Source organism: Coregonus lavaretus (assembly GCF_964263955.1).
Source record: "Coregonus lavaretus genome assembly, chromosome: 30".
Taxonomy (NCBI): domain Eukaryota; kingdom Metazoa; phylum Chordata; class Actinopteri; order Salmoniformes; family Salmonidae; genus Coregonus; species Coregonus lavaretus.
In genome coordinates, this window is record NC_140017.1 from 6,997,680 (window position 1) to 7,066,956 (window position 69,277).

The 69,277-nt window shown below is 44.4% G+C and overlaps 3 protein-coding genes across 7 annotated transcripts; all 3 read right to left on the reverse strand.

Moving 5' to 3' along the window:
* Window positions 1-2,853: 2,853 nt before the first annotated feature.
* LOC311106068 (ubiquitin conjugation factor E4 A-like) lies at window positions 2,854-19,977 on the reverse strand. The gene is made up of 20 exons (XM_084148363.1): window positions 19,892-19,977; window positions 18,024-18,195; window positions 17,522-17,692; window positions 16,563-16,675; window positions 16,102-16,254; window positions 15,167-15,326; window positions 14,446-14,648; window positions 14,044-14,235; window positions 11,494-11,827; window positions 11,271-11,397; window positions 10,416-10,723; window positions 9,235-9,367; window positions 8,800-8,990; window positions 8,537-8,637; window positions 8,273-8,386; window positions 7,548-7,722; window positions 6,577-6,757; window positions 4,807-4,954; window positions 4,556-4,713; window positions 2,854-4,319 (listed from the first exon to the last, which is right to left on the reverse strand). Exons 2-20 carry the CDS (start codon window positions 18,151-18,153, stop codon window positions 4,184-4,186), a joined length of 3,228 nt encoding a protein of 1,075 aa, XP_084004489.1. The 5' UTR covers window positions 18,154-18,195; window positions 19,892-19,977; the 3' UTR covers window positions 2,854-4,183.
* A 13,926-nt stretch (window positions 19,978-33,903) lies between these two features.
* On the reverse strand, window positions 33,904-40,766 carry nherf4a (NHERF family PDZ scaffold protein 4a; the record flags this gene model as incomplete). The annotated part of the gene is made up of 9 exons (XM_084147942.1): window positions 33,904-34,161; window positions 34,640-34,858; window positions 35,005-35,201; window positions 35,477-35,684; window positions 35,872-36,008; window positions 39,200-39,404; window positions 40,141-40,352; window positions 40,525-40,586; window positions 40,753-40,766. The coding sequence occupies 9 exons, from the start codon at window positions 40,764-40,766 to the stop codon at window positions 33,904-33,906; spliced, it is 1,512 nt and encodes a 503-aa protein (XP_084004068.1).
* A 3,248-nt stretch (window positions 40,767-44,014) lies between these two features.
* On the reverse strand, window positions 44,015-56,324 carry LOC311105561 (NLR family member X1-like). Of its 5 annotated transcripts, none has more exons than XM_084147741.1 (10): window positions 56,169-56,324; window positions 51,559-51,667; window positions 51,315-51,435; window positions 51,090-51,153; window positions 50,251-50,357; window positions 49,080-49,708; window positions 47,412-48,841; window positions 46,466-46,552; window positions 45,847-46,098; window positions 44,015-45,552 (listed from the first exon to the last, which is right to left on the reverse strand). In XM_084147741.1, the coding sequence occupies exons 3-10, from the start codon at window positions 51,412-51,414 to the stop codon at window positions 45,195-45,197; spliced, it is 3,027 nt and encodes a 1,008-aa protein (XP_084003867.1). In that variant the 5' UTR covers window positions 51,415-51,435; window positions 51,559-51,667; window positions 56,169-56,324; the 3' UTR covers window positions 44,015-45,194. The 5 variants fall into 5 exon arrangements, with proteins under 5 accessions (XP_084003867.1, XP_084003869.1, XP_084003868.1 ...); XM_084147743.1 differs by having other exon boundaries at window positions 51,366-51,437; window positions 56,169-56,245; XM_084147742.1 differs by lacking the exon at window positions 56,169-56,324 and adding an exon at window positions 52,036-52,169 and having other exon boundaries at window positions 51,366-51,435.
* Between the last annotated feature and the right edge of the window lie 12,953 nt (window positions 56,325-69,277).

Consider the following 69,277-nt stretch of genomic DNA (forward strand, 5'->3'; position numbering starts at 1 on the left):
TTGTGTGTTTTGCACCGGCTGAAAGTTGATTGCGTTCGATTTGGAACCGGCCAAGTGCCCCTGGCAGACTAGTACCTAAAACATGGCTGCTATTGACCAATAAACATTCACGTGGGCATGGTCTGGGAGATAAATGCATATAAATTCAGTCAAGGATATTCGTATTGTAAGAAAATTTGGTACACATGTTGCTAACACTGTCAAGAATCAACATTCATATGGACCTCACGGTTGCTCTATAACGGGCACATGTTTATATCTCTTGATTTGTTTGATTCAGAGTGCTGACATGCTCAGGGATATAAGTCTAGCTAACCCACGCGATATCTCAGACACTACTGGCCCGATTTTGACAAAACATGGGTGAATGCTGCGTCTTGCCAGAGATCCGGCATTTACAAAATTACTCTGATTGGCCCAGGGTGGCGCTATTGTAATCAACTGTACGTACGTTAGTCACACGCGATATCTCAGACGTCACTGGCCCCATTTAGACGAAACTTGGGTGAATGAAGGGTCTTGTCATGGAGATCCGTCATTTACAAAATTACACTGATTGGCCCATTGGGGGCGCTGCATCATTCGTGGGGGATGACATGTTTACTGTTGCCTTGTAAAGTTTGATATGATCTTAAACCACTTAAAATTGAAATCAAATCAAATCAAATCAAATTTTATTGGCCACATGCGCCGAATACAACAGGTGCAGACATTACAGTGAAATGCTTACTTACAGCCCTTAACCAACAGTGCATTTATTTTAAATAAAAAAGTAAAATAAAACAACAACAAAAAAGTGTTGAGAAAAAAAGAGCAAAAGTAAAATAAAATAACAGTAGGGAGGCTATATATACAGGGGGGTACAGGTGCAGAGTCAATGTGCGGGGGCACCGGCTAGTTGAGGTAGTTGAAGTAATATGTACATGTGGGTAGAGTTAAAGTGACTATGCATAAATAATTAACAGAGTAGCAGCAGCGTAAAAAGATGGGGTGGGGGGGCAGTGCAAATAGTCCGGGAAGCCATGATTAGCTGTTCAGGAGTCTTATGGCTTGGGGGTAGAAGCTGTTTTTAGTCTCCTGAGGGGAGAATAGGCTTTGTCGTGCCTTCTTCACGACTGTCTTAGTGTGTTTGGACCATGATAGTTCGTTGGTTATGTGGACACCAAGGAACTTGAAGCTCTCAACCTGTTCCACTACAGCCCCGTCGATGAGAATGGGGGCGTGCTCAGTCCTCTTTTTTTTCCTGTAGTCCACAATCATCTCCTTTGTCTTGGTCACGTTGAGGGAGAGGTTGTTATCCTGGCACCACACGGCCAGGTCTCTGACCTCCTCCCTATAGACTGTCTCATCGCCGTTGGTGATCAGGCCTACCACTGTTGTGTCGTCGGCAAACTTAATGATGGTGTTGGAGTCGTGCCTGGTCATGCAGTCATGGGTGAACAGGGAGTACAGGAGGGGACTGAGCACGCACCCCTGAGGGGCCCCCGTGTTGAGGATCAGTGTGGCAGATGTGTTGTTACCTACCCTTACCACCTGGGGGCGGCCCGTCAGGAAGTCCAGGATCCCGTTGCATCATCTGTGGATCTGTTGGGGCGGTATGCAAATTGGAGTGGGTCTAGGGTTTCTGGGATAATGGTGAGCCATGCCCAAACCTGAAAGTGACCCACACTGTTCAGTGTTCATTTCCCATGGGGCTTGAGAAAATGGTTAATACCAAGGTAATACTGATCTGTGTAAAATTACACAAGACTCATGATAAAGGAGTAATTTGGTTGGTCAAGTACACGCTTCAACACACACTTTTGTTATTGGTCGACGTTTGTTTTAATATTCAAATTTTTGTACGGATACTGTCGAACAATAAAAAAGTGTGTGTAGAAGTGTGTACTTGAACAACCAAATTACTCAAAGGCTGTCCTTAGCTACACTGAACAAAAATATAAATGCAACATGCAACAATTTCAAAGATTTGACTGAGTTACAGTTCATATAAGGAAATAAGTCAATTGAATCAAATTCATTAGGCCCTAATCTATGGATTTCACATGACTGGGAATACAGATACCTGAAAAAAAGGTAGGAGCGTGGATCAGAAAACCAGTCAGTATCTAGTGACATGTCTGGTGAGTATGCAGGCCATGGAAGAACTGGGACATTTTCAGCTTCCAGGAACTGTGTACAAATCCTTGCGACATGGGGCTGTGCATTATCATGCTGAAACATGGTGATGGTGGCGGATGAATGGCACAACAATGTGCCTTCAAATTGCCATTGATAAAATGCAATTGTGTTTATTGTCCGTAGTTTATGCCTGCCCATACCATAACTCCACCGCCACCATGGGACACTCTGTTCACAACATTGGCATAAGCAAACCGCTCGCCCACACATCGCCATACACACTGTCTGCCATCTGCCCAGTACAGTTGAAACCGGGATTCATCCGTGAAGAGTGTGCCAGTGGCCATCGAAGTCGGTTACGACGCCGAACTGCAGTCAGGTCAAGACCCTGGTGAGGACGACGAGCACGCAGATGAGCTTCTCTGAGGCGGTTTCTGACAGTTTGTGCAGTAATTATTCGGTTGTGCAAACCCACAGTTTCATCAGCTGTCCGGGTGGCTGGTCTCAGACGACTCCCCAGGTGAAGAAGCCAGATGTGGAGGACCTGGGCTGGTGTGGTAACACATGGTCTGCGGTTGTGAGACCGGTTGGACGTACTGCCAAATTCTCTAAAACAACGTTGGAGGCGGCTTATGGTAGAGAAATTAACATTCAAATGAGAAATGCTCACTAGCAGGGATGTAAACACATTTCTGCACAACATTTGAAAGAAATAAGCTTTTTGTGCACATGGAAAATTTCTGGGATCTTTTATTTCAGCTCATGAAACATGGGACCAACACTTTACATGTTGTGTTTATATTTTTGTTCAGTGTAATTGGATAATGTTAATTGGGAAGTACTTTCTTGTTCAGTGCCTAATACCCATTCAATTATCATTATGTTATGGTAACTTTAGTATGTGAGTATTGGGAATATGTTTGCGTACAAACAGCTACCAATTAATAACCATACTTGGTTATTGCATGTTATTATGGTACTGGAAGAAGTAATGCAAACATTTGTTGCAAGCTTGATACTGTAACACATCAAAGCTTTTTATTTATTAGTCATACTGTACATTCAAAATACATTTTGACAGTTAAAATATTGCATTATAATTTCACCCCGGTAATCATCAAGTTGGTAGATATGCCATATACAAACGCATGCTATCAAATGGGTATTCTTTCCCACATGTTCTACTAATTTCTTTAGCAAATCACACTTCACTTTGAATTAAAAGTCTCAAACGCCAAACAAGAGCAACTCACACAAGTTTGTAAATAACCAAAGTAAGTGACACCCTGACTCCTTGTTTAGGATATAAGACATATCCATTGATGGCGCATTTAATATCATAAATGGAACGAAGCCACAAAATAATAACTTGAAAAATGTCTGGTCTCCTTCAGTGAAATTAAAGCAAGGCGGGTGGTTTTAGGCCCCGATTCTTTCAATGAAGATTGGTTTGCCCACATTTTATTCTATGGGTATTGTATGCTTGCATAACACATATTATTTCAATGGTAAATGCTAAATAACATCAGATAATCTTGTTTAGGTTCATAGATGGACGGTGCATATAGACCTTACGGTTACTACAGAGACAAATTAATAAGTCATATTCCATTTTCTTGTGTGTTCAGTATACTTTGCCTACTTTTAATATACAAAACATTTGGCAGAGCTGATGATCATTTAGGAATTGCTAAACGACTATTGTCCAGTTAGACCAGTGGTTCCGACCAGACTGCAACCACTGATAGTAAACAGTATATTCTCTGAAGCAGGGGGCAGAATTCCAAAACCTCCATAGGGCGTATGAATGTAGCAGTGCAACTCGGTTTTCAATTGTACCACTACCTGCTCTCTTGACAGTTTTTGAGACCTGGGATCTTCCATTGACCGGTGAGGGTTTTTGAGCGCTGCATGAGAGGGAGATACCAGTCGCTCACGTGGTTTGAAGTCCTAAGCTTGAAGGCAAGCACACATGGATGAGTCAAAGTGGAGCATACTACTGTCGGTAAGGAGGTGAGGGAAGGTATGGTACAGTCATAGTTTGTTTGAGAAGATCCCAGGGCTAGCCACTAGGGCCCATCTGCAGCTGATCCTGCTTATGCTGGGCCAGCCACTGTAAGATCTGTTGCTTCAGCTCCTCGTTGGGCCGGATCTGGTCCATGGTGAGGGGGCTGCGGTTGAACGGGTCTGTCTGATCGCTGTAGGATAATGAAAATTGATACTCAATATCGTACAAATAAACTTGATCTCGGCCCGTATGTTTCAAGCATCTCAAGGATCAGTTTAGCCTTTTAGATCACAATGAATAAGACTACATGGACAGGGGGGGGACCTGATCCTAGATCAGCACGCCTACTCTGAGATGCTTGATGCACACGGCCCCTGGAATAAACCAGCAGCACGTAGACATACTACTCCTAAGGGAATCACTCACCTGAGTAAGTGCCGTGCTATGGTCGAGCGATCGACCGTGACATTGGAAGAGGGGAGCAGCACAGGGTCGAGCATCAGAGTGGACATAATGGGGTCCAGGAACTCGTCTGGGGCGTCCGCGTACGTTTCCTCATCCTGCAGCTGTCGGTCTGCATGAGACTAAAACAGGCAGTAGTTATTCGTTTAGGGTTATGGTATGGAGAGGGCATAGCGGTACAGTATAAGGTGATTTGATACTACAACAGATCTAACCTTTATTTTGTCAGCAAGGAGACCGAAACCCACAACCATTTCTCCGGGCTTGTTGATCTTCTTCAGGACTCGGACAGTCTGAGAGAAGAGCGTGGGAGAGTAGGAGCGCCCGTCTTTTGGGACAGTGGCACAGAAATTCTCTTCATCACTGTCGAAGAGAAAACAGACATTGTTACAATCGCTAAAAACAAAATAGCCACCTTACAGTGTATTCGGAAAGTATTCAGACCCCTTGAATTTTTCGTTACAGCCGTATTCTAAAATTGATTAAAAAATAAAAAATATCCTCATCCATCACACAATACCCCATAATGAAAAAGCTAAAACAGGTTTTCAGAATTTTCTGCAAATGTATTACAAATAAAGCAGAAATACCGCACGGCAAGCGGTACCGGAGCGCCAAGTCTAGGTCCAAAAGGCTTCTGAACAGCTTCTAAGGAACCCAATGGTTACTCAGTGAGCTCTAGAGTTCCTCTGTGGAGATGAGAGAACCTTCCAGAAAGATAACCATCTCTGCAGCACCCCAACAATCAGGCCATTATGGTAGAGTTGCCAAAGGAAGCCACTCCTCAGTAAAAGGCACATGACAGCCTGCTTGGAGTTTGCCAAAAGGTACCTAAAGGACTCTCAAACCATGAGAAACAAGATTATCTGGTCTGATGAAACCAAGATTGAACTCTTTGGCCTGAATGCCAAGCGTCACGTCTGGAGGAAACCTGGCACCATCCCTACGGTGAAGCATGGTGGTGGCAGCATCATGCTGTGGGGATGTTTTTCAGCGGCAGGGACTGGGAGACTAGTCAGGATCGAGGGAAAGATGAACGGAGCAAAGTACAGAAAGATCCTTGATGAAAAGCTGCTCCAGAGCGCTCAGGACCTCAGACTGGGGCGAAGGTTCACCTTCCAACAGGACAACGACCCTAAGCACACAGCCAAGACAATGGAGGAGTGGCTTGGGACAAGTCTCTGAATGTTCTTGAGTGGCCTAGCCAGAGCCTGGACTTGAATCCGATCGAACAGTATGAAAATGTATGCACTCACTAACTGTAAGTCGCTCTGGATAAGAGCGTCTGCTAAATGACGTAAATGTAAATGAGAGACCTGAAAATAGCTGTGTAGCGACGCTCCCCTTCCAACCTGACAGAACTTGAGAGGATCTGCAGAGAAGAATGGTAGAAACCTCCCAAATACAGGTGTGCCAAGGTGTGTAGCGTCATACCCAAGAAGACTCAAGGCTGTAATCGCTGCAAAAATGTGCTTCAACAAAGTACTGAGTAAGGGGTTTGAATACTTATGTAAATGTGATATTTACGTTTTTTATTTTTAATAAATTAGCAAAAAAATAATAAAACCTCTTTTTGCTTTGTCATTATGGGGTATTGTGTGTAGATTGACGAGGAAAAAAAACAATTTAATCAATTTTAGAATAAGGCTGTAACGTAACAAAAAGTGGAAAAAGTCAATGGGTCTGAACACTTTCCAAATGCACTATATAAGCCACACATGGATTCAAATGGTACTTTAAAAAATGTTCAACTAATGTAGCTATGCTTGACTGTGCTTGCCTGGCACAATAAAACCAATGGAACCATCCAAAACATGCAAACACCACCCACCTTTCGCTCCAGGCAAACGCTCAACATTTTTGAACGATTTCAAATACAATCAGAATACAGGTCTGAAGTACAGATTGAAAAAGCAAGCGAATTTCAACCTAACAAACTTCTGAGCCTTGTCTTAGCCTTGAAATATTGCCATTTTGAAACGTACCCCAGGTTAAGGTAGATGTTGCAGATATCGGAGACCAGTTGTTGGGGCTTGAAGTCAAACTCGCTGAAGTCTTTCACCTTCAGGGCGCCCATCTTGGGGCCGACCAGGTGCTGCAGGAAGTGGTTGAGCATGGAGATGATCCTCTCGGCCATGAAAGGGTGCACAAAAATACCCTTGATCTCTGGGATATCATGACGAGGGAGAAGCGAGTATGAGTTTCAATATATTAATATACACTGAGTGTACAAAACATTAGGCACACCTGCTCTTTCCATGACAGACTGACCAGGTGAATCCAGGTGAAAGCTATGATCCCTTATTGATGTCACTTGTTTAATCCACTTCAAATCAGTGTAGATGAAGGGGAGGAGACAGGTTAAAGAAAGATTTTTAAGCCTTGAGACAATTGAGACATGGATTGCGTATGTGTGCCATTCAAAGGGTGAATGGGCAAGACAAAATATTTAACTGACTTTGAACAGGGTATGGTAGTAGGTGCCAGGCGCACCGGTTTGAGTGTGTCAAGAACTGCAACGCTGCTGGGTTTTTCACGCTCAACAGTTTCCTGTGTGTATCAAGAATGGTCCACCACCCAAAGGACATCCAGCCAACTTGACACAACTGCAGGAAGCATTGGAGTCAACATGGGCCAGCATCCCTGTGGAACGCTTTCGACACCTTGTAGAGGTTATGCCCCAACGAATTGAGGCTGGTCTGAGGGCAAAAGGTGGTGCAACACAATATGAGAAAGGTGTTCCTAATGTTTTGTATCATCAGTGTACAACACAGTGCCATCAAATATAAATTATTGCCATTTACCTTTAACAGGGCAATCTCTTAATTCTGCTTATGGTTTCACTAACAATGAATAGGACAACAAAAAAATACACCAACACCCATATTTTGTGTAGCTCTAGGTAGAGACGTATGTCCAATCATTGTTATCCATTCATCCTCCCTCTCCAACTAACCTGACGTGAGGAAAGCCAGTGTGCCGATGGTCTCGTTGGACATTATATTATGGAAGCGTGCCAGCTGTCCCAACATCTGCAGACTGGACTCCTTCTCCCTGAGGGCATCAGGAGCCAGGCCCTCCCACTCGCCATGGTCCTTCTCCAGCTGCAGAAGCTTGATCTTGCTCAGGTACTACCACGACAAGGACCAGTTCAGAGAGAAGTAGTGGCAAAATCTGACACAGTTGAAATGTAGGAGCTTCATGTAAACCAGAGAACATCAACTAGATTCAGCCGCGGGCCAATTTCTTCTTGAGCGGATGGCAAATTGTACATGGCAAATTGACTGCAAGAAGCCCAAACAGATATAATATTTGACTAAAACATAAGTATTTCAAACCTTGCTTACAAGTATATCTCTCTATTATGCATGGGAATACTTTGGAACAGATTTCCAAAATTAAAACCAATTGGAGCAGATTTGTCTTTTATGGATCAGTAGAGGCTGGTGAGCTGAGGACGACTCATAGTAATGGTCGGAATGGAATGAATGGAATGGTATCAAACGCATAGAAACCATGTGTTTTAATACCGTTTGTTGATTCCATTCCAGCCATTAAAATGAGCCCGTCCTCTGATTTAAAGTGGCACCAGCCACCACTGAGATGGATATAAGTCAATATAAGTCAATGCTAGGAATGTCCTTTTCATAAAACGAGCGCTAAATGCTGACAGTTTCTCACCTGTATAGCTTCGTCGAGCAGGAAGATGGCGTCGTTCATCAGGAGATTCAGATACCGCAGGAAGAGTGGAGGATTCATTGCCTCGAGGTTCTCGGATGCATAAACAGCAAGACTCTGAAGTAAACAACATTCCACATAAGCATTTTGGTACATAATGGTGCAGAACTGAAGAGTAATACCGTGTGTTTCCTGCTGTCTTCAATAAGGACGACTCTACATGTGGTACCATCTAAATAACTAAGACAAACGGGGAGACAAGCTTGCCTTAATGCTCTCCCTGTAGCTCTCCTTCCCCCACATGTACTTGAGGATGGGATACATAGGTCTCCTGTAGTTGAACTTCTGTTCAAACTGGTGAGGGTCACCTGAGGAGAAAAGTCAATAACATACAAGTCACATCATGCTTGCACTTGAGCTTCATCACAAAGGTTTAGATTCTAGCACACACAAACACATATGTGCAAGACACAAACACACACACACATACACTGCGCACACACACACATACACATACACACTAAACCCACCAGTGAACTCAATATCCACAAACACAGCGATGAGCGCCTCGGCCAGGTGAGGGGCGTGGCGGTAGGAGCAGAAGACCCTTTGGCGCTGGAACATGACTGGCTGAGTCGTGCCGGCCGACACCGGTTCCATGTGGGGCATCACCGCCTCCAGCACCTCTGCCAGCTTCGCCCGCAAGTGAGGGTTCTTCATCCTGGGTACATGGGTAAAGAGTAACACAATAGGAACATAGATGACTCCAAATGGTAGACACATAAACCCCTTAGGAATATCACATCCAGAAGAGTGACTGTTGTAACAGCCAATGGGGATAAACAGTCCTCAAGGCATTGTATGTACCAGGACACATGGATATTATGCACAGAGGTGTAAACATGTGGCCTGGTACTGTGTGTGTGTGCGTGGGTGAACTCAACGCCTCTCCCTCTCTCCCCTACCTCTCCACGTTTCCCATGAACACAGTGATGAAGTTGAGGACCTGCTCCAAACTCTCGGCAGAAGACTCCAGGACCTCGTCAGCGAAGCGGCGGAGGAAGACAAAGAAATCTCCCAAGTTCTCTGCAAAGAACTCTGCAGACGTACAAGAATCCTTTTGATAACCAACCCCTCCTAGTAGTCATCGTATTAATACACTCTCTACCAGAGGAGGATGGTGGGAGGGGCTATAGGCTCATTTTAAATGGCTGGAATGGAATCAATGGAATGGAGTCAAACACGTTGTTTCCATGTGTTTGATGTGTTAGGTGTTTCCATTCATTCCATTCCAGCCATTACAATGAGCCTGTCCTCCTATAGCTACTCTCACCAGCCTCCTCTGCTCTCTTCATATGTGTTATTCTCTCACAACTCTTATATAGCACTGTCATTGGGACACTGTCATTGGGACTTGCTGTTATTTAGCACAGTGGTTCCCAACCTTTTATGAACTTTGGAACAACTTGATGGGATAAAAAATTCTGCGGCACACCTAAAATATCCCTATTAATTAATTTAGTGGTAATGACCATCTAAATCTGATACTTACTGCAAATCAACGCTTTTCTGTGACAAACGTTATTTTTTTTTAGATTAAATAGGGTTTATTTGAACTATTTTCATAGCTTGCATAATAAAAGTTCCTTACTCATGATGATTAATTTGTGTGTACCCCTTTAAGAGCGTCCCGCAATCCATGCAGGAAATAAATAAATAAAATAGCTCCGTTAAAATAGGTCTTTAGTTTTGAACGGTTTGAGCTAGAGACGAGCGGTTTTCTGCATTGTAAAGGTGCAACCACGGCCACAAAGCCATGTTCCGTTTGTTTCTATGGCACCTCTATTGTACGCACTGACTGCAAGTCAGCATAAGAGCATCTGTCAAATGACTGAAAACGTGACGTCAAGGTCGATGGCGCAATATTGAAAAGACTGCCAAAAGTTGAGTTGTTGACGGCCTTTGCTCCTCATGGGGCGACTGGTCTAACTAAGTAAGTAAACAAGCAAGGTTGACGGAAAGTTTTACCTGAAAGGACTGTGATACTTGGTTGTCGTTCCTACCTTAGTTAAATGCCCTGACTGTAAGTCACTCAGCTAAACAAAAAAAGAGAAGTAAACTGACAGAGGGAGGGAGGGGCAGCTACCTGGCATGTGACAGAGCAGGCTGTTGTGTAGCGGCGGCAGGGGGAAGGAGAGCTGGATGTGCTCAGGCCCCTGGTTGCTGAGGCCCAGTTGAACCAGGAGTGTGGCGCTGGACGCCTGCAGGTTGAGGCAGCACTGCAGCATGCCCGGCTGGGTGGCTGCTGCTTTGGTTGACAGGTAGACCGTCATGAGGCGCTCGAACTGCTCGCGGAGCTGCTCGGCCGCCGGGCCGCCCGTGAGCTGGGCCTCCCGCCACGTACCCTGCAGCCGGTGGAGAGACTGGTTCATCTTCACCATCTGCTCGTGGAGTCTAGGGAGAGGCAAGGAGAAGACACAATACAACTTTATTAACCAAATGTTACAGCGAACAACGGAAATTTGTCACGGCCCAGTTCACAACATTAGATACAGTACATATGGCTCAGCTGTTATGAAGGATAACACTATGAGATATTATCACAAGTCTACTCCAAGGGCCAGGTTCCCGGGTACATATCGAGCCAACTCCTGGACTTAAACCCATGCTCAATGGAGAACCTCCACTGAGAGTTTTCTGTGTGTGTCGAGGAACCAAAAGTATTGTGTACTAACATGGCAAGTAGAACTTTCTTCATGCACAAACCCAAAACCCTGTGATGATATACAGTACTAATGCTCATCATATGGATACAGCATTGCTAGGTCAGGGGTATATTCAGTGAGGAGATATGTTCACAAATTTGCCGATAGAAATGCATTGAATAGACCTGACATGATTCCCTATTCTACTTGAAAGACAATCATATCTATCCTATAATTTGTATTATATCTGAATGTTCTGTAACGTTGAACCCTTCTGAACAGGGCCAGTTAGTTACCTGTGGAAGCCCAGGTGCAGGGTCATCTGGGTGAGGATGAGGTTCTCAGTGAGGAGGCTATATGACTGTGAGTACTGCACCGACTGCTGGGGGGGGAGGGGGACGAGACACGTCTCTTTGTCCAGACCTAATGATCAATGAGAAAATTAGGAAAGATTCATATTTACGAACATAAAAAAGAGAACTAATGATGTAAAAAGGATATCCAATGACCCAGACACACCTCTGGCGTGCACGTTGCGGTTGCGCCGCTCCTCCTCGCTGAGCTCCTTGAGGGCGCAGTAGGTGGGGTTGAAGGTGAGCAGCTTGGGGGAGCGCGGCCGGCAGAAGGGCTGGCACAGCTTGAGCAGTGCGGCGCCCAGGTTGAGGAAGAAGGCATCTGAGGCGTACATCTGGAAGAAGATCTCGGGCATCTGGTTGGCCCAGATCTTGGCGCGCCCGGCGTTGGCCTGCAGGCAGCTGCCTAGCCAGGAGAGCAGCAGGTGGCGTGTCTCACCCGACTGCTGCAGCAGGTTCTTCAGGAGCTGGTGCAGCTTGTCATGGAACTGGCCCATGAACTGGGAGGAAAGGAGAGCAGGAAAGGATATGTCAATAACTAGATGGGAGCAGAGTATGGGAGCGGAGTTGAGTGGTCGGAATTCCCGCTCATTGCTCAAGGAGCGGCTCCGGCACTCCACGTCCTTTTCAACCGCTCCGCTAAAAACCGCTCCGCGCTCACAGGAAATAATTTTTTTGTGACTACCTGGACCTATCATTTGGTTTTAAAGTATTGAAACCAAACCAGATGATTTGAATGAAAAGTATTTTAGAAGCGCTCACCATTTCAAATAGGCTACATGTCATATTAAACAGCATATACACACTAAATATTATTTCAATTATTTCAAGGCTATAGCCTACAAAGAAATACATTGTGAAGCATTTGCGAGTGCGACACCATAGGCTGGTAGGGGCATTAGGCGCTCAGCATTTAAACAACATTTTGTTGTATTAAATCATTATAGTCTATAAATTGCGCATATAGGCTCTGACTTAGTATTAAATACAAATTAAATGAAAAATTCCTTATTAGGCTCAGTCTACAGTGCCTTTGAATTCATTTCTATAAACACGGGTTTGGCCAGTCTGTGGCTTAAGGCTCATGCGATGGTGCCTGGAGAGCAGGCCAGCAGCAGAGAATATCCTCTCCTCCCCTGCAGAGCCACTGGGGATGGTAAACACCCTTTGGGCCACTCTTTCCAGGCTGGGCAGAGATGCAGTTTATTTTTTCTATAGGTAGGCTTAAAGGTTTTTAGGCAAAATAACCAATCAAAATGGAAAGCTCCTTGAAAGTGGGAATATGGCAGGCCTATTTGGCCCAAATCAATTATGGATATAGATAATAAATTATATAGATAGATAATAGAACAAAAGTGAACGTTCAATCAGATGTTTTGTTTATAAATACTTTGCAACAATGACACACATAGTTATCTACCCACCTCATTCCTTTATTTTAGCATGTGCACATAGTAAGTACACCATCATGCTTTCGGGATACGTGTCTTTTCAGATTCCACAATGATTCTTTAGTTGTGGACGCTACATCACCGCACTACCTCTCGGTCCTCATCTTTGTAAGTCACCTTGATTTTGCACCTGTTTGTTTTATCAGTTTCTTTATGAAAATATTTAGCAAACTCCATGACAGTAGCTAAAGCAAGGGACTATAGCAGCACACAAGTAGACTACAAATGCATGCTGGGCCGGGCATGCCCTGAGCTGGTGAAGTGAGCGCTACTGGAGCGAAATTGGAGCAGGCGAAAAGGCTAACGCACCAGCCTTTGGGAATCTCGCTCTACGCTCCAGTGAAATTGGTCGTTTTTTACTCAGTACTTTGTTGAAGCACCTTTGGCAGCGATTACAGCATTGAGTCTTCTTGGGTATGACGCTACAAGCTTAGCACACCTGTATTTGGGGAGTTTTTACCATTCTTCTCTGCAGATCCTCTCAAGCTCTGTCAGGTTAGATGGGGAGCGTTGCTGCACAGCTATTTTCAGGTCGCTCCAGAGATGTTTGATCGGGTTCAAGTCTGGGCGGGCCACTCAAGGACATTCAGAGACTTGTCCCGAAGCCACTCCTCCATTGTCTTGGCTGTGTGCTTAGGGTCGATGTCCTGTTGGAAGGTGAACCTTCACCCCAGTCTGAGGTCGCTCTGGTGCAGGTTTTCATCAAGGATCTCTCTGTACTTTGCTCCGTTCATCTTTGCCTCGATCCTGACTAGTCTCCCAGTCCCTGCCGCTAAAAAACATCCCCACAGCATGATGCTGCCACCACCATGCTTCACCATAGGGATGGTGCCAGGTTTCCTCCAGACGTGACGCTTGGCATTCAGGCCAAAGAGTTCAATCTTGGTTTCATCAGACCAGAGAATCTTGTTTCTTTGTGGAGTGGTTGAAAAATGAGTTTTAATGACTCCAACCTAAGTGTATGTAAACTTCCGACTTCAACTGTATATATATATTTAAAGCGAATTTCCTGCAATTCTACACATTTTGCCAGGACTTATGCTGTGTTCATATGATATCTGAGTGAAAGTGACTCAGACATAAGCTTAGACTAAGCTTGTGTCTGACCCTTAGAATCTGTCTGTCCCTTGGCAGTAAGCTGGATGTAGGCCTAAGTGGGGTTTTGGAGACACAGAAGATAAGGTTAGGGGTCCGTCCTAAATAGCACCCTATTCCCTATATAATGCACTACTTTTGACCAAAGCCTCTATTTCTTGTGCCCTTACCTGGTGTATGTTGGACTCCTGGACCTTCATTTCCTGTGGACTGGAGCGTGATGGGTTGAGGAAGAAGCCGTGACCCTCCACCACCCCCGGCGTCTTCAGCAGGCAAGAGATACTCAACACAGTGCCAAGGAGGGTCTTCTGATACTGAAGCCCATTGTTGGGATCTTTGGGATGGATGTGCTCCACCAATACCTGGAGTAAAACAATTTGAAGTATATTAAGAGAGTAAACTACTTTTGAGATCAAGGTTGTCCATCTCAGACATATGAATGCAGTTGTTAAAAGAATAATAATATTGTTCTAAATAGAATAATATAGAACAGAATAGAATATAATCAAGTAATAATCACGGTTATACAAAATAGTCCAGAGGAGTGATGACGATGCATTTTGGCCCCTGACCGTAGCGATATCTTTTTGCCGGCTGAAGTAGAGGAGAAGGTCCAGGTAGGAGAAGAGCAGCAGCTGGCAGAGATCCAAGTCTTTTACACGGCCTTGGAAGATATCGAGCACGGGCACGATCACCTCGCTGAAGGTGCGCACCTCCTGGTCAACCAACAGGCCAGCGATCACCTCCTCCACGAACTCCACCACCTCCTCCAGCTCTGCAACGCACAACAGAAACCACACTTTATGTCAGGGTTTTTCTTGGCTCAAAAAGGGGCTTAGGTATAGATAAGTAAAAACCCTGAATAATAGCCCTGTATAATGCAGAGAAGATACTGTACTTTACAGAACCATATATGTACAGGGTTTTTCATGGCTCAAAAAAGGGCTTAGGTATATATCAGGGGAAAAAACAATGTAGTCTATACAGTTCAGTAAAGTATATTCTCTGTATTGTACAGGCCTCTTTCCCCCCTTTTCCGGACACAAACCACACACAACAACACAGCGAAGTCAGGATATTATACTCTCAAATGCAGATCGACAAGTTCAAACTAGTAAAAACCAGTTATTTAATCAGCGGGGGCAAACTATCTTAAATTACAGCACATCCTGTCTTGGGAGGCCTCAACAGTTGATACCTGAGCAGCAGACAACACCACTTTCTTTGGCTACTGAGATGGAACAGAACAGGGATCCTCAGACAGTCAAAGCTTTAATAATTGAATGGACTCACGGGCTCCGCCGACTCCCTCCAGCAGCAGATCCAGTAGCTGCTCGTACACGTTCTGGCTGATGTAGATCTCGGGGGTGAGCAGGACCGTGCACGTGTTGGACACCGTCAGATTCTTACAGCGCACTGCGTACGACAGCAGCTTCTCCGGTACTTTGGTGACCTGGGGGTTTGTAATGTAGGGAGGGACCAGGGAGGAATTTGTCACGTCATTGTCAGCAATGGAGCACAAGCTAAACATGCTTTCTTTTGCCTATATGCAGACTGAAATGATCTAGAAATAAACAGCAGATTTAACCTTAGACAGGTCATTCATTATGTTCAGTAAGACTATGAACCTTTTCACACTATTGTGGTGACCCAAACCGAACTGTGCAGGCGCTGATATTTTCGTTTTACATTGTCCTATACAGCATGGTTTAGACACAGAGTGGACAAAACATTATGAACACCTAAATATAAAAGCGTTCTACAGGGATGCTGGCCCATGTTGACGCCAATGCTTCCAACAGTTGTGTCAAGTTGGCTGGATGTCCTTTGGGTGGTGGACCATTCTTGATACACACAGGAAACTGTTGAGCGTAGAAAACCGGTGCGCCTGGCACCTACTACCATACCCCGTTCAAAGGCACTTAAATCTTTTGTCTTGCCCATTCACCCTCTGAATAGCACACATACACAATCCATGTCTCAATTGTCTCAAGGCTTAAAGATCCTTCTTTAACCTGTCTCCTTCCCTTCATCTACACTGATTGAAGTGGATTTAACAAGTGACATCAATAAGGGATCATAGCTTTCACCTAGATTCACTTGGCAAGTCTGTAATGTTTAGTACACTCTGTATGCCTTTTACAGCAAACTTTTCCTGACTGAATTATGACTGGCAATTGGTGGAGGAAGAAATTAGGAATGAGAGTGAGCTGTGTATGTGACCCCACCTCTTCCTTGGCTCTCTGGTAGCAGGCGTAGAGGAACGGTATGGCGCACTTGTCCCCAGCGTCTCGGTCGGCAGAGAGATTCACAGCATTACACGAGGTCATGTAGATGAGGTGGTTCCCTGGCTCCAGCATCAGTAATCTGTTGAAGAGTGCCTAATATAGGAGAAAAAATGTCAAACTTAGCCAACATTCTGTGCTATCAACTTTATGTCCTTACTTACTGATCTCTGCTCCCTGTTGAGCATAAGGTTGCTATGTATTTTTCACTATACCATCTTCTTAGAGTAGACGATGCACTGTATACATAATAGGCCTAGTCCCCTGAAAATACAAGCCAGCGAGGAAATCGTCATGAGAAAAGGATACAGCACTGTATATGTGGATCTTATGGCATAGAGGTCAACTGAGCTGACCAGCGAACAGTTCGCCACCACCATTCCCACTGTCCGATCCTATTGTACCTGCTCGATGTTGTCCATGTCTAGCCAGTCTTGCCCGTCCATCTCTGCGGCCATTTCCTCCAGGAACACGCAGCGTGGAGGAATCCCATTGCATCCTCTCAGACTGGGGTCACCTGAGGTCAAACAACAGTTGTTGAACAGCAGACTCCAAACACTCAGACCATTTTACTTTTCACTTACAGCAGACACAGTCAATCATGACTCATTCCAGTATCCAGTTTATGAGTATTGAGCTGGGGTGAGTAATTTACTGTTTACTGGATGGCCCTGAAATGGAATACTAAAAGAGGCCGAGCAGATTAGATTAGATTTAGACTAGAAATGGACAGAAAGGGGCTCCATCATCAGGGCACTTTCATGCCAGTCAGTGAGGGATGATGAGCGGGAAAATAAGACACTAATGGAGGAAGACAGTCATCTGGGACCTGTAGACCCCCTTGATGACACAGCCTCTGACTCAGTCAGTTGGCTGATGCCACGCTGATCGCTCTCCATCTAATCTAGTACAGACACAGAGTGATGTCATGAAGAAAAGACTGCCAGGAAGGATGAATGTACTGAATTCCTTTGAGTTTACGAAGGAGTTTAAGAAAGCTGTGATCACACATTGACCATGCCTCAATCCAGCACCTCAGATTAATCAACAGAAAGCACAGGGGAATAAATGAAACAGTCAGAATGGGGGCTTTGTCATTAAAACAGGGGGAGGTTGACGGGTGATGAATTGAGCCGTTGCTTGTGTATGGGCACATAAATGGTTGCCTGGGAAACAAACTGATTTGCTTTAGTTCATATCACTACGCAACATCAGATAGACCCAGCCAGGCAACAGTAAGGGTTGTTTACATGACAACAAGATTCTGAAAATTAGAAGAAGGGACAAGCGGCATCATGACGCTACTCCAATAGAAAAAAGTGTAAAAACCTTAATACGCTCCTATCTAACTTCCTGCACTCACTGTTGTCCAAGGTGATGAGGAAGATCCTCTGGATCATGTGGTTGATGTTGAGCTGTTCACACAGTTCCTGCCGCGACAGGAAGGAGCGGCTGATTTCGGCCACCGAGTCGTCATTGTCCTCGATGCTGTCCGAGTTCTCTGACTCTGACTGACTCCCATCCGAGTCCTCCGCTGCAACACATTACATAAGCCAGCAGATATATGAAACCGTATGAGGTCATTGTCGAGCGTCAAGCCAGTGAGCGTGCCACATCATATTAGTAATGTTTAAGTTAGACAGACAGACCAAAATGAGTAACACAATGAACTATTATAGCTGGAGTGGCCAACTGTTGGGGAGCAATGAGGTTTGCATGGCTTTATTCCAACCCAGCACTAAAACACCACCGATTGAGCTAATCAAGGTCCTGTCATGCAGCCGATTAGTCAGGTCGTGTGTTAGAGCTGGGCTGGAGCAAAAGCATGCACGCTCTGTAACTCCTCCTCTGGAGGGTTAACTCACAGGGTGGTTCGCCATGGCGCGAAGGTGGTTTCTGGCCCGACGCAAACTGCTTGGCGTCGGCGAGGGAGCTGAAAAGGGCAGCGAAGGGGTTGCGGGAGATGTTTTGGTTGTTGTTGCCCTGGTCAGTCATCTCACTGGAGCATAGACTCCATCAACAGGTGCTGGCACCAGCCTGGACAGAGAGGTACACTGTGGTAGAGCACTGGACTAGGTGAGTTCAAACAATTCTACAGAAGTTGTTTCAAGTGTTAAATGTGTGCCAGTCTGTGAGGGCAATCAGGGGATGCAGGGGAACCCAGATTCTAAAATCCAGAACCTGTTTTACTAACTATCCACTCCTTATATGCTACTCCGTGCCAAGAAGTGGAATGATAACTCAAACAGACTGGTACCCCTAGGCTAAACCCAGACAGTATGGATTTTCATTCAGGCCTGAGGAATAACAGAAACCCAATGTTAAATGATTGAATAACTGTGAACCACAGACTGACTGATTAGCTTATTGACAGGGCTCTACAGGGCTACCATTTTGGAGGCATATGATCCTAAATATTTTGCTGTGCTACCTGAAATTGTAATTTGGTAACACCAGTGCCCTAGAAAAAAAAAATCACCCAGGTAATAATTGTTGTAATGATTTCTTCGCTGTCCCAGTAGTATGCAAACATGTGGTGGCACAGAACGAAAGGGAAAGGGGAGCGCTTCAAAAGCAGCTAGGAATCATATAGGCTATATCTCAATCTTAAAAATCTATTTTTCTGGTGCTCCTAAACCCTGTATTTGCTGGCAATTCGTATAACTAAAGGGGCAATCTGCAGTTACTACATTTTTTTGAATTATAAATTAATTATCTAAACCCATTGATTCTTGAAATGTATAATATAAATGCCCCATGCGCTTAGTTCGACTGTCATACCACATCAGAAGCCAAAAATATAAGGTTGTTTTTCTATTGTTTGTAAACTAAGTAAGGAAACACCATATAGCCTCAACACATGGTTAAAAGTATACTGTGTATATCATGGATGGTCAGTCCTTGCATCCATAGTTCTGTCTATGAATTTGAGTGTGGTTACATTTCTCCAGCACCATCCCTCAACCTCTGACAGAAACAGTGGCGGGGATTATTATTTGTTATTGTTTCTACTACGGATTGGCCCTTTAATACCTCAACTTTTTCATTGTGCTCCTACATTTTTCAAATTAGGCTCACGTGTGCTCCTTGTAAAACATTTTACAGTAGAGTCCTGGATGAATGAGGATGTTTACTGTTTGACTGAAATAAGGCAGCATCGACAGACTGTCAACAGATGGACATCTTCCATCTTCCACTTTCATTTTGCATAATGTTAGTAGACATTACTATTCTCATCATCTTACGTAGGAAAGGGTATGTCAACGTCAAATGTTGGTAAACTAACCTTGACACCTGTCAAACGTGCTAGTTAGTCACATAGCTAGTTACATTGCTGGCTAGCTAATTAACGAGCTGGCAAGAGATTACTTGATGAAGCTATATCACAACAAACGAAGAAAGGTGTTAGGTAATGTGATGTGTTATTTGAAGGAGCTAGCTACTTATCTTTCAATACCTAGAATCAATTGCAGAAACAACTCAATAAGCAAGCTGATAATGTAGCTACTGTAGCTAGCTGTCAGTGAATCACCGGTTCCGCTCAAGTAGCTAGCTAGCTAGCAGTCGTAGGCGTCATATTTAGCTGGCTAGCTAGGAAACGTTAGGCTAGCAGCTGGACTGCATTACATTAGCCAGGTAAATTGTCAAGACCGCTGTACTTTGTCAGTTACGGGGCAAAACCTGACTCTTTTGACAAAAAAGTATATCTTCAAATACTGGAATATTGTCATACCTGAAACAATAGCAGATACGTGTATTTCAATTAGCTAGAAATGCGTTCTTTCCTCTACTGTGGTTCTAACACCGCTCTAAATCAAGCAAGAATAACTAGGTACATCCGGGTCACGTATTCTTCTTCTTCAGTGGGGTTTATCAGCTGTTGGCATTCAACGTTATGGTGCATTACCGCCACCTACTGTACTGGAGTGTGGGCCAGAGACAGGGAGAAACTAAATCCTACCTGCCAGCCCCGTTGCTCTTAAAAAAAGATAACATATTTGAGACTCTATCTAATAACGTTCTACTCAATATACTCTTTAAACTAATTTCCTGTATCCCCTTCTCCCTCATACTAGATCTCATCCTCATTCTTTCCCTCTGATACTGCACACTGTAGCAATACACGCTCCACAGTCTCTGTTTCCTGACAATAATCACACTTTCTTGTTGGATGCTTTCCTATCACATTTCATGTCTTATTCAACTGGCTGCGTCCCACCCTTAATCTTGTAAAAAAATATCCTCCTCTCTTCTGTCCCTTCCTGCCGTCCTCCCCGACTTTCCTCTGTACTTGAAATAAATGCCTTCCCTTATTATCTCTATTCCACTGCTCCTGCCATCTCTGCACCATCACTGTATATATCAGTCTTTTTGCCTCTGCCTTGCTCATTGAAACTTCAACATCAACATCAATCAGAGCAAATAACTACTCTGATTGTTTGACTTCCTCCACCCACTGCAAGGCCAACAGTATGGCCATCAGCTCCGCCGTACATACAGCGAGATGATATGTAATACGTTTCCTGACTTCCACCCCACATTCCTGCACTACAAATGCTGACCCAGTACATCCTGTCCTTGGATCTTTTGAACCATTTGTGTAAATGGCCACAAAATCCTGATAAACACTATCCAGACGTCTCTTAAACAAATCAGATGGATCAACACCCTCCCTATCTTTCTGTAGTCTCGCCAACACTTCTAGATCAACGACTGGAGGTGGGAGTAGCCATGGTGGATTTACAGGAATAACTACCGTTGGACTAAACTCCCTTCCATACAGTCCCATCTCCTTCGCCTGGGTATTACCCACCCACCCAAAGCTCGTGTTCTGTCTTCGCTCATGTTCCCAGCATGCCTGTACGATCCCTTTCGCAGGATGAGACACCCCATGTCCTTGTAGGTTGACCCAATAATTCATTGCCAGCTGCTGTCTCCTAATCTGCAATGGCATATCCCATTGCAGACATATCCCCCATCTCCACCTGTAATGCAGCCACTGGGGACGTCCGAAACGCCCCACTACATATTCTGAGTCCCTGCCCCTGTATGATATCTAACCTTTCCAGTGAGGTCCGGGCTGCCGAACCATATGCTATACTGCCATAGTCTATTACAGATCGGATCAATGCAACATACATGGTCTTCAATGAGGAACGCCCAGCCCCCCACTCCTTCCCCGTCAGACAGCGCATCACATTTAGCACCTTCTTACACTTTCCCACCACTCTCTCAATGTGTTCTGCCCAGGTCAGCCTAGTGTCAAAGTATACCACAAGGAACCTGAAGGACCCCACCCTCTCCAAGTTTCTCCCATATAACCTCAAGCATACCTCATCTCCCACCTTCCTCCTGGTAAAGAACACTGTTTGAGTTTTCTCTACAGAGAACCTGAATTCCCACATGAATGCCCACCGCTCTACTTCATCAATTGCTTCCTGTACCTTCCTGACTATGTATGGCACATTTCTTCCCCTCTTCCATAAGGCCCCATCATCTGCAAATAACGACCTCCCAATATCCGGCTGTACCTGAGAGTAAACATCATTGATCAAGATTGAGAACAACAGAGGACTAATCACGCTCCCCTGTGGTGTACCGTTATCCACCAGGTAGCTGCCTGATAAAGACTTCCCCACCCTCACCTGGATAGACCTTCCAAACAGGAAATCCTTTATCCAGTTGTACGTTCTTCCTCCTACCCCCATAATATCAAGCTTGATTAACAACCCCTCCTTCCACATCATATCATACGCCTTCTCCACATCAAAAAAGACAGCTACAACAGTCTCCTTTTTCTCCTGAGCCTTCCTGACCTCTGCTTCTAAGCAGAGCACTGGATCCATAGTTCCCCTACCCTTCCTGAACCCACTCTGATGTGGCGATACTAGCCCTCTGCTCCCCAGGAAGTAAGTTAGCTTCTCCGTAATCATAAGTTCCATAATCTTACATACATGTGATGTTAAAGCTATTGGCCGATAGCTTGTTGGCCTCGTTGGATCCTTCCCGGGCTTCCGGATTGGTACAACTACTGCCTCCTTCCAACTGCCTGGTAGTTTCCCCTCCTCCCACACTCTGTTGTACATTTACATTTACATTTTAGTCATTTAGCAGACGCTCTTATCCAGAGTACAACACCAATACCTTATCCAGTGCCTCATCACTAAGATGGGCCAACATAACACCTAATCTTTCCCAGGTGAAGTTAACCCAGCCTTACCTATTGCTCTTTTCACCTCTGCCATGGTAAATGGTGCATTCAACACATCATTTACATCCTCCTTCCTATCCAGCACTCCAGGATGCTCCTCTCTCGTGCTCTCTCTCCCCCTCTGCCCCTCCTCTGACAGATTGGCGGAGCTATGAACTTGGACAAATGCTTTGGCCATCATCTCTACCTTCTCCTCATCTGTTACTGCCACATCCTCCCCACTCGTCAACACTGGATAATCCCACTCTCTTCTGACCCCACTCATCCTTTTAATAATCCCCCACACTTCTCCCACAGGTGTCGCCCTTCCAATGCTGTCACAGAACCGATGCCAACATGACCTCTTTGCCTGACGGATAGTTCTCCTCACCATGGCCTGGGCCTGCTTATACTGAATCAGATGTTGGAAGTTATGCGTCCTTTTCAGTACTCTAAATGCCCTGTTCCGACTCCTCACCATTGCCCCACATTCCTCCGTCCACCATGGGACTGCTTTCCTCCTCCTCCTCCCTGAACTCTTAGGTATAGCCTCAGTAGCTGCCCCCACTAACGCTGTTCTCACCCAGTTATTCATACTATCCACATCCCCTCTCATATCCACCCGAGCCATCACCTGCTCACTCAGCTCCTGAAACTGATCCCACTTTGCCCTTCCAAACACCCACCTGCCTACTCCATCCACTGTCACCTCCTCCTCCCTCCGGCCTACTGTGCATACTATAGGGTAATGGTCACTCCCTACTGTCGACTCCTCCCATACCTCCCACTCACATGCCATCGCACTAGATACCAGAGTGAGGTCCAAGGCAGACTCTTTCCCTGTGGCTACATCAATCCTGGTCACTCGGCCATCATTCAGGCACACCAGATCTTTCTTTTCTATCAAATTTTCCATCACTTGGCCATTTCCATCCGCCCCCCGCCAAAGCGTGTTGTGGGCATTAAAATCCCCACACCACATTACCTTACTTCTTTCCTGGCCCTCCACCCTCTCCAGCACTTCCATGTCCAGGGTCACGTATTTTTGGAACCTTTCAGAATAAAAGTCCCATCCTGTATACTTAGTAAATGAATAATTATGGAAATTTTGGATAATTTGAACAATTATCAATATATTTTATACTAGTATCATACAACGAATAATTTAACGTTTTTCTATAAGATATTATGTCATTTATTTGTTGTTGTTTTTTAAACTTAAATGGTCAACAATGTTTTTTCTGTGCGAAGGGACAGCTTTATGGGTTTCGGGTGCCTGGCCCGCCCTAGCGTACCTCCTTATCAGTCCAAATAAAATATTGAAATATTTATCATTTATTTGAGACGCGCGCTGACAGAAAAAGTATCAAATCAAATACAATTTTATTGGTCGCATACACATATTTAGCAGATGTTATTGCGGGTGTAGTGAAATGCTTGTGTTCCTAGCTCCAACAGTGCAGTAGTATCTAACAATTCACAACAATACACACACATCTCAAATTAAAATAATGGAATTGAGAAATATTAGGATGCGCAATGTCGGAGTGGCATTGAACACAATACAGTAGAATACATATGAAATTCGTAAAACAGTATTTAAACATTAATCTCAGATAAAGCATCCGAGCGAGCGAAACAGCGCCCCTCTGTCTCAGTATGTGTAGACCATGTATCTGATTCTGTCTGGACCAAAAGAGTATAACATGTCATACTATTTCTGTCCAGACAGAATCAGATACATGGTCTACACATACTGAGACAGAGGGGCGCTGTTTTTCTCATCGGATGCTTTCTCCGGTGAGAGAGTTTCAGCAGAGAGGAAGAGGCGAAGCGAGAGAGCTCAGTCTCGCCTAAATCTGTCCAGAATACGCCCAATGCGTGTCTATGAGCATAATATGCAGATCTAATATTTGCTTGTCGCCTGCCTTCCCGCCTTTGGGACAACGACTCCCATTGTTAGGGTGGAGACATGAGCATCTTGTCATTATATACAGATCTCTGGTTTTAGCCTCTTGCGAATTGGAAAGGACAGTTAGCGGGTGCACAGTGCACTGTTAAGGATGCTGGCTTCCCATAAAGTTAATTGATGTTCTGCCAAAATTATATAACTACTCCTGTCTAAATAAAAACATTCAAAGTACTTCACCAGAGAGCATGACTTAACCACAGAGGATCAGTAGCTTGTTAAAAAAAAAAAAAGCTGTTGATTGTTTCAAATCTCAAGTGTGTAGGCTTATGCCTATTTGGGAAGCCCGCAATTTGGGTCACGTGCGTGGCAATAGGTCTAGCTGATTGGGTTGCAGCTGTCAGTGAAAAGCATCTAAAATATGTGTGAAGATAATTTGTCTTGAGTATAATTTAAAATGGTGCAACAAGAAGGGGAGTGGTGTGTGGCGAAGACATGGCATGTCTCTCCAGAATGCATGCACTCAGCTCTCCAGAATGGCTCAGGAGTCTCCCGCCAATTCTTGCACATTCATTGTTTCATTGTGTGAATTGTTTGCCCTTTATTTATTTTTATTTTTTGTATCAATTACCATTACATACAGTATGTAAATCAGTAGGCCTAGTACATGTACTGTTAATCACCCATCATTTGGTTACATTAATTTCTGTTAATGCATGTATTAATTACAGTCACTTACCATTCTCAGAGTGAAAAGTTGTATGCAGACTTCACAACCTGCTACACTTGTGAGAAACAAGTTTTGGTTTATTTGATAACCATTAAGAGTTTTTTCAATTTGTTCATTGTCTTTTATTTGGAATGCTCCATTTGAGCAATGAGCATGTGTCTGGTTTCTCTACCCTGATAACTTTGAGGGAGCTCATGTGCCTGAGCAAGCATAGAAGTAGACCTACCTGGCCTGCTGTATGCAAATGTAGGAAAGTGCCCAATTGGCAATGTCTGATTTCTGATTGTCTTAACTCAACATAAACTGAGCTTCTCAGTAATGTTTCTTCACCTCACACAGTAAGTCAACAAAGTCTGTTTTTTTAATACCCATTACAAATCATAGCTCCTCAGTATTTGAAAAATCTTTCCAACACTCCCAGCTTTGATAATCACCAAGCCTCGGTGTGAAAGAGCAAAACATAATGATCTGATGATCCCATATATCCAGCTGAAAGATCATTTTAAAAAACAGCTGTCTGTCCTGTGCTCACTGGCGCTGGAAACTCTCAGGGCCTGGAATAGTCTAGTTGATACAATGTTGCAAGTTCGCGATGGGACAGCTTCAGGCTGGACCCAGTTGATGATTTGATATAATGTTGCATTGTAGCAATTGCTCAACTCAAGATGGATAGAAAGGGAGGCAGACAGGAGGAGTAGAGATGAATGCGATTGAAAGAACCTGCATTTTCATCAGGATATTTTCTACTGTTTTCATTTGTCGGCTTTAGCCCTATGTATTGGTTGACATGGAGGTTATAGGCCTACTGCTGCATTGGCCTATATGTAGGCTATCTCTGAGTTCTATGCACTAATTTCTTTAGCCCAATAGACCACATTGTATCAATGTGTCCATGTGGTAGAGGCTGGTGCTCTAGCCTTAGTTGAATTTTAACTTGTATATTTTTATCATTTTACTTCCGATTTTTATGATTAAACACATGACAATGATTTTGAGAAACCAAAACCTTATTATTGAAATGAAAATGTTCCACGAAAATGCGCATATAAAAACTGTCACGCAGATCGATAGAAATGGTAGGATAAATTGTAAGCTTCCCCAAGCTTGAAACTCACCAGCTGCCTATGGTCTTTATAAAACACATTTTAAAACTTGAACGTGCATGCGCATGCACACATAGGAGGTCCCGTGAAAAAACGTGCCCGCCTATGGCGGAAATCAAACTGATTCGTTCTGGCGGCGGCCCTGTGCGTGTGTACTCCTATCATTTATTGCACCATACAAAATTATCTGTACATTGTGTCGCAGTAAAAGGGTGGTCCATTCTACTCAGGAGCACTTCTAGTTTCCAAATCCACAGAGTTTATACCCAGAGGAGCGTTGTTGCTCATTTGGCGGCCCTTATAGAGTGGCCCATCCAGGCCCGGCGCCACGAGGGTGCAAAAAGCCCCCTTAGTTTGAATATTTTGCCCCCTCAGTTTTGTATCCCTATTCTGTCCCACAATCTGCCCCCTCTGTCATGCCCAACCGATTTGTTGTGTATACTTCATTCATGCAATTCCCTTGCACGCATCATACGTACATCATACACGTTTTACCAGTTGAAAAAAATAATAATTTGATTGGCCTTCACAGTAGAAGGGTGGGGTCAATTTGACCGTTTAGGTTTACTTTCAAAGTTATGTAGTATGAAAACACATTTCACCGCGCAGCTGGATGGAATGTAGCTAATGTTAACAGTTAAGTAGCTAGCTGATAGCATGATGGATACTAGAAAGTGGCTTCGCCAGGGCACAACCGCAGCATCTGATCAAAGCGTAGGGGAGGAGGAGAAGCCTGCCACAGAGACCAAGGCCTCTGAGCCGACGCTAATCACTGAGGCCGCCAAGCCCAGCAGCAAAGGCACCCGCGCAACCGTCTTGCAGCCTGGTGACATAGGAGGTAACCAACCCGAGGAGGGGCCTGCAGCCGCCAAGACCGAACCTAGCAGCAGCAGCAGCACCGCCAGGATATTACAAGCACCGACACCTCCGTTAGTGCCTGACGACCTCGGTGATGAGGAGCCAGCGCAGGTTTGTCTGGGGAAATACCCAACCAGCCTGTACTATGGGAGAAAACATGCATTTTGTAGCGCGTGGTTCAAAGGCAGAGAGTGGCTGGAATATACCTGCAAGGCAAATGCAGCTTTCTGCAATCCTTGTCGAAAATGTAACATCGGCTCCAATGCTAACGCCGATAAGGCATTCACCCAAACTGGATATAATAACTGGCGACATGTCATTGATAGCAACAAGGGACTGGGGAGGCACGCATCAAGCAAAGAACATTTGAAATGCATGGTACTTTGGACAGAAAGACAAGCAAGGAATGCACAGGGAGCGGAGATTTCAACACTTGTGAATTCTGCACAGCTTGCAAGAAATCATATGTATTTGTCATCGATTGTGGACATTGTGGAATTTCTTGCTGTCAACGAGCTTCCTCTCAGGGGAACTTTGGATGCGATGGGATGCAAGAAGGGAGGGGGCCGGTGGACTATTCCTGACAATGTTAGATTATACACTCTGGAAAGACAAGGAAGTTGCTAGTGCCTTAAGCACAATTCCCCGCAATGCCACATACACATCTCATGACATCCAGAACGAAATAATTGGGCTCATGAGTGAGGTAGTCACAGAGGAAATTGTAAAGGAAGTAGGTGATTCATTGTACACACTTAAAGTGGATGGGACTAAAGACCCAACCGGGTGCAAGAACATTTCAATTGTACTCCGTTATGTGGGCGAAAACAATCGTGTTTGTGAGCGGCTACTGTCAATGTCAACGAGTAAAGAATGTGATGCTTTATCGCTGACTAACTTGGTCCTGTCAGAGCTAACAAATCTTGGCCTTAGCACCGAGAAGATTCTTAGTCAATGTTATGATGGGCCAGTGTGATGTCTGGTAAACATGGGGGCATGCAAAGGGTAGTGCAGGACAAGCTGAATCGGGAAGTGCCGTATGTGCATTGCTTTAACCACCAGCTGCATTTAGTTATAGTGCACGCTATGTCCTCTGAGGGTGCATTGGATTACTTTTTTTAATGTGTGTAATTCCCTTTACAAGTTTCTCAGGAAACCAACTGTGGCTGCACAATATACGGGAGAGAAACTGAAACGGCTGCTTGAGCAGCGATGGACTGGTTGGTCATCTAGCCACGGTGAGTGTCATTATACAATCTCTGGACAGCATCATCCACCTGCTCAGAGAAATCGAGAGTACCCACACCTATGGTACAGAGGTGCGACTTGAGGCTGTGGGTCTATTGAAAGCTGTTTCCGAGCCGAGCTTCAGATTCATTGCCTTCATGGTCCACAAAGTAGTCCCGTGTAGCTCAGTTGGTAGAGCATGGCGCTTGCAACGCCAGGGTTTTGGGTTCGATTCCCACGGGGGGCCAGTATGAAGAAAAAAATGTATGCACTCACTAACTGTAAGTCGCTCTGTATAAGAGCGTCTGCTAAATGACTAAAATGTAAAGTCCTCAGCCTGCTCGACCCCCCTAACAAGTTACTTCAGGCTGAAGCAACTGATCTGTACACTGGCATCCGAGTCGTCCGCAGTGCCCACAATTGCGTGAAAAAACTGTGACATGAGTAATGGGAGAAATACAAGCACACGGACTCCCCCGCTCCAAGCAAACGGCAAAGAGTAGTGAGTAGTAATCTGAATGAATATGTGGTCGAAACAATAATGGGCCAGCAAGAAGAGGATAATGAGAGAGAGTGCAAAATGCTGTTTTTCAGCATTCTGGATGCTGTACCGGGAGAAATTTCAGCAAGATTTAACGAACGAAACAGCCAACTTGTTGAGGCCCTGTGTGCCTTGCACCAAGAGAATAAAACATTTATGGATGTGGAAAAGGTGAAACCACTGCTGGACTTAATCGCAGGAGACTTTGTGGAAGCTGAGTTTACTGTCGCACGCCAATTTCTACAGACTGAAATCGCCCGATCTGAAGAAGAAAAATGGACTACGCAGAGCATTTTGGATAGATACTCCGGGCCTCTAACAGCAATGCCTACTGTGATAATGGCATTGAAGCTGGGATTAACATTTGGAGCATCCACGGCAATTTGCGATAACTATTTTTCAACATTGAAAAACGTATTCAGTGAGCACAGACGGATGCTCAAAAAACCTACACCCGATCCCTCCGATGTCAACAACTACAGACCAGTATCCCTTCTTTCTTTTCTCTCCAAAACTCTTGAGCAAGCCGTCTCTAGTAGGGCTGCACGATATATCGTTTCAGCATCGACATTGCGATGTATGCATCCGCAATAGTCACATCGCAGAATTTGCGATTTAGTAAGGTAAACATATATCAGTATACAATATATATATATTTTTAAATATTAAACTAGCATTATATCTGTCTGATATAACGTAATTTACTCCGATTTATGGGTTATTGGATACACAGTTTATTATTATTATTATTATTATTATTTTAAACACGGAGTTCGTTGCTGCACGTGGTTGACATGCAGGTTCTGCTTGCGCGTGACGAAATGATGAGCGAGGAACAGGCAAAAAAAAAACGAAATGGAGAATTTGGTTGCAAAAAGAAATGCATCGTCAATTATATGGAAAAATTCGGCTACAGACAGGATGATGTTGACCAAAAACAGGTACTTTGTTGAGAGTGCCTTGCAATTGTTGTCACAACACGAGGCAACACAACCATTTTGTTCGATCATTTAAGGCGGCACCACAAATCTTCGTATGACAAGTGCAAAGCATCTCAATGCCCTCCAAAGCAAAAATCTATTTCGGATGCCTTTGCCAGTATTACACCATACGAGAAAGGTTCCAAACGGCAGAGAGAAATCACAGATTCAATAACATTTCACGTCGCCAAAGACAGGGTACCAATTAACACGGTTACCAAAGAGGGTTTTAAAAACATGATCCGGTGGCTTGACAAGCGGTATGTAATGCCATCACGCAACTATTTTTCTCAAGTTGCCATCCCAGAGTTGTACTAGAAATGCAAGGCACACGTTGAAACAGAGCTGTCACAAGTGGAATATTATACAGCAACAATGGACTTGTGGTCCAGCCTACATAAGTCTGACCCTACACTTTATAAATGAGGACTTCCACCTGAAAAGTCGCTGTTTGCAAACTGCATTTTCCCCAGAGGATCATACATACATCCTGTATTTTTTCATATCGCAATATATATAGCAGAAAAACAAAATATCGCAATGTCAGCTATTTCCAATATCGGGCAACCCTAGTCTCTAGCCAACTCTCCTGCTATCTCTCTCAGAATGACCTTTTTGATCCAAACCAGTCAGGTTTCAAGACTGGTCATTCAACTGAGACTGCCTTTCTCTGTGTCACGGAGGCTTTCCGCACTGCTACAGCTAATTCTCCTCTGCTCTTATCCTTCTAGACCTATCTGCTGCCTTTGATACTGTGAACCATCAGATCCTCCTCTCCAACCTCTCCGAGTTGGGTATCTCCGTCGTGGCTCACTCTTGGATTGCGTCCTACCTGACAGGTCACTCCTACCACGTGCTCTCACCACTGGTGTCCCCCAGGGCTCAGTTCTAGGCCCTATCCTATTCTCTCTATACACCAAGTCACTTGGCTCTGTCATATCCTCACATGGTCTCTCCTATCATTGCTACGCAGACGACACACAATTCATTTTCTCCTTTCCCCCTTCTGATAACCAGGTGGCGAATCTCATCTCTGCATGTCTGGCAGACATATCAGTGTGGATGTCAGATCACCACCTCAAGCTGAACCTTGGCAAGACGGAGCTGCTCTTCCTCCCGGGGAAGGACTGCCCGCTCCATGATCTCGCCATCACGGGTTGACAACTCCATTGTGTCCTCCTCCCAGAGTGCAAAGAACCTTGGCGTGACTCTGGACAACACCCTGTCATTCTCCGCTAACATCAAAGCGGTTACCCGATCCTGCAAGTTCATGCTCTACAACATTTGCAGAGTACGACCCTACCTTACACAGAAAGCGGCACAGGTCCTAATCCAGGCACTTGTCATCTCCCGTCTGGATTACTGCAACTCGCTGTTGGCTGGGCTCCCTGCCTGTGCCATTAAACCCCTACAACTTATCCAGAACGCTGCAGCCCGTCTGGTGTTCAACCTTCCCAAGTTCTCTCATGTCACACCGCTCCTCCGCACACTCCACTGGCTTCCAGTTGAAGTTCGCATCTACTATAAAATCATGGTGCTTGCCTACGGAGCTGTGAGGGGAACGGCACCTCCTTACCTTCAGGCTCTGATCAGACCCTACACCCAAACAAGGGCACTACGTTCATCTACCTCTGGCCTGCTGGCCCCCCTACCTCTACGGAAGCACAGTTCCCGCTCAGCCCAGTCAAAGCTATTCACTGCTCTGGCACCCCAATGGTGGAACAAGCTCCCACACAATGCCAGGACAGCGGAGTCACTGACCACCTTCCGGAGACACTTAAAACCCTACCTCTTTAAGGAATACCTGGAATATTATAACAGTAATCCTTCTACACCCCCCTCCCCCAGTGGTGGTTGTCCCACTGGCTATCCTAAGTTGAATGCACCAATATGTAAGTCGCTCTGGATAAGAGTGTCTGCTAAATGACTTAAATGTAAATGTTTTGCATTGGATTGATGGGTATTGTGCATGTAGCTGTGTAGCGTTGTCATAACTTGCAATTCCTCGAGCCGGTTATGAATTGTCCATGTTTGTAAAGCAGTGCAGTAGCCTGCGACAAGACAGCTGTGCGTGGCAGCAAATACATTGTGTGTAATTGCACTATAGATTATTATCCATCCTGTGTTATCAGCAAGCGAAAATAGTTGTCCCGCCTTAATCATTTCTGATGCCCCCTTGCTGAGTTCATCCTGCTGCCGGGCCTGGGCCCATCAATTTAAATCCAATCATTTTTTTGGTGCTTTTGTACTTAATAACTCACATTTTTTGGGTGTTTCCCAGCAGTTAGTGATTTGTTAGTATTTTGTAACAGGGGTGGCTTCTTGTTCAAGCTGCGTTCTACCACACCTGATTCTACTAATCACCTTATTAGTAGAAACATGTATGGTAGAACTGGGCTTGAACAAAGGCTTGCATATCCTGTGGGTCCTTAAGAGCATGTTGGACCAGCCCTGATTAATAAGTACTAGTTCCTAAGTCTGAGTATTGTAGGTTTGACTTTAAATTGTTTAAATTCTAATAAGTCACCATTTTTATAAATACATTTAGGTGTAAATAGTTGAGTTATTGTTAATGATTTGTGTATTTCCAGGAGCTTGCTCGATTGTCTTAAATACGATCAGGGAAGTTTTATTTGTCAATTTCTCCAACATTGGCTTAAATTAGTTTCAGTTTTATTTTAGTTACTTCCCTCTGGATGGTCTTTCAAAGTAGCATCAAATAAAAACTAGCGTTGACATTATTTCTGTTTCCATGTGTCATTATTTTGTGTCTTTACTACACTACAACTTACCTTCATTTTCATTCATGTTCATCAGCAACTCACTTAAGGAGCATGGCCAGCTCTCTGCATTGAATACAAGTTTTATGTAACTTTTCCACAGATTAAGGGCCACTATAATAGCAGAAATTGTATACAGTGCAATATGTACAGTATGTTCAACGAAACAAAAAACAAAAAAACACTGAACGCTACAAAAAAGGCCCATTTCCATCATTAGTTTTAAACGGTCACTAGATGGTGTAGTTGTTCAAAGTAAAATGTTTTCATGAATGTTTCTCTTCATGTTCAAATCTTATAATCGCAACATGACCAAAAGTATGTGGACACCTGCTCGTCAAACATCTCATTCCAAAATCATGGGCATTAATATGGAGTTGGTCCCCCCTATAACTGCCTCCACTCTTCTGGGAAGGCTTTTCACTAGATATTGTAACATTGCTGAGCAGAAATTTTACGAAGTGACTTGTTGGGGAAAAAGGGGATTGTACATGGAAAGGTGGCATCCTATGACGGGGCCACATTGAAAGTCACTGAGCTCTTCAGTATGCGCCATTCTACTGCCACCTTTCCATGTACAATTGACTAGGTATCCCCTAGATATGGAGATTGCATGGCTGTGCGCTCGATTTGATACACCTGTCAGCAACGGGTGTGGCTGAAATAGCCGAGTCAACTGAAAGGGTGTCCACATACTTTGCCATGTCATGTATATACTGTACATTAAGCTAGTTTTATGCAATTGTATGGCTTGTCAAGTACTTAATGATATATCTTTAAACTTTGTGCACCTCCTTGAATCATCGCATACAATAATGATCATAGATTCTCAACTGAGCCCCACTGATGTTTTCCCCATCTTATTTAGTTTATCTTGATTTCACCTTAGAATAAACCTAAACTTCATTATCCCTTTCTCACACACACGAGATATCAATAATTTAAACTGTGCAATCTACTCTGCAAATCCTCCTTTGCAAGAAGCAGGTCATAGCATAGCTCTATCGACATAGTCCTGACAAAGAGGACGTGAGATTGGGAGATGTGGAGAGAAGGGATTAAATCCTCTGACATGTTTCAGATGGAAGCAGACTCACCATGGCTGTGCCCCCAATGGCACCCTTTTCCTACATAGTGCACTACTTTTGACCAGGACCCATAGCACTATATAACGAATAGGATGCCATTTGGGATGTAGCCAAGGCCAGGCATCTATTTCAGCACTTCTCTTTCAGGTTGCATTCAGAAGTAGAGGGAACGGCTTCATTGATTTCATTCTGCATTGTTTTGCAGTGTGACTTTGGTTACTTCTCAGCATTCCATCACAGGAAAGCATCATTCGTTTTCTCTAAAACCTGCAACGCATTAGATTATGAAGTATTATTGATCTCATTCTGTAGTTTCTGTATTCATATTTGTATCTGTGTCTATGTGCGTGCGTACATGTGAGCGTTCTTCACCTGAGTGCTGTGGAGTATGACCCCAGGAGTGATTGGAAGCCCACTTTGTTTGAGTCTCTCATACCCTGACCTCTCCACAACCAGTAATTTCAAAGATGTCTCGCTCTTCTTTATCAGCATCACAACGTCCTCAAAGTACTCATTCTCCACATTCTGGCCATTCACCTCCACAACTACATCCCCTTCCCACAGTCCAGCCCTATGTCCTGAGCCCTTTACCACCACCTGCAGGACAAAAGAAAACTGTAGTCATAACCGTGCCACTCATTTCTCATAGGAACCATCTTAACACCTGCCCTCCTCATTATAGCAATGCTTGTGGAAAACAACACAGCAGATCAATATCAGGAACTGTTGATTGATGATAGCTGTTACTCATTAGTGCAACTTTGATTGGGGATTTTTCAAATTGCCTATTTATGGCAGGAAACATAATTAATTAATTAATTAATTGGTCATTTAGCAGACGCTCTTATCCAGAGCGACTTACAGGAGCAATTAGGGTTAAGTGCCTTGCTCAAGGGCACATCGACAGATTTTTCACCTAGTCGGCTCGGGGATTAGAACCAGCGACCTTTCGGTTACTGGCACAACGCTCTTAACCACTAAGCTACCTGCCGCCCATAATGATAGAGATTACAACAAATATATGAGAGAGAGATAGATGACCAGGGTGTTATGTTGTTGATGTTCGAAGGAATACCTGGCCTATGAAAGTTCCTGGCTCATGTTGAACACAGCCCAGATTAAACCCAAAGCCTGATTCTTCTCTCTGGAGGACACAGAGTCTTGGACAGGGAAGTGAGCCATGCTCGTTTTTCCTCAGCCCATCCTGAATCTCAGCGCAAGGGGACTCTGTCTTCCTCATCCCCTCTGCTTCTGGCAGACTGTCCTCATGGAATAGCAGGGGAGATAGACCCAACTGCAGTAGGAAACAGAACAGACAGTGTTTTTGACTGGGAAGGTATTTTTAGTTGACACAATTCTTAAACAATCAATATTCTAACACCAGAACTCGCCTAACTCCTATTCTCCAAACTGCACATGGCCCTCCGTCCGCTTACACACCTGTGTGTAGAAGTCTCTTCCGTGTATGGATATGGTGGTGAGGCTAACAAGCTTGCCACTCTTCCTCACTTTCCTGACGATATCCTCATGCTCCATGGACTCTGAAGGCTGCCCATTGACCGCCAGCAGCAAGTCTCCATCCTGCATACCAGCCTCTTCTGCTGGACTCCCCACATCCACCTCACGGAGTAGGTGAGCTGGAATCGACAGCAAAAAATTCAGCTCAGCCAGCAGGTATAATGCTTATTACTTGTTTGTAATGTGTATAGTATGTCTGTCTATGCAGCACATTTTGTACGGACTTAGAATGACTGTTATTTAGTCAGGATCATTAAGAGATGATAATAAGACATTATACGGTGGTCATAGTAGGTGCTTGTAACATGGTCATGCATGCAACAAATGGAAGTTTCTAGCAAAAAAAACATATTTATTATCACCTGATGTGTACATATGTGTGCATCATTCTCACCAATACGACCCCCTGATGACAACCTCTCTTGTCGTAATAGGAAGCCGTATCCATCTGACCCCTGGACCAGATGCATCGTTGTGGGTCTGTGTGGCAGGTTGTGAGAGCCGGCCATGATAGGCAAGATGGGAAGTTTCCGCCGGATGTAGCTCGCTTCACTTTCTCTGTCGATGACTAGGACGGTCACATAGACGCTACATTTCTTCACCTGAGCAGTACAAAGAGCTAAACGTGAGGGAGAAGTGAGGAACATGCTTGCACGTGCACACACACAGACATACTAAGACACATACAGAGACACACACAGAGACACACACAGAGACACACACACACACATCTGCCATGTGGGTTTATTTACCAAGAGCATTTCTGAGAAGGAGGGCCTGTATGCTTACCATTTTACTGATAGCTGAATGGGTGAGCGTTGATACTCTGGCCCCGTTTATCCACACCAGTCTGTCTCCACTACGCACCCCTGCCCTCTCTGCAGGACCCTCACTTACTGTGCTCAACATGTATCGGCCCTTCTGACCTGGTGAGATACAAACAGACACAATCAAACACCTTCACTGAGATCCTCTCGTCGGTAATCAAATCAAATCAAATGTTATTTGTCACATGCGCCGAATTCAACAGGTGTAGACTTTACAGTGAAATGCTTACTTATGAGCCCTTTCCCAACAAAGCAGTGTTAAAAAGTCTACAAAAATTAGCTAATAAGAAAAAAAGAAAATTGTAACACAATAAAATAACATTACCGAGGCTATTTCAAGGAGTACTGGTACCGAGTCAATGTGCAGGGGTACGAGGTAGTTGAGGTAATTGAGGTAATACAGTGCCTTCGGAAAGTATTCAGACCCCTTGACTTTTTCCACATTTTGTTAGGTTACAGCCTTACTCTAAAATTGATTAAATTGTTTTTTTTCCCCCTCATCAATCTACACACAATATCCTATAATGACAAAGCAAAAACAGGTTTTTAGACATTTTTGCAAATTTATAAAAAATAAACATGTCACGAATTCAGCCGAGGCTGCCCCTCCTCCTTGCTCGGGCAGGCTTCGGCGTTCGTCGTCACCAGAGTACTAGCTGCCACCGATCAATGTTTTCTGTGTTACACTTGTCTTGTCTCTATTCATCACACCTGTTCCCCATTATGTTAATTTGTTTCCCTATTTTACCCTCTGGTTCCCTCATGGTGTTGTGCGTGATTGTTCGTTGTTTTGCTGTCTTTTGGTGAGCCGGTTTGCTCTTCCCTGCGTGGAGGATTTGCTCTGCTATTTTTGTTCCAGTAAAGAACTTTGTTTTTATAGTTCTGTGTCCTGTGCCTGATTCCATCCTACCGCTACACACAGACACATGACAAAACACCTGAAATATCACATTTACATAAGTATTCAGACCCTTTACTCAGTACTTTGTTGAAGCACCTTTGGCAGCGATTACAGCCTTGAGTCTTCTTGGGTATGACGCTACAAGCTTGGCACACCTGTATTTGGGGAGTTTCTCTCATTCTTCGATGCAGATCCTCTCAAGCTCTGTCAGGTTGGAAGGGGAGTGTTGCTGCACAGCTATTTTCAGGTCTCTCCACAGATGTTCGATCGGGTTCAAGTCCGGGCTCTGGCTGGGCCACTCAAGAACATTCAGAGACTTGTCCCGAAGCCACTCCTGCGTTGTCTTGGCTGTGTGCTTAGGGTCATTGTCCTGTTGGAAGGTGAACCTTTGCCCCAGTCTGAGGTCATGAGCGCTCTGGAGCAAGTTTTCATCAAAGATCTCTCTTTGCTCCGTTCATCTTTGGCTCAATCCTGACAAGTCTCCCAGTTCCTGCCGCTGAAAAACAACCCCACAGCATGATGCTACCACCACCATGCTTCACCATAGGGATGGTGCCAGGTTTCCTCCAGAGGTGACGCTTGGCATTCAGGCCAAAGAGTTCAATCTTGGTTTCATCAGACCAGAGAATCTTGTTTCTCATGGTCTGAGAGTCTTTAGGTGCCTTTTGGCAAACTCCAAGCGGGCTGTCATGTGCCTTTTACTGAGGAGTGGCTTCCGTCTGGCCACTCTACCATAAAGGCCTGATTGGTGGAGTGCTGCAGAGATGGTTGTCCTTCTGGAAGGTTCTCCCATCTCCACAGAAGAACTCTAGAGCTCTGTCAGACTGACCATCGGGTTCTTGGTCACCTCCCTGACCAAGGCCCTTCTCCCCCGATTGCTCAGTTTGGCCGGGTGGCCAGCTCTAGGAAGAGTCTTGGTGGTTCCAAACTTCTTCCATTTAAGAATGATGGAGGCCACTGTGTTCTTGAGGACCCTCAATGCTGCAGTTGTATATTGTGTGTATATAGCTGGGGATTTATTTATTTTTAATCCATTTTAGAATAAGGCTGTAACGTAACAAGATGTGGAAAAAGTCAAGGGGTCTGAAAACTTTCCGAAGGCACTGTATGTACATGTAGGTAGGCTAAAAGTGACTAGGCAATCAGGATAGATAATGAACAAAGTAGCAGCAGCGTATGTGAAAAGTGTGAAAGTGTGTCTGTGTGAGTGTATGTGTGTGGCGTCAATATGCATGTGTGTGTGTGTGAGTGTATGTAGTGTGTGTGTGTTGGAGTGTCAGTATAGTGTGAGTGTGTGGGTAGAGTCCAGTGAGTGTGCATAGAGCCAGTGCAAGAATGTCAGTGCAAAAGAAAGGGCGTGTATGCAAATAGTCAGAGTAGCCATTTGATGAACTGTTCAGCAGTCTTATGGCTTGGGGGTAGAAGCTGTTCAGGAGCCTTTTGGTCCCAGACTACGCTCCGGTACCGCTTGCCGTGCGGTATAAGAGAGAACAGTCTATGACTTGGGTGGCTGGAGTCTTTGATAATTTTTAGGGCCTTCCTCTGACACCGCCTGTATGTACTGGGCCGTACGCACTGGGCCGTACGCACTACCCTCTGTAGCGCCTTACGGTCGGCTGCCGAGCAGTTTCCATTCCAAGCAGTGATGCAGCCACACTCTTAGAGAAAAAGGTGTTTATTTTATTTTATTTAACCTTTATTTAACTAAGCAAGTCAGTTAAGAACAAATTCTTATTTACAATGACGGCCTACCAAAAGGCAACTTGCCTCCTGCGGGGACAGTGGCTGGGATTAAAAAATAAAAATATAGGACAAAACACACATCACGACAAGAGAGACACCACAACACTACATAAAGAGAGACCTGTTATCTAGAACCTAAAAGGGTTCTTTGGCTGTCCCCATAGGAGAATCCTTTGAAGAACCCTATTTGATTCCAGGTAGAACCCTTTTGAGTTCCATGGAGAACCCTTTACAAAGAGGGTTCTACATGGAACCCAAAATAGTTCTACCTGGAACCAAAAAGGGTTCTCCCTATGGGGACAGCCGAAGAACCCTTTTGGAACCCTTTTTCTAAGAGTGCAGTCAAGATGCTCTCAATGGTGCAGCTGAGGGCCCATGCCAAATATTTTCAGCCTCATAATCATACTATGCAGGCCTAAACATTTACATTAACTCTGCACAAGATTTTGATATTGAAAAGATGAGAAAGATGCCAGAGTTGATTCAGTGGCAAACATCACCATCTCTCGACCGTCTCTTGGCTAACCCTAACCGTATATCAACCTTTATCCACCCTTATCTGCCTCCCCATCTCCCCCTCTCTCCTTCTTACTGTCTAGCAAATTATCTGCCAAAAAAGATGACGGAATTAATAACTCATAGCTACCTTCAATGGGGATGATGCTGATCCCCAGTCCTAAGACAGGGTCTCTGGTGATGTGGCACAGCCTGGGCCGGGAACACGTCTCCCCTCGGTAAGCCCTGGTCAGAGCCTGGAGGTCCAGTCCCTGGGCCAGCGCCTCCTTATACTCCTCCCCCGACAGAACCAGCAGGAACAGCTGCAGCCCACACGCCTGGATCCTCTGCACCACCTGTCAATCAGAGCAGAACATGCTGCAGCTATGAGAAATACTCTGTTTAGACCAAGTCGGTAAGTCTTGTCCGAGCCAGAATGGCCCATAAGGCAAGAGCCTGTTTATGTAGCGCGGGGAAGCTTGATGTGCAAACCCGTGGTCCTCTGTAGCTCAGCTGGTAGAACACGGCGCTTGTAATGCCAAGGTAGTGGGTTCGATCCCCGGGACCACCCATACACAAAAAAACAAAAATTATGCACGCATGACTGTAAGTCACTTTGGATAAAAGCGTCTGCTAAATGGCATATTATTATATTATATTATACCCTCCCCGGACAGGACGCTAGTCTTTCGTATTGAAGCCAAGTATTTGGCACATATTGTACATTTTGAACAATATGGCTCATTTTCAAATGAAAGCGAGGCAGAGGACACTGTTGGAGACATTGTAAGAGAAGAGGTTATCTCAGGTCTCTTAAAGTCTGGTTCTGACCCACATATGATGAAGCAGACCCACATTACATACATAATTTAAATCTGTGTGCCAAAGCTTTAAGAAACGTGTGCACAATGATTCCACTGGTTGCCCGTATAGCTCAGTTGGTAGTGCATGGCGTTTGCAATGCCAGGGTTGTGGGTTTGATTCCCACGGGGGCCAGTATGAAAAAATGTATGCACTCACTAACTGTAAGTCGCTCTGGATAAGAGCGTCTTCTAAATGACTAAAATGTATAAAGATATGTCCGGTTCTCACCCTGGGGAACTCCATGTTGTCGACAAAGTGCTCGTTGACCTCCAGCACACGGTCCCCGTCCTTGAGTCCACTGAGCTCTGCAGGACTCCACGGATCCACCTGGCGGACAACATAGCCCCGGCAGCTCCTCTCCATACGCAGATTGAAGCCCAAACTCTGGCCCTCTTTGCACTTTATCTGGCACAGGCGGGGTACCGGACTCAGGTCTGGCTCTGGAGGGCAAGACAAAACACTGCCATTGACATAGGATGGGCATTGTGCATGGACACCTAAAGAAGTGAGGTATCTTGATTACTATGATTGATGAACTAGTGTTAGACAGACCATCTTCCATGCGTTGGAAAATAATGGATCATTTTGGATGTGTTCGTTCTCAAACCTCACCAGGGTCGTCCGAGATGCATAAGGCTGGATTGTCGATCCCCTCTTTTGGATTGAAGGTGAATCTTCGAGTGAGGAAAATGAAAAGGTCAAAGTTGAAACATGAAGTGGCCCAAAGGATGCCCAAAATGTGTGATAGTGACATATTCGCTAATGTCATATTTTGTATTATGCAAATTGTCTCTAGTCCAATTTGTAGCCATCAAAACAAAAAACTATAATCACTCTTACCGTGGAAATTCCATTGCATCCTCAAGACCTAGAATGACAGAAAAAAGAGTGACAAAAATCCCTGCAGTAATGATTCCAGGAATGACCTGTGTCCTTGATCCAAACATCCAGGTTACTCATCTCTAACTGAGATACAGTGCCTACAGAATGTACTCACACCCCTTGCCCTTTTCCACATTTTGTTCTGTTACAGCCTAAATTTAAAATTGATTAAATATTTTTTTTAAATGTCACTGGCCTACATACAATACCCCATAATGTCAAAGTGGAATTATGTTTTTTGACATTTTTACAAATGAATAAAAGGTGAAAAGTTTAAATGTCTTAAGTCAATAAGTATTCAATCCCTTTGCTGTGGCAAACCTAAATCGGTTTAGGAGTAAAAATGTGCTTATCAAGTCAAATAATATGTTGCATGGACTCAATAATACTGTTTAACATGATTTTTGAATGACTACCTCATCTCTGTACCCCACACATACAATTATTTGTATGGTCCCTCAACCGAGCAGTGAATTTCAAACACAGATTCAACCACAAAGAAAGATACCTATTGGTAGACATTCAAAATACAGGCGTCCTTCCTAACTCAGTTGCCGGAGAGGAAGGAAATCGCTCAGGGATTTCAACATAAGGCCAATGGTGACTTTAAGATAGTTAGAGTTTAATGGCTGTGATAGGAGAAAACTGAGGATGGATCAACAACATTGTAGTTACTCCACAATACTAATTTAATTGACAGAGTGAAAAGAAGGAAGCCTGTACATAATACAAATATTCCAAAACATGCATCCTGCTTGCAAAGGCACAAAAAAAAGTGGCAAAGCAATTCACTTTTTGTCCTGAATACAAAGTGTTATGTTTGGGGCAAATCCAATACAACACATTAATGAGTACCACTCTCCATATTTTCAAGCATAGTGGTGGCTGCATCATGTTATGGGTATGCTTGTAATCGTTAAGGACTGGGGAGTTTTTCAGGATAAAAAAGAAACGGAATGGAGCTAAGCACAGGCAAAATCCAAGAGGAAAACCTGGTTCAGTCTGCTTTCCACCAGACACTGGGAGATGTATTCACCTTTCAGCAGGACAATAGCCTAAAACACAAGGCCAAATCTACACTGGAGTTGCTTACCAAGAAGACAGTGAATGTTCCTGAGTGGCCGAGTTAGGTTTGACTTAAATCTACTTGAAAATCTATGGCAAGACCTGAAAATGGTTGTCTAGCAATGATCAACAACCAATTTGACAGAGCATGAAGAATTTAGAAAATTCTTGCACAATCCAGGTGTGGTAAGCTCTTCGAGACTTACCCAGAAAGACTCACAGCTGTAATCACTGCCAAAGGGGCTTTTACAAAGTATTGACTTGGGTGTAAATTAGATATTTCTGCACTTTATTTTCATAAATTATGAAAATAATTCTAAAAACATGTTTTCACTCTGTCATTATGGGGTATTGTGTGACAATGGGTGAGAAACATATCTATTTAATCTATTTTGAATTCAGGCTGTAACACAACAAAATGTGGAAAAAGTCAAGTGGTATGAATACTTTCTGAAGGCACTGTATGATCCCCCGGCCCTGTCCGGATGCATGAGCATCACTGGACACAGTCACAGGTGATCATTAGCTCAAAGATGTCATGTCTCTCCAGCATCCAGCCCTTTAGCTGTACAGCAAATGTCCTTAAATATTACTTTGATGAATGAATCATACTGAGAGAAAAACTTCAATATTAGAAGCGAGGACCCGTGTCACAATATAGCATTTGATAGGCAGTCAAGTCATTCATTACTTATTACTGTCATTCTAAGGTTTGGCTCCATCTTTCATCATGCATATCCTAACCTGGCCTAATGACTAATATTAGGAGGAGGAGGATACTCCCACTCACATGCCACAGCATGCCAGCCCTTATACAAGCATTTCTCATTTGTATGCAGAATTCATCCCTTCAAGCTCGACAGTTGCACACACACACTGACAACACATACCTACATTCAACCTCTTGGCAAGGAGAGGTCTGTGCAGTCTGTCAGGTTGTTAGTTGTGATATCTGCAGTGTCGTGTTCCCAGCTATCTGCTGACTGTCATTATTCTAGCTGTAGAGGGACCAAACAGCTTTTATCACAGGGCCTTTTTAAATTCTCTATTATGGGTAGACCTAGCAAGGACTACCCATGTTGTATGTTGACCGTCAACATGTTTATTTTGGATACAGCAGTCAATGTAGGCTAGCATATTAATGTATGCTGAGGGGGTAGCAGTTCAGAATTAATTATTCATCAAAAAAACACTAAAATGTATAATCCAGTCATTTTCATTTTAGAATCAAACTTGTTACTTCGCAGAGGTAGACATACATTTCCAGCACTGTCACACAACACAGAAGGCTACCTTTAATCACCAATGATTAAACACACTTTAGAACACACTCACACTGACTCACAGAGAGAAAGCATTTCAGAATATACCTAAAGGTTACGTAAAATGCTATTTGAATATACAAATCTCATATTGTGTACTCATTCGATTTCTAAAGCAAGACCAGCCTAGTGAAGCGGAGGAACGTGTCTGTGTCTTAACATAGAAAACAATGGAGACTGGTCTTGAGAAAGGCCTTGTGCCAAAAGTATACATTAAACATTATATCCTCTTGTCCTTGTGACTAGACGTATAAAAACAGACTCTCACCTGTGGTGTACTTCATGGCTTCTGTCTGTCCTTGTGTCTGGACGTCCTCCTGGCTGCCCGAGGGTGTGTGGAGGTGCAAGGTACACAGCAGATTGGGACGTTAAGATTCCTCTGTTATGTCAGCATTTGAGACGGTAACTCCTTCTTCCTCCACCTTAACACTAGGCCTCCTAGGCTTAATGTTTAGCTAACCTGTGACCAGACCTGGTAACCCATCACAACACTAAACACTCTCCAGGTTTCTTAGATAATGTGTTATCATACAATGGTTTACGAGCTTAAACAACTGAGCTGATACCAACAATTTGACTATATTGGCTATACTGTCAATGTAAGGCCATTGGGGTCATGAGTGCTACACTGCAGGAGAAAGAATGGTTGATTATGGGCACAATGAGACTAAAACAGCAATGAGCCTATCTGGAAATACTATGAGGATCTAGGTTAGGGCTATGGTTTAAATGTGTTGGTGTGGGGACCTCGAGTAGATCATTGTCCATTCTAAGCTTGACGTAATGAATTTCAAAATAGACATACCGTAATTACATTGATTTGGACTTCGAAGTTCATGGGTTACAATTCATTTAATCAAAGCGCACATACAGTAGGTTGACATTGCTTCTCTATAATGTGCAAGAGCAAAACAGCCTAAAAGTCTGTAATTGCCAATACAAGCACTGAACTCCATATTAAATTATATCACACAAAATAGTATACAGTACAAATGAATGAAGGACAACCGTCAAGTACATTCTATTGGCCAATAGGTTAACTGCTATGAACTCTTTTTTTTTTTTTGAGAAAGCAAATTATGTTTGATGATGCAGCACAGCACAGCCTGCTATAAAAATAAAAGCATGTTTTTAAGCATCTAGTAAATGTAATAGAAAAGTGTTGCAACCAATGGCTTTCGCAGTACATGCAACACTTTGTATTTTCAAGTATCAATCCATGTTGACTTTATCAAATGATTGTTCCTATTAAAACAGCGAAACGCTATTATTATTTAACACAAACGGAACACATTTCCTTTTAAACCTACCTGAATATATTTATTAAACACACACAGACATCCTCAAGCAAAGAACTGGGAGAAAATACAAGATCTCCCGAGTGGCGCAGTGGTCTAAGGCACTGCATCGCAGTGCTAGCTGTGCCACTAGAGATCCTGGTTTGAATCCAGGCTCTGTCATAGCCGGCCGCGACCGGGAGACCCATGGGGCGGCGCGCACAATTGGCCCAGCGTCGTCCAGGGTAGGGGAGGGAATGGCCGGCAGGGGATGTAGCTCAGTTGGTAGAGCATGGCGTTTGCAACGCCAGGGTTGTGGGTTCGATCAAATAATGTATGCACTAACTGTAAGTCGCTCTGGATAAGAGCGTCTGCTAAATGACTAAAATGTAAGATACTACACATTTTACATACAGAGTACACAAAGAGGCCCAAAACAAATATGGCTATGTGCATAATTCTGCATAATGGAAACACCTTCCTATGTAGTCTTGAAAAGGACGCTTTCAGTTTCACACCATGAATATATTTTATTCAATTAATTTTGCATAGATTTGGCTGTCCCACTTCTCACTTGCTACATTTCTTCAAGGCGATGGATACATGGGCTTATCCTATGGTTGAAAGACCGGAAGACTTTGTAAATACTGGACCAAACACCTCCAGATTAAAAGACATACTGAACATACATGAACATCATGGCTCATTTTTTTAAAACACAGACATTGCTTGTCCATTACTTGGCACTCCCACCGGTCCTGGTCGGGTCCTTCTGCAGCATCTGCAGCGTCTGCCTGACGCCGTTCTCCACCCTGCGGAAGTGCATCTTTTTCCAGAAGCTTGGCGCCTGCTTCCTACCCCACTCCAGGTCTCGGAGGAAGATCTGCAGCTGTTCCCTGACGCGTTCCCGCTCCCAGGACGAGGCGTTCTTACTGATGATGCTCAGGATGGGGTGCCAGTCCTCCGAGATGTCCGAGCCCTCGGTGACCGAGGCTAGTACCTTCACGCGCCGCCCCGTGCCACCCTGGTTCAGCGGGACTCCTCGAACGTACAGGGACTGCTTCCCCACGTTGCTGAGAGGATTCAGGTACAAGCTGTGGAACACAATGGAATAAATGTATACACATAACCTACATATAGACACATTCAAATGCCACTTCATATAAAGATGATGCATAATAAGTGCACGATGAAAAGAAAATTGCCCAAATAAAATTACTAAAGAAACCATAGTGGTCGAGTCATGCAATACATTTTCTTTGTGTATATAGGGGTCTGCAACTGTTGGCCTGCAAGCTAAATCTGGCCTCCACAGAATAATTTATTGCCCCGCCTAACCCCATATACTGTAATTCCAGGACATGTGGGAACGGTGCTGCTTAGCTTACTGCACAGTGTGGATGCTGGGGTGCTCTCTGCAGGCATCCACCAGGGTCAGAGCAGCATTGTCCCCGATGTTGTTGTAGGCCACGTTGAGCTCCTGCAGGCCCGTGTGCTGGTTGAGCCTCTTGGCCAGCTCGCAGGCCCCCGTGTCGCCCATGCCTGTGTGCATCAGGGACAGCTGCCTGAGAGACTGGTTCCCTAGCAGGGCGTCCAGCAGACAGCGAGCCCCGGACTCTAACAGGGGGTTATCGCACAGGCTACAGAGGGACAGTCACAGGACACTGTATCAGCATTCAAACTGGACAAGTGGAGGCTGGTTGAAGCAGCATGTCATCTGTTAGTTAGACATTAGACCAACTATCATTTGGACAATGTGGGTGTTCTACATACAGTAAACATCTTATTTGAAGTGTAAAGTGAGCAAGTTCTCAAATGAGAGAAATTGTCCCTTTCTGACCAAAGCAAATTAATAAATAAGGCAATATTTAAAAATAAAGCATTAGTAATCATACTTAAGGAAAGTTGTAAATTCCATTGATTAGTTATTATTACCACCAATACCTACCTGTTGAGCCATAGAAAAGGAAATAAGGCCATTAGCCTGGTAAAGAGTCAGTGTCTTACTGTAGAGATCTAATAGTACAGTTGGGGTCAAGTAGTAGATCTCTCAGGAGAATGCAGGACTCAGGACCCAGGCTATTAAACTGGAGACTGAAGACAACGGAGAGAAAAAAAGCATACACAGCTATCACAAACACACCCCCACACACATGCGTTAGCCTGCAAACCACGAACCTCACGTACTGTCCATAGAACAACTATTAAATACAAAAAACACAGATTGAACACAGATAACACTCCTTGTTGCAGTTCTTCATGAAGTAACACCATGATTTTTTTTTTTTTTTTACAACCACAACCAAAAAGCAGGCCAGGCTGAATAACCTGATAACACTAATATAGATATCAAAGGTTATATTATGGGCAATAAAGTATCCCTTTACTCCCAATGCTCCTTCCTTTAATAGCATCAGAATACCATGTTGTCAATGCCCATAGGGAGTACACTTTTTATGCAGCAAGTCAAACACATTTAGGCTATAATGTCAAACCTACCATGAATGAATCCATGAATGTTACTGGATGGATCAAGTTAGGACCTGATATGTCACTTGGCAGTTAATGATTTTAAGGCCTCAGTCAAACATTAATTAGCAATACAAGCTAAAAAGGCAAATATTGCTGCATGTTTGGACACCTCTCAGTAAATAGAGGATTTGGAGTGTTATTGATAAGGCTTTGGGTCACCTTAGATTTACCACCTGTATTCTGAAAATGATAACATAACTCAATGAGGTGAACAGAGGGTATATGTAACGTAGTAGGTAGAAATACACTAGTAATATCACCTTTTTACTGTGGTAAGTAGTGACTGTTACCATGGACAGATACAAGAGGTCAATCTTGTGAGTTGGTGAGAATTTAGTTTAAATAAAAATAAAACTATTTATCTAGCTCTTAACAAAAAATAAAAGTTGACTAAAGGCCCACAAATCAAGCCTTCTCTCACTTGAGGTTGTGCGTGTGGCGGAAAGCGGGCCACAGCATGGTCAGCAGGTCGTTGGTCAGGTGACAGGAAGAAAGGTCCAGCTCCTCCAGGTGGTACCTCGAGGGTACGCAGGCCAGCACAGAGCTCAGGATGAAGCATTTGAGGGGTGTCATGCGCACGTTGGACAGCTTGATGCTGCGGATGGAGAGCAGGACCTCTGCCGTGAGCCGGGGATTCTGGAACTCGTACAGGAGCACCAGCAGGTCCATGAGCTCCTCAGGGGGCTGCCACTTCACGATCTCCGCCGCCAGGTGCTTCTTGAGGGTTCTTGTGATCTGAGCCACCGTGGTGCTCTTGATGCTGCAGCCCAGCTGCTCCAGCAGAACCCGGTTCCCGTAGTGAAGCAGGCCGCCCATGAAGATGGGGTAGAGCTCGAAGGCCCGGCTGTCCAGGCGCTCCTGTGGCTGGGGGCCGTGAACTCCTAGTAGGCTCTGCTCCACTTGGTCCAGCACATCCTCGTTGAAGCTGTCCTCGCTGCGGAACATCTCTGCCGCCATTGTGCGGGCAATGCGGCCCTTGCTGCGGCTGCTGATCTTCTCAAACAGGCTGGGAAAGAGCTTGAGCAGGTTGAAAACAGCGAATACCCTGAGGGGGATGAACTTGGAGATGATGCTGATGAGGGTGTTGACATCTTCGCTCACTTGGCCGATGGCCACGGTCACCTCTTTGCTCAGCTTCTCCAGAGCTGTCTTGTTCTCGCCGAGGACAACGTACAGGGCAGCCAGGTACTCTTGCATGGCGGGAATGGCAAACACGTAGCGCTTCTCCTTTTCATTAAGCTCTGACCCTTTGGTCTCGATGCAGGGCACCAGGAAGAAGTCGAGAACATCAGTGCGGAACACGGCCAGCTGACGCAGTTCCTCATCTGTTTTGGTCTTACCACCCACAAACTGTTCCAGTTCCTCCTCGGAGAAGGAAGTGTGCTTTTTGGTGACTCCGTCAAAGGCCAGTTTGCCCACAGTGCGGACTACATAGAGCATCAACGAGTTCTGGTGCTCTAGAGAAGATACACCCCCACCCGTTTCCAGCACCTCCCCTCCAAAGTTGAGTCTCAGGAAGCTGGTATAGATACCAGTTAGCGTACGTATGGGTGCCTGGGCGTCGGTGAAATGTAAAAAGTGGAGGATGGCACAAGTCAGCCAGCAATAGGAAGGTAAAAAGCAGGCGGCCGCCAACTGGCTCTCCCTCTGTAGGTTGAGGTAAAGCAGCTCGATGAGGGCGTGAGCTTCCTGGTTTCTCGGCTTCTCTCCAATCTGTTGCAGCAGTCGGCTTGTGAAGTATGCTCGCTGGCGATCTGGGTCATTGAAGCCATATATCTGTGCGTAGCGTTTCACATACTTTGTAGGGATGTGGTCAAGGGCAGACAACCTTGTGGTGACCAAAATACTGGCCTAAAAAAATTGAGTTAAATTATCAATACATATACATTACTAAACATTTTTCATCACAACTTACTGGGGTTGGAAATAGACATACTGAACGTGATGAAGTTGATAGCCTTGAATGGTAACATACTGTATTTTTCTGATTGATTTTATGGTAGCATCTGATTTGCTCAAACAGCACTTCCTTAGCACACATCACATTCTACTGTATGTAACTGACTAAATGCAGGTTGTGGGCCCTTACCTCAGGCAGCATGTACTTCCTGAGCAGGTTCACCACCACTGCCCCGGAGGGGACGGCCTCGTTGGGGTCGCTGCACAGCTCCGTGGAGCCAATACGGAAGTCCAGTTTCATCTTCTCCATGCCGTTAAACAGAAACAGCACGTCCTTGGCCTGGTCGCTCTCTCCACTCAGCATGGGGATCTTCTTCAGGTGCAGGTATTTCCTGCTGACCAGGTCTCTCAGAGATGTGGACTTGGATAACTGGGAGAGGTCCTCGCAGGAGAAGGGCACCAGTAGTTTGAACTGGGTCAAAGTGAGCCCGGCACACCAGTCTAGAACCAGCTTCCGCACCACCGTGCTCTTCCCTGTCCCGACTGCCCCGTACAGCAGCACGTTAAGGCCCTGCTCCCTGCCTCCTTGATGAGTGGGCTCAAAGAGTTGCTCCACGGTGACCGAGGCACTCTGGGGGGCCTGGGATGCCTTGAGGAGGGGGGTGATTAAGGGCCCTTTCCTCTCCTCTGGCTTCCTCTCCAGGATGAGTGGCTCCACGTGCATGGTCTCGGGGGTGAAGTAGTCCCCGAACTGCTTCTCTTCCTGAGGTAGGTGGCTGAACCATAAGGTCAACTTCTTCTTGTGGATCTCAATGGGATCTGTGAAGGAAAGGACCAGTATTTAAACACAGCAATGAACGAAAACATTCTCTTGAATTATCAAGAGCACCGACTGAAATACATAAGCCAAAATCTCTATCGTTGCAGGATTCGTAAGGCCTCACATTACTTTACCTACATTAGGATGAACTATCTTAGAATCTATGTAACTACACTATAACAGACCAGTAAGTACAGTACAGTACATGCAGTTCTGGAACACTTACCACGATGCTCTTACTTTTTGTTGCTTTTTAGTACCTGTCTGTTTATTGCATACTTATTTCCCTTATAGCTACCCTGAAATAATGCCTGGTATGTGATGTGGGTGAAACATGCAGAGAAAGGGGCATCATAAGAGAGAAGAGGCTTATGCAATTAGATGGTGCCAATCTTTCCCATTCACTTAGGAAGGAGGCTTCCTAATACATACTGTAGCAGGGACCTACACAACAGATGGTGTGAATTACGAGGACCAGACTTTAAGTGATTGGACATACGTACAAGCTCTGTTTACCTGTTTGATTGTGGACTAGAATTACCTATTTCAGGCCCACTGGAGCAAAAAAACCTTGAATGAAATCCACTGGCTGAATAGAAGGAGGAATATTTAAACGTCCTCCATAGTCCTCCTGGAAGCCTCAGCTGTCTGTGGGGGGTGGACAAAGAGAGGCTCACTCAACAGTGATTATTTCTCTACTTATGTGTCATAACAAGTAGCATGTCTCCAGGACACACAAAATACTGATCTAGCACTAAGACTAGCACTTTATGGGTTGGTTTCCTGGACACAGATTAAGTCTAGTCCTAGACTAAAAAGCAAACTCAATCGAGAATCGGCATTTTAAAAAATGCTTTTTAGTCCAGTATTAGGCTTATTTTATTTATTTTTATTTATTTCACCTTTATTTAACCAGGTAAGCCAGTTGAGAAAAAGTTCTCATTTACAACTGCGACCTGGCCAAGATAAAGCAAAGCAGTGCGATAAAAACAACAACACAGAGTTACATATGGGGTAAACAAAACATAAAGTCAAAAACACAACAGAAAATATATATACAGTGTGTGCGAATGTTGTAAGTTATGGAGGTAAGGCAATAAATAGGCCATAGTGCAGAATAGTTACAATTTCATATAACACTGGAAGGATATATGTGCAAAAGATGATGTGCAAATAGAGATACTGGGGTGCAAATTAGCAAAATAAATAACAATATGGGGATGAGGTAGGCTTAATCTGTGTCCGGGAACCGCCCCTATGTGTTGTCTGTCTACACTGTATGTAGGAGTGGAACTGTAAAATGTCAATGTCTGGGTGATGAGTAGATGGTTTGGTGTTTCTGTCAAATGTGAACGTCTGTGGAAGAGAATGTTGACTAACCTGTGACATGAACCCATGTTCCTATAAGTGATGACTCTGCTTGTAAGTGGGCTGAGGTTCACGTCTAAAGACAAAACACAGTCACCACATCATTCTCAGTGGTTATAAGGAATACATAATACATACGGTATGCTGTAAATATTCCCTCCCTCCCTCACTCATTCATTACAACTGTTATACAGACATAACAATACTGTTATGCTACACAGACACAGTTTTTCTTACTTCTATGTAAGATAGAGATGTTAGATTTGGGGAGTACATCATTGAGTGTACCTCGCCATCTCCTCCTGAGGACCCCTGAGCTGATCCAACACTGCCACATCCTCCTAGTAGGCTTTCAACACTCTCAAAGGAAAGAATTCAATCAATGAGTCAATAACTGTCTATCATTTCATTGTTTACTTGTATTCACAACCAAATGAATCAAAGTAATTTCTTCAGAAGAAAGCTTGAATGCATGACTCACCTGTTCCAACTAGTTCACATCTTGAGGAAACTTGAAAACAGTGCTTCCACTTCCTGATCCTACGTCCTTGTTCACCGTGGGTCTCGGTTTACCGTAGTTTAACGTGAACCTGCAACGCAACATGACACTCAACTTAGTGCAGTATATCATATCAATGACCTCCAAAAATCACAAACTCACCTACTACGTCAATAACACAGTAAGTGTTAGCTTCGATGCAACCAATCGTTTTGTTTTGACGTTGTCACATCGAAGCTAAGTAAGTGTTATAGTTCCCACTGGGCACAGACGTCAATTCAACATCTATTCCATGTTGGTTCAACGTAATTCCATTGAAATGATGTGGAAACACTGTTGATCCAACCAGTGTGTCCCCAGTAGGTTATCACTCAGGTATTAGCAGACTCACACAAATATAATTTCACTAAAAAGCATTCATACACACATGCAGGAAAAGAAACACTATACCCGTCCCACCTTATGAAAAGTTAGTCCCAATCCCAATGTGTTTCCTCTGTGTTCTCTCAGGATCAGACATGTAGCTAATAGGCGAGGCTGTGCTGCTCCACTTTCCAGCTGCTTGCTCTTTACTGGCTAACAGGCTGAGTCATGACAGCAATAACAAATACGCAGTCTCAGAGGCAATGTGAGAGAGAGGCCCGGAACAGTCTTCTCCCAAACCACCACACCATTCCCCCTGTCCAATCCCTACTCAGCACAGCTAATTTAAACAGTTTAAGGCCCTCCTCTTTTTCCTTTATCCACACATCCCTCTCCCACTCTCTTTGGTCATCCCTCAATGCATGGAATCTCGGCCACTCTCCTAAGGAAGGTCAACAATTACCGGAACAATTTTGGAACATAATGGGCAGTCTATCTGAGGAGGCTTGTGGGAGGAGCTATAGGAGGACGGGATCATTGTAATGGCTGGAATGGAATGGTATAAAACACATCAAACATATGGAAACCACATGTTTGACTCAGTTCCTTCATTCCATTCCTGCCATCACAATGAGCCCGTCCTCTTATAGCTCCTACCACCAGCCTCCTCTGCAGTCTGAGTCTATTAATGCACTGGTGAGCCCCATAAGACGTTTACATTCTCTGCGTTAGAGGACAAGTGACAAGGTAACAGGGGTGTCATTTCAGCTAAACCTAGGGTATGGAAAAGTGACAAGTTTAGTTTCATGTCAAGTCAAACAGCAGTTACCTAGCCAAAGCCATCTACTACAGCCATCTTTACCTCTGCAATGTGCAGTGACGTGTATTCATGGCTCTCTGTGTTTCATAAAGGTGGTCCTCTGTAGCTCAGCTGGTAGAGCACGGCGCTTGTAACGCCAAGGTAGTGGGTTCGATCCCCGGGACCACCCATACACAAAAATGTATGCACGCATGACTGTAAGTCGCTTTGGATAAAAGCGTCTGCTAAATGGCATATTATTATTATTATTATTATAAATGTCGTTAAATTCGCAAGACGCTGAATGTATCTCACCGGAGAAAGCATCCGAGCGAGCGAAACAGCGCCCCTCTGTCTCTGTATGTGTAGCCCATCTATCTGATGCTGTCTGGTCAAACTGAGTATGACATTGTTGCCGCCCGTAGCATTGAACGCAACAGAAGCCAGCGAGCATTTGGCCTCCCTTGATACTTCAAAATAATAATAATAGCCAATCAGTGTTGAGCTAAACTAAGTGAGCTCAGTTTGGATTTGGCTTCAAACCAATCACATCAGAAGCCAAACGTAAATTACATAATTGTTTTTTATTGTTGCATCTCGTTGTGTTGTTGTGATCCAGTGGGTGGCTAGCTAAAATCGGCCCATTCCTAAATTAGCCATGGACAGAGATAGAGATTTGGACTTGTAGTTTTACTTAATTCTCCGTACTGGCCAATGATTATTATAATGGTGATTCTGATCCAACCATACATTTATACATTGTGCCCCTGGCCTGAGAGGATGGAAGTTCAACATGTAGCTAGATGTAGTAGGCCTGGAGCATTGTTGCCCATGAAAGGAAGTTAGGCTAGCGAGCAAGCATTTTAGCCTGGTAGCCTAGGACAACAAAAACTAAAAACATGTACTGTATGACATAGTCATAGACCTTTTAGGCAACATGAAAGACGAGGATGGCATTGCTGGCGTTTCTCAACAAGTAGGGTAAGTCGATATGTTATTTTTTTTCTAAACCCACACACACAGAAATAGTACCATAGACAGTCACATCATATTTAGTTTGCGTTGATTGGACTAAATAGTTTTTGCCATCTTTTAGTTGTCACTGTATTTGACTAAGCATAGTTGATTAGATGTTAAAGTTGAAATGGTGCTGAAATACCATTGACGGTATTAACTGTAAAATACCATATTTGGAGGAGGATTTGTTTTTTGGGGGGAAGTATTACATTTGACAGATGTTGGAATCTGTCCCTTGGGCAGCGCCTGTTCTCTTTGCGACTTGCGGTAACTCTCCATGGTTCTAAATTAATAGTTGTTTAGAAGTCCGAAAAAATGTACTTGCTTGACCACACTGTAGGGCATGTAACTGTGTTCCATGCAATATGTTTTGTGGTCTTAACCAGACAGATGTTGCTCTCCGGTTTTGTGATGAAACAAAGGTGTGGTTGAATTTATTCTGCCACTGTCTTCTTATTATTTTCTCGGCCTTAGGCCTATATATCACGGTGTCAAGGCATATTTACATTTACATTTTAGTAATTTAGCAGACTCTCTTATCCAGAGCGACTTAGAGAGTTAGTGAGTGCATACATTATTTATTTTTATTTTTCATACTGGCCCCCCGTGGGAATCGAACCCACAACCCTTGCGTTGCAATCGCCATGCTCTACCAACTGAGCTACATCCCTGCCGGCCATTCCCTCCCCTACCCTTGACGACGCTGGGCCAATTGTGCGCCGCCCCATGGGTCTCCCGGTCACGGCCGGCTACGACAGAGCCTGGATGAACTAACAAGTTATAGAGCAAACAACGCATTTATCACAACACATCGGTTGTAATATTGCTTTTTTTCTCTGGCTTGGCCTCTCCAGTGATTTTACCCACGCACCACTACTGACAATGTGTTGAGAAAAAGTCCCGCTGTTAATTGGAGCTGCATCGATGCAGACAGCAATGCATGCAAACAACCTTCCCTCCCTCTCAAGGTGTCCGCATGGTCCTAAAAGCCAGCCCGCTCACCCCGCTAAACTGTATTCGCCTTTTAATCGGGATTGGCATGATTTTAAAATTGTTGGTGTTGAACTAGGCCCGCTAGGTATGGCCATACCCTGCCATACCCAATTGACACCCCTGGGAAGGACCAGGAGGAAGAAAGCAGAGAAATTAAGAAAAAAAGGTTTGCAACGCATAAACCAAACGCCCCCTTTTGCTGTAGGGGGGTACAGTATTTGGTAGCTCTTAAACTCTAGGCAGCGTTCTGCCTTCTCCCTAGTTTTCAGCCATTCGCTTCGCCCATGACTGGCTCATGTGAACTACAATTCCGACGCTGTGTTTTAACGTTTAGAAACGTCAATAATCATTGCTTGCGATACCGCTTTCGAAACATATGGCCCTTATCTTTCAACAGCGAAAGAATCCTTCAAATAAAAAATATACACTTACTGTAGCAGTTTTGCACAGAGCAATACATGAGTGCCTCAAACTACAGTTCCGCTACATTTCTCAAGTTATGCTAGATACTCCGAACACCTGGATATCCTGCAATAATTGGATGTTGAGACATTTTTATTCATGGGAATTTACTACTGAGCTGTATTCTAGCACAGGTGGTCGCCTCCATCTTTCAGTCTGTTTTCTGTAAACAAGCGCTGTAACATGGGACATATGGCCATGTGGGAACCCTAACCCTATAAAGGTGTGTATCAATTTAACCTTTAGTTTTTTGAAAATGATTTATTGCTGATATGAAAGATAAGGTCCTTATTGTTAAGAGCGTCGGCTCTTAACAAAACTCCCTTGTACAGAAGACGCCTTAGTCCAATGACGTATGTGTAATGTAATTGAACTGAGAGTCCTGATCAAGGGCAAAGTATTTGGACACACAACTAATTTGATTGGCAAAGTTCAATGCCCCCTTGCATTGCCATTAAAATGTAAACTGGGTGATTTCTCATTCCTTTACAGGAACTATTGGAGAGACACCAAGTACAGTAGATAGAACTGCTTCAATTAGCAAAAAACGTTAGGCTACATTCTGAATGATAAGCTATTGCTTGGTTAAACAACAAAACTGTCCCATGCGCACTACACTCCAGCAATTCTGATTTGATACACTGTAGCAATATGGGCAAGCGAAACAGGCTACATTGTTGCTCAATGAAAGATTCCGTAGAAACACAACGATAAAAATAGCTCAGTCGACTGGTGACAGTGACAGATAGCCCTGACTACCGTGTCCTTGGAGAGAATTTTCCTAATTCTCGTGCATGCGTACAAAAAAAGTCATGAAATGAAGCATTGCCAAGTTTGAGGAATAGCTACTTTAAAAATAAATAAAACATTCATGACTGAGTCGACGACGTCTAATATTTTATCATATTATCCCATTAGATAGCCTAACGTATTCAGAGTTGCTAATGCTATCGCTTACCTCTCTTTTCAGACGTCAGACGCCGAATGATTGAGATATTTTGATGACTCTAGTATCCGGAATGATTTGCACGTTCTAAAATTCTCTCGCAGAAGAAGAAATTATGACCACAATCATTTTCATGTGGCGCAATGTAGGCTAGGCCACTTCCTCAACTGAGCTGACTGTATACAAATTGTGCTGTTAGTAAGTAGAGCCTGATGCTTATTACCCTTGTATGAGAGAGCATGGTGTAGCCTACTTTGGCTGGCTGTTCTTTAACGCGAGGCTATAGTCAAGTCAAGGGTATTACATTTGGGGTGAAAAATACATGTATTCTACTCTAAATCTCGTTTCAACTTTATAATTTAACATAATAAATGTTTCATCTTTCTAATTAAAACTGTGAATCTTGTAAACGAGTTCATGCCAACAAATCCAACAGGCCTACATGCAGTGTCGATTTTGGGGTAAACTCCCTTTTTTGTTTTGTTGATGCATTACATTTACATTTACATTTACGTCATTTAGCAGACGCTCTTATCCAGAGCGACTTACAAATAGGTGCATTCACCTTATAGCCAGTGGGATAACCACTTTACAATGTTTTTTTGTTTTTTTTGGGGGGGGGGGGGGTTGGGGTAAGGGGGGGTTAGAAGGATTACTTTATCATATCCCAGGTATTCCTTAAAGAGGTGGGGTTTCAAATGTCTCCGGAAGGTGGTGAGTGACTCCGCTGTCCTGGCGTCGTGAGGGCGCTTGTTCCACCATTGGGGTGCCAGAGCAGCGAACAGTTTTGACTGGGCTGAGCGGGAACTATGCTTCCGCAGAGGTAGGGGAGCCAGCAGGCCAGAGGTGGATGAACGCAATGCCCTCGTTTGGGTGTAGGGACTGATCAGAGCCTGAAGGTACGGAGGTGCCGTTCCCCTCACAGCTCCGTAGGCAAGCACCATGGTCTTGTAGCAGATGCGAGCTTCAACTGGAAGCCAGTGGAGTGTGCGGAGGAGCGGGGTGACGTGAGAGAACTTGGGAAGGTTGAACACCAGACGGGCTGCGGCATTCTGGATGAGTTGTAGGGGTTTAATGGCACAGGCAGGGAGCCCAGCCAACAGCGAGTTGCAGTAATCCAGACGGGAGATGACAAGTGCCTGGATTAGGACCTGTGCCGCTTCCTGTGTAAGGCAGGGTCGTACTCTCAGAATGTTGTAGAGCATGAACCTACAGGATCGGGTCACCGCCTTGATGTTATTGGAGAACGACAGGGTGTTGTCCAGGGTCACGCCAAGGCTCTTCGCACTCTGGGAGGAGGACACAACGAAGTTGTCAACCGTGATGATGGCGAGATCATGGAACAGGCAGTCCTTCCCCGGGAGGAAGAGCAGCACCGTCTTGCCAAGGTTCAGCTTGAGGTGGTGATCCGTCATCCATACTGATATGTCTGCCAGACATGCAGAGATGCGATTCGCCACCTGGTTATCAGAAGGGGGAAAGGAGAAGATTAGTTGTGTGTCGTCAGCGTAGCAATGATAGGAGAGGCCATGTGAGGATATGACAGAGCCAAGTGACTTGGTGTATAGCGAGAATAGGAGAGGGCCTAGAACTGAGCCCTGGGGGACACCAGTGGTGAGAGCACGTGGTGCGGAGACAGCTTCTCGCCACACCACTTGGTAGGAGCGACCGGTCAGGTAGGACGCAATCCAAGAGTGAGCCGCGCCGGAGATGCCCAGCTCGGAGAGGGTGGAGAGGAGGATCTGATGGTTCACAGTATCAAAGGCAGCAGACAGGTCTAGAAGGACAAGAGCAGAGGAGAGAGAGTTAGCTTTAGCAGTGCGGAGAGCCTCCGTGACACAGAGAAGAGCAGTCTCAGTTGAATGACCAGTCTTGAAACCTGACTGGTTTGGATCAAGAAGGTCATTCTGAGAGAGATAGCAAGAGAGTTGGCTAAAGACGGCACGCTCAATAGTTTTGGAGAGAAAAGAAAGAAGGGATACTGGTCTGTAGTTGTTGACATCAGAGGGATCGAGTGTTGGTTTTTTGAGAAGGGGTGCAACTCTCGCTCTCTTGAAGACGGAAGGGACATAGCCAGCGGTCAAGGATGAGTTGATGAGCGAGGTGAGGTAAGGGAGAAGGTCACCGGAGATGGTCTGGAGAAGAGAGGAGGGGATAGGGTCAAGCGGGCAGGTTGTTGGGCGGCCTGCCGTCACAAGTCGCAAGATTTTATCTGGAGAGAGAGGGGAGAAAGAAGTCAAAGCATAGGGTAGGGCAGTGTGAGCAGGACCAGCAATGTCATTTGACTTAACAAACGAGGATCGGATGTCGTCAACCTTCTTTTCAAAATGGTTGACGAAGTCATCCACAACACACCACTAAACAATACATTAATTGCACTATAACGGTGATAAACGGTGCCCACAAACTGTTAGGGTCTACATATAGCTGTCCCAACACCTTACCACTGCCACACCTGGCTATAAGCAGAGCCCCGTCTGGCAGATAAACAGTTTGTTCTTCTTCTTCTTCAGTGGAGTTTATCAGCTGTTGGCATCCAATGTTATGGTGCATTACTGCCACCTACTGTACTGGAGTGTGGGCCAGAGACGGGGAGAAACTAAATCCTACCTGCCCCGTTGCTCTTAAAAAAAGATAACAAAATATTTGAGATTATATCTAATGACGTTCTACTCAATAAATACAAATTAATGTTTTGTCATACCCGTGGTATACGGTCTGATATACCACGGCTGTCAGCCAATCAGCATTCAGGGCTCGAACCACCCAGTTTATAATCATTCTCATGTGCTAACATATCACCACTGTCCGTGCCATGGTAAAACTTGCACTCCAGTAGATCTATTGGATGGTGAACCTTGCCATATCTCCATACATCTTTGCTGATAGCGATGTGGATGAATTGGTCCAATTTAATAATAATAATTTTTTCAATTTCCATAGCGCTTTTCATAACAATCTAAAAGCACTTCAAAGGCAAAAAACAAACAAGCAATACATCATCATGAGTAGCCTAACTAGAGTTACAGTGAGGGAAAAAAGTATTTGATCCCCTGCTGATTTTGTACGTTTGCCCACTGACAAAGACATGATCAGTCTATAATTTTAATGGTAGGTTTATTTGAACAGTGAGAGACAGAATAACAACAACAAAATCGAGAAAAACGCATGTCAAAAATGTTATAAATTGATTTGCATTTTAATGAGGGAAATAAGTATTTGACCCTTCTGCAAAACATGACTTAGTACTTGGTGGCAAAACCCTTGTTGGCAATCACAGAGGTCAGACGTTTCTTGTAGACGGAGCTGCTCTTCCTCCCGGGGAAGGACTGCCTGTTCCATGATCTCGCCATCACGGTTGACAACTCCGTTGTGTCCTCCTCCCAGAGTGCGAAGAGCCTTGGCGTGACCCTGGACAACACCCTGTCGTTCTCCGCTAACATCAAGGCGGTGACCCGATCCTGTAGGTTCATGCTCTACAACATTCGGAGAGTACGACCCTGCCTTACACAGGAAGCGGCACAGGTCCTAATCCAGGCACTTATCATCTCCCGTCTGGATTACTGCAACTCGCTGTTGGCTGGGCTCCCTGCCTGTGCCATTAAACCCCTACAACTCATCCAGAATGCCGCAGCCCGTCTGGTGTTCAACCTTCCCAAGTTCTCTCACGTCACCCCGCTCCTCCGCACACTCCACTGGCTTCCAGTTGAAGCTCGCATCTGCTACAAGACCATGGTGCTTGCCTATGGAGCTGTGAGGGGAACGGCACCTCCGTAACTTCAGGCTCTGATCAGTCCCTACACCCAAACGAGGGCATTGCGTTCATCCACCTCTGGCCTGCTGGCCCCCCTACCTCTGCGGAAGCACAGTTCCCGCTCAGCCCAGTCAAAACTGTTTGCTGCTCTGGCACCCCAATGGTGGAACAAGCTCCCTCACTACACCAGGACAGCGGAGTCACTCACCACCTTCCGGAGACACTTGAAACCCCACCTCTTTAAGGAATACCTGGGATAGGATAAAGTAATCCTTCTACCCCCCCTTACCCCACCCCAAAGAAAGAAAAAAAAAAACATATTGTAAAGTGGTTATCCCACTGGCTATAAGGTGAATGCACCAATTTGTAAGTCGCTCTGGATAAGAGCGTCTGCTAAATGACGTAAATGTAAATGTTGTAGTTGGCCACCAGGTTTGCACACATCTCAGGAGGGATTTTGTTCCACTCCTCTTTGCAGATCTTCTCCAAGTCATTAAGGTTTCGAGGCTGACGTTTGGCAACTCGAACCTTCAGCTCCCTCCACAGATTTTCTATGGGATTAAGGTCTGGAGACTGGCTAGGCCACTCCAGGACCTTAATGTGCTTCTTCTTGAGCCACTCCTTTGTTGCCTTGGCCGTGTGTTTTGGGTCATTGTCATGCTGGAATACCCATCCACGACCCATTTTCAATGCCCTGGCTGAGGGAAGGAGGTTCTCACCCAAGATTTGACGGTACATGGCCCCGTCCATCGTCCCTTTGATGCGGTGAAGTTGTCCTGTCCCCTTAGCCGAAAAACACCCCCAAAGCATAATGTTTCCACCTCCATGTTTGACGGTGGGGATGGTGTTCTTGGGGTCATAGACAGCATTCCTCCTCCTCCAAACACGGCGAGTTGAGTTGATGCCAAAGAGCTCGATTTTGGTCTCATCTGACCACAACTTTCACCCAGTTCTCCTCTGAATCATTCAGATGTTTATTGGCAAACTTCAGACGGCCCTGTATATGTGCTTTCTTGAGCAGGGGGACCTTGCGGGTGCTGCAGGATTTCAGTCCTTCACGGCGTAGTGTGGTCCCAGCTGCCTTGAGATCATTGACAAGATCCTCCTGTGTAGTTCTGGGCTGATTCCTCACCGTTCTCATGATCATTGCAACTCCACGAGGTGAGATCTTGCATGGAGACCCAGGCTGAGGGAGATTTACAGTTATTTTGTGTTTCTTCCATTTGCGAATAATCGCACCAACTGTTGTCACCTTCTCACCAAGCTGCTTGGCGATGGTCTTGTAGCCCATTCCAGAATTGTGTAGGTCTACAATCTTGTCCCTGACATCCTTGGAGAGCTCTTTGGTCTTGGCCATGGTGGAGAGTTAGGAATCTGATTGATTGGCCATGGTGGACAGGTGTCTTTTATACAGGTAACAAACTGAGATTAGGAGCACTCCCTTTAAGAGTGTGCTCCTAATCTCAGCTCGTTGCCTGTATAAAAGACACCTGGGAGCCAGAAATCTTTCTGATTGAGAGGGGGTCAAATACTTATTTCCCTAATTAAAATGCAAATCAATTTATAACATTTTTGACATGCGTTTTTCTGGATTTTTGTTGTTGTTATTCTGTCTCTCACTGTTCAAATAAACCTACCATTAAAATTATAGACTGATCATTTCTTTGTCAGTGGGCAAACGTACAAAATCAGCAGGGGATCAAATACTTTAGTTCTGTAGTTCAACCAATAGAGGCCAAGTCTTTGAGTGCATGCATCTTCCAAAGATGGAAGGGACAGTTCATGGCTTGATCAGAAGAAGGTGGTCAGGGAGATGGTTAATGAAGGGTCAGGGAGATGGTTAATGAAGAGTCTGGTGACGATCATGTAGAGGCTACTCTGGGAACCAGCCTGAGTCGTGTAGCTACTGGACTACTTCTCTTTCACAATGTATGGCACCCACTTGGGTGATGCCTCAGCAGCTCTGGGTGCCAGAAAGCTTACCACACACAGTTCAGAGTAGTAGCCAGTCGTCCTCACTACGAGCCCTCTGCCTCAGCACTGCATTTCTACTGCATCTCCCATTCCTATAAAGCTTCAGGTGACTCTTCAATTGATGTTTTCAAAAGACCAGGAACCAGCAGCCAGGTGAAACAAAAAAGCTGGTCCAGTGTCCAGATGCATCATTCGAACATAAACAATTAGCCAGCTAGCTAGCTTGCCAAGCCAAAAGAGTTGCCGTCCATCTGCAAATCGGGTCAAAGCCACCAGAAATATGTAGAATGCAAAGCCTCAACACTTAGCTACCTCTTCTAATTCAAATTAGCTAGAAAAAAAGTGAATTACAACTTTTTTATTGTTTTGTGTGACTACAGCGCCAGCGATAAAAAGCAAAAAATAAAGACCAGTTTTGCTGCTGTCGTGTCGCGTCGGCTGCTGGTGGCCATTGCTGTCAAACAAAGAAGTCCGCTTAAGCTGTACCTTGATTAGAAGTCTTTATTCATTATCACAAGCTTACAGCATAAGTTTACAGACTCGCGAGGTCTGGAGAGCAGTGTCCTCCAATTCTAATTGCTGCTCTGACCTCTCTTTGTCTAGTCCCTATTTATAAACAATGCAAAAAGATGGGTGGCTCCCTCTTCTGGCCAATCACCAGTCTCCCCTGGGGCGTCACCCTCCAAACGCTACATTTGAAATAAGATCATAAACATTCCCTCTTCTGTTCCTCTAAAACAGTCATAATGTTAATACACCACACTGCATTTAGACAAGGGACGCAAATACCGGTCGGCATAGCAGGACAAGAAAGACGGTGATGGCAAAAGCAAGCCAGCACGACGACGGTATGCATTGCTATGGTGATTTCAGTAAACATCTCGTCCTCCATGTTGTCTGGATGAAAAATCAACAGGTTGATCTTCAACGCTATGACAGATGGCAAAAGTAGAAATATTTTAACTCTAGCGGCAAGTCCATTCGACTGTGGCGGTTGACGGCATTCACCGCCAGCCTCAACGGCATTTACCGTCGTGCTCTCATTGAAAACAATGACATCCCGTTTGCCGTCTACCTCGTACCATCTAAACGCAGCTATGCATCAGGTAGCCTAGCAGTCGTTGGGCTAATAACCGAAAAGCCGCTTATTCAAATCACCCCAACAACACCTACTCCCCAGGCACCGATGACATGGATGTCGATTAATGCAGCCCCCCGCACCTCTCTTATTCAGAGGAGTTTGGTTAAATGCAGAAGACACATTCTGCTTGTATGCATTCAGTTGGGCAACTGACTAGCTATCCCCTTCCGAAGCCAGGTTGTCCGCTTTTGGGTTGGGTCATTATAATTCAAAACAATGCATTCTTAAATAAATCACATGCTCGCCTTTGGTGAATTCAGGCAAAGAGGCCACTGGAGTATCTGGGCAATATAATGAATAATCTGTGCGTTAGGTTAGGGGTGAAAAAACTGACTGAATGCAATATGCAACATCCCGGACTAGCATTTAGCCCCTCTAGCATGGTAGTGGAAAATGGTGTTTCATAAATAAAGTATGCATATTTTCCCAGTTGTTTTGGCCTTCTTGCCATTAAATCGAGTTAAGGAGGAAAACCAGTTGCTAGGGGACAGGAGTGTATAACCGGCTGGGCACATTAAAGGAAAACTTAAAACAATCTTTTGGTATTTGTTTCATTAGTCCAATGTTTTGCTTGTCAGCACTCAAGTTTTCAAGATATGTAACTTTCAAAATACAGAAATCATCCCTATATGATGCATTTTATGATGCAAACGCAGCATATGGGGATGATTTCTGTATTTTGAAAGTTACATATCTTGAAAACTTGAGCGCTGACAAGCAACACATTTTGGGACTATGTCAACAATGGATTAATGTAACAAATACCACAAGATCGTTTTTGGTTGGAATTTCCTTTAAGCCCAGATGATCGGAGATCCATAGCACCCACTAGCGGCTGCCCAAGCTAAGTACTGTTAAATTGCGTCAATTCAAATCTGGTATAGGAACAAAAAGAGGTCAATACACGTCTTCTAAAATAGACTAGTATTTTAATTAATGCAAACACTTGAATGGTAAATATGATGCTCGTATATACGGGCCCACTGAAACACCACACAGGGCAGACAGAGAACTGAGGTATTGTTATAAGTTCTTCTTTAAATACTCTGACAGAGATAGTTCCCGCTCCCTGCTGGGCCTGTCAGAGTAGAGGCTGGGTGTGGTTTAAACTTACCCAACCTATCGATGGCGCACAGGCTGGTCCCAGTCCCTTGGCGCTTCACTGTTGCCGGGCATTAGTTGTTATCTTTACAACTTGTCTCGAGTCAGCAACCTCAGACATAGTTTGTTCTTCTTCATTGTAGCAGAACACATGTCCTTGAGCGATTTAACAAAGAGGCAGTGTGTGTGTATCTCAGTCTATCTCAGCCTACCCCCTAACGGTTCCTCACATTAATCACAGCTTGTTATTTTAAACAATCTACAGTGGGGGAAAAAAGAATTTAGTCAGCCACCAATTGTGCAAGTTCTCCCACTTAAAAAGATGAGAGAGGCCTGTAATTTTCATCATAGGTACACGTCAACTATGACAGACAAAATGAGAAAAGAAATTCCAGAAAAAAAAAAACAGGCCTTATATTCCAAGATGGCGTAGAAGTGCGGTCGTGTACTCTGTAGTGTGTCCGTGTAAATAGCCTGTTTTTTTTGTTTTTTTGTCTCTTTCGTATATATATTTCTCAATTACACTTTTCATCCTTCAACTAAATATACTTTCCTGCAACCCGCCTCACCCAAAGTGGAACGGATTCTATTATTTATTTTACCTTTTTATCCAGAACCTACGGCTGAAACTAGCCAGCTAGCCAGCTAACTAGCTACTTGCTATTAGCCACCATTAGCGGTTTTCACCATTGTCCATGGCCTGCACTACCTACCAGCCAGCTCTAGCCTGGACTATTATCGGCCAGTCTGCACTGTCTGCACAGCGCGCTATCGACCAAGAACATGGATTTTCTGCCGGAATCACTGATCACTGGCCCTTAACACCGGATCATCGCAACTAGCTAGCTGCAACCAAATGGATGTTGTTGGCTAATCACCACTGCCCCCGAAGCAAGCACCAGTTAGCCTTGAGCTAACCTCGAGCCAGGCCCATCTCCCGGCTATCTACACCTCTGTCAACCCGACGTGACCCCACAGATCCATCACGACTGATCTGCCGACGTAATCGTCTGATGTGGTTTCAACAGGCTTCCCGTTGCGACGACCACGAAGATCCATCTGCTAGCCCCGGCCCGCTAGCACACGCAATCAACAGCCGTGCTTCCTGCTCGCCTGTGCTGTAACAGCCATTCGAACTGCTCCCGGTCTCACCTATTGCTGTTCACTGGACCTTATGATCACTCAGCTGCACAGCTGATGCCTGCTGGACTGTTCCTTTACACGGTACCCCCATCCTGTTTATCTGGCCTGTTTGTCTGTTTAGCCTCAGCCCAAACTTTCGTCGCCATTACCAGTTGTTGTCTTAGCTCTCTCGAATAACACCTGTGATTGCTTTGTGCCTCTCTCCCATGTCAATATGTCTCGCCTATTGCTGTTCCGGTTAATTCTTATTATACAATTTCACTGTAGAGCCCCCAGTACCGCTCAACCAGCCTCAGAGAGCTCCTTTGTCCCACCCCCCATACACGCGGTGCCTCCAGTGATATCTCTTTCATCGTACAATTTGTAAGTCGACGTAAATGTAAATGTAATGTAAATGTTACCCAACGCTTAGGTTTACCTCCACTGTACTCATATCCTTCCATATCCTTGTCTGTACATAATGCCCTGAAGCTATTTTACAACGGCCGGAAATCTGCCCCTTTTATTCTCTGTACCCAACGCACTAGAAGACCAGTTCTTAAAGCCTTTAGCCTTATTACAGTTTTGACGGCACTGGGCCTTTAAAGTCATCCATGGTTAGGTGGCAGAAAAGTTTGAACGTTGCTTCGCTGGTTATACTAGAAATATATACATTTCTGTGGCAGTGGAGACTAGTTTATGACTATGTTTGAGGATAATATTACCCCTTTAATCTATTGCTCAAACTAAACTCAGTTTGCTGGAGACACTTACAGTGAGGGAAGAAAGTATTTGATCCCCTGCTGATTTTGTACATTTGCCCACTGACAAAGAAATGATGAGTCTATAATTTTAATGGTAGGTTTATTTGAACAGTGAGAGACAGAATAACAACAAAAAAATCCAGAAAAACACATGTCAAAAATGTTATAAATTGATTAGCATTTTAATGTGGGAAATAAGTATTTGACCCCCTCTCAATCAGAAAGATTTCTGCCTCCCAGGTGTCTTTTATACAGGTAACGAGCTGAGATTAGGAGCACACTCTTAAAGGGAGTGCTCCTAATCTCAGCTTGTTACCTGTATAAAAGACACCTGTCCACAGAAGCAATCAATCAATCAGATTCCAAACTCTCCACCATGGCCAAGACCAAAGAGCTCTCCAAGGATGTCAGGGACAAGATTGTAGACCTTCACAAGGCTGGAATTGGCTACAAGACCATCGCCAAGCAGCTTGGTGAGAAGGTGACAACAGTTGGTGCGATTATTCGCAAATGGAAGAAACACAAAATAACTGTAAATCTCCCATGGCCTGGGGCTCCATGCAAGATCTCACCTCGTGCAGTTGCAATGATCATGAGAACGGTGAGGAATCAGCCCAGAACTACACAGGAGGATCTTGTCAATGATCTCAAGGCAGCTTGGACCATAGTTACCAAGAAAACAATTGGTAACACACTACGCCGTGAAGGACTGAAATCCTGCAGCGCCCGCAAGGTCCCCCTGCTCAAGAAAGCACATATATATAGGGCCGTCTGAAGTTTGCCAATGAACATCTGAATGATTCAGAGGAGAACTGGGTGAAAGTGTTGTGGTCAGATGAGACCAAAATTGAGCTCTTTGGCATCAACTCAACTCGCCGTGTTTGGAGGAGGAGGAATGCTGCCTATGACCCCAAGAACACCATCCCCACCATCAAACATGGAGGTGGAAACATTATGCTTTGGGATGTTTTTCTGCTAAGGGGACAGGACAACTTCACCGCATCAAAGGGACGATGGACGGGGCCATGTACCGTCAAATCTTGAGTGAGAACCTCCTTCCCTCAGCCAGGGCATTGAAAATGGGTCGTGGATGGGTATTCCAGCATGACAATGACCCAAAACAATTGCCAAACGTCAGCCTCGAAACCTTAATGACTTGGAGAAGATCTGCAAAGAGGAGTGGAACAAAATCCCTCCTGAGATGTGTGCAAACCAGGTGGCCAACTACAAGAAACGTCTGACCTCTGTGATTGCCAACAAGGGTTTTGCCACCAAGTACTAAGTCATGTTTTGCACAGGGGTCAAATACTTATTTACCTCATTAAAATGCTAATCAATTTATAACATTTTTGACATGCTTTCTGGATTTGTTTGTTGTTATTCTGTCTCTCACTGTTCAAATAAACTTACCATTAAAATTATAGACTGATCATGTCTTTGTCAGTGGGCAAACGTACAAAATCAGCAGGGGATCAAATACTGTATATCCCTCAATATCTTTAAGCATCAGTTGTCAGAGCAGCTGTACACAGCCCATCTGTAATTAGTCCACACAACTACCTCATACCCATATTGTTATTTACATTGTTATTTATTTTGCTCATTTGCACCCCAATATCTCTATTTGCACATCATCTTCTGCACATCTATCACTCCAGTGTATTTTTTATTTTATTTTTATTATTATTTTCTTTTTGTTCATATTTTTATTTTAAATTTTTGTCTTTTTTAAATCTTTTTTATTTTATTTTTAATCTTTTTGGGGGGGAATGGATCTATCACTCCAGTGTTAATACTAAATTATAATTGTAATTATTTTGCACTATGGCCTATTTATTGCCTTACCTCCATAACTTACTACATTTGCACACACTGTATATAGATTTTATATTGTGTTATTGACTGTACGTTTTGTTTATTCCATATGTAACTCTGTGTTGTTGTTGTTTTTACCGCACTGCTTTGCTTTATCTTGGCCAGGTCGCAGTTGTAAATGAGAACTTGTTCTCAACTGACTCACCTGGTTAAATAAAGGTGAAATAAAAAATGATAATACAATTTTTTGCATACATACATACATATAGTACAGTACATCATGTAGGACGTAAAGAGTCAATATTCAGCTGACTGGCTTTCTTGATGTCTATAGTATTCTCTCTGGTATGCAATCTGGTTTCTGCTCAGGTTATGGATGTGTCACTGCAACCTTAAAGGTCCTAAATGATGTCACCATTGCCCTTGATTCTAAGCAATGTTGTGCTGCTATTTTTATTGACTTGGCCAAAGCTTTTGATACGGTAGACCATTCCATCCTTGTCGGCCGGCTAAGGAGTATTGGTGTCTCTGAGGGGTCTTTGGCCTACTTTGCTAACTACCTCTCTCAAAGAGTTCAATGTATAAAGTCAGAACATCTGCTATCTCAGCCACTGCCTGTCAACAAGGGAGTACCCCAAGGCTTGATCCTAGGCCCCACGCTCTTCTCAATTTACATCAACAATATTGCTCAGGCAGTAGGAAGCTCTCTCATATCCATTTATATGCAGATGATACAGTCTTATACTCAGCTGGCCCCTCCCCGGATTTTGTGCTAAACGCTCTACAACAAAGCTTTCCTAGTGTCCAACAAGCTTTCTCTGCCCGTAACCTTGTTATGAACACCTCCAAAACAAAGGTAATGTTGTTTGGTAAGAAGAATTCCCCTCTCCCCACCGGTGTGATTACTACCTCTGAGGGTTTAGAGCTTCAGGTAGTCACCTCATACAAGTACTTGGGAGTATGGCTAGACGGTACACTGTCCTTCTCCCAGCACATATCAAAGCTGCAGGCTAAGGTTAAATCTAGACTTGGTTTCCTCTATCGTAATCGCTCCTCTTTCACCCCAGCTGCCAAACTAACCCTGATTCAGATGACCATCCTACCCATGCTAGATTACGGAGATGTAATTTATAGATCGGCAGGTAAGGGTGCTCTCGAGCGGCTAGATGTTCTTTACCATTCGGCCATCAGATGTGCCACCAATGCTCCTTATAGGACACATCACTGCACTCTATACTCTGTAAACTGGTCATCTCTGTATACCCATCGCAACACTGGTTGATGCTTATTTACAAAACCCTCTTAGGCCTCACTCCCCCCTATCTGAGATACCTACTGCAGCCCTCATCCTCCACATACAACACCCGTTCTGCCAGTCACATTCTGTTAAAGGTCCCCAAAGCACACACATCCCTGGGTCGCTCCTCTTTCCAGTTCGCTGCAGCTAGTG

What these genes read in the sequence shown, in the direction of transcription:
- LOC311106068 (XM_084148363.1), bottom strand. Translation starts at nt 18,153, where the DNA reads ATGACTGACCAGGGCAACAACAACCAAAACATCTCCCGCAACCCCTTC. An exon ending in CCGCAACGTGCACGCCAGAG is followed by an intron (nt 11,398 to 11,493) that starts GTGTGTCTGGGT and finishes ATTGATCATTAG; the next exon opens with GTCTGGACAAAGAGACGTGT. An exon ending in TGTGGATATTGAGTTCACTG is followed by an intron (nt 8,638 to 8,799) that starts GTGGGTTTAGTG and finishes TTTTCTCCTCAG; the next exon opens with GTGACCCTCACCAGTTTGAA.
- LOC311105561 (XM_084147741.1), bottom strand. Translation starts at nt 51,414, where the DNA reads ATGTGGCAGTGTTGGATCAGCTCAGGGGTCCTCAGGAGGAGATGGCGA. An exon ending in CGCCACACGCACAACCTCAA is followed by an intron (nt 46,553 to 47,411) that starts GTGAGAGAAGGC and finishes CGTTGTCTTCAG; the next exon opens with TCTCCAGTTTAATAGCCTGG. An exon ending in CCCAGCATCCACACTGTGCA is followed by an intron (nt 45,553 to 45,846) that starts GTAAGCTAAGCA and finishes TGTGTTCCACAG; the next exon opens with CTTGTACCTGAATCCTCTCA.